Here is a 58,309-nt window from a genome sequence, read left to right on the forward strand (position 1 = left end):
TGTTAACCTTGTCAGCTGTATGGTTTAAGTGAGCTGTGCTACAAATGTTGATTTCTTAAGGGGAATGGGGAAAAAGTGTTTAATTCCAAACGAGGTATGCACTTTTTGAAGTCAAATTAATTATTGAATTCATTGCATGTTATATTAATGAACTCTTATTTTCTATTTTTCTAATTTTCAAGGCAGTAATTACACTTTAAAATACCAAACCAATGAATCACATTTTTTTTTTTTTGGGCTTTTGTCATAACCTACTGTATAGTATTTGGAGAAAAATAATTTCAAGGTTGAAGGCTTAAAACAAATTACTGGCAAATAAGAAGAGTAAACTAATATTAAATAAATAAAAAAATCAGGGACATCAATTGTTCCTCGAACTGAGCGTTCCTTATTCCTCGGCAAGGAAGGAGAGTCCGTAAAATGACTTTCTTTTAGAAAATGAATTAAGAATACACTTTGACATACATTTTCTTTCTGCTTGGAGAGACGTTTTTCCCATAGCCTATGCCAGAAGCTATATCACTAAGAATTTGAATGAATTGATAATGTTGGCAGTGAGTCTCAGATGCAATACATGACTTAGGTAACATTCAGCAATATCTATCATTTTATATCTTTCCAGCTGTATCATAGTATATGTAGACATCTGAAACTACATTTTCCCCTCAATTTCCCTTCATGAATAGCATGTCAGCATTAATAACACACTTAAGCTAATAAACCAGTGGTAATTGTATGAATATATTACTGCTATAAAACAATGGCGTGATTGGCCAAGACATCTTTCCATGCTACATTTACACGACAGCTCAATTCTTGCCATATCTGTATCAAAGAATTAATTGCTAAAATGTACCTCATAACTTAATTTAATCAATCTCAGATTTGTTCACTTTAAACAATCACATATTTAGAAGCTTTCCAAATGGTTTATATGAGAGTGTTTCCCTTTTAAGACTAATTGCATCCTATTCACTCTCCTGTTTAGCCATACAGTCGTCAGCTAATACGGTCGAAACTTCAGGCCAGACGTTCAGCTGGAATACAGTTTAAGTGTGAAGATTAAGGGGCAGCCTTTTTCCCAGAGCACCTCTATAACACTGCCCACTGCCCCGCCCCCACTGTAACTGTCTCCCAGGCAACTCAACTCCACTGCATGATACACAGTATTCATACATACTTACTGTCTATTTTGGTCGTCATTGCTGCTATACTTACTGTGTGCTCTACTGATTCACTGTCTCTTGCTGTCCAATATTGTAAATATTGTAAATATGTGCTGAAGTAGCATGTGATCAAAGTATCATACACAGCATGAGAAATTATAAAATATGTACACACCCCCTTCCATTCTACCTAGTTTAAGGTGTTTTTTTCTTCATAACATCCATCGTGAGTTTGTGACATGCTGAAGCAGTGGAGTGTTCTTTTTAAATGAAGTAATATAGGGAAAAACATTCACAGGCCAGACATTAAATGAGTTTCAAGGTGTTCAATTTCTTATTTCTTATCCTGACAAAATGACAAAGATGGTGGGAACATACAGTATGTCTGGACCAGTGATAGCCGACAGAAATTTTGAGCTTGTCAGATCAAATGCTGGTTGTAAAAATTGTGGCCTGGACTAAGCGATGCCCTTAACAGCTTCTATTATTTGTCCAGTGGGAACTGTCGCTGTGTGACACAGGACCAAGAAGAGCTTCAAACGCATGCAATAAATAAACTTCCTCTAACATTTAATATTGAGACATTACATATTATGTTTAGACTCTTTTGGTCACAGGTCAGGGGTTTGGATTTCAGGAGAGCAACTTTAAAGTCTGCAACCTACCTGTTTCTCCCTGTTTGATTATCTGGCCGACATTCTAACAAACAAGACAAAATGATAAATTAGGTGTACTAATATCCCATTACATAAGTGGAGATTGAACCAAGTCATAGCATATAGAATTGGTATTAAAATGTAAACATTCAAATTTGGTGATTCTGAGCACTTTTATGACTCCATGTCCATTTTGGCTTTAAAGTAGCACTTTATATTTGACCCCAAGATGCAACGTAGTCATTAATATGGCTGGCAAAAGAAAAGAAGGAAAGTGTACCTTGATTTTTCTTCTCCTGTTTTTTTTACTTCAAATGTCATGCTGTTTTACTTGTGAAGCACTTTGAAGCCTTCTGAAAGGAGCACGAGCTTGACAGTATATGAGGCTGGTAGACCGAGCGAAGGGCAACACGGTCAATCAAAGGCCACCTTTCCTCTCTGCTTTGGGGTCTTCCTGCCGGTAATTCTCTGATATGACTTTGATGTGCCAATTTGTGCCTGATGAATAATTGCCTGGTTTGCTGATAACTTGTGGGAGTCAAGTGTATGCTGGTGGCACTAAATGCAAATGGGAGATATTTGGGTCCTTCAAATCACGACAGTAGCCCCTCTACATTTGCCTCCCCGTTCCGTGAGTAAACTGACCAATTAGCTGTGTTTGAAGAAGCCATTTTTGATTAGAGCAATCAGTAAACAGCAAGGCCTTCGTGATTGTCCCCCTGATTAGATGAGTTGTCACTTGAGAAGTTGCTGGAGAATTTAATTTATGGCCTTATATCACTGAAAAGTATGGTAATTACCTAATCCATTCTCCACAGTACAGCACTTGGATAAAAATGCATCCATACTGTCAATGTTGATGACCTTATTCTCCCTCCTAAAGTTGCTAAGTAGTCTCTGAATCGCCTGAATCAAGCAAACAGGACAGCCTTCATTTATGTTGTCAGTGGTGATGACATCAAGATGAGGAGACAAGACTGAATAATACACTTTCTGACAGATGTTGTAGTTTATTTCACTTACCCGTGGATGTCTTTCCATGCCGTCGGCTCTGTCAATAGGCACATTACTCACGAATGATCACGTAATAATCTGCATAAGGGGAAGCTTCTAATTATTCACACCCATCTTTGAGTGTCTGTGCATTACAACCAATTAACACTATAGACCAGTTAATGACTAAAAGGCTGAAATAAGTGAAAAATTGTAAGGCCTCTTGTGCAAAAAACTCGCCTGTGCAGCATTTCAGTGAACACATCAAATTAAAGTTTAACATTTGAATGACGTGAAATTCTGAGAAATGTAATCACAAAAAAGAAATGTTAACCTTTAGATTTATTGTGGTGCACAGCTAAAAAACAAACAAACATTAAAAGATATGGGAGGTGATGGATAATATTGTTCAAGAAGAAAAAGCACACCATTTTCACAACACATTTGTCATTTATTGAAGACATTGTTAAGGTTATGGTCTGTGCTGTTTGTCAGAGCTTGAATCCACATCAAGTGAAAAGAAATGTATTTAAACATTTACTATAAAAAGCTCAACTGCAAATAAACTGCTTTTGTTCACAATATAGAATACACACAGTCCAACTGTATGTGTTAAGAATTCATATCCATATTTATGTTGGACATTCTTCTCTGAAGAGAAGCATAGTCCATAACGCCACATCAAAAACATGTAAAAACTGTTTCCCCTCCAATGGGTCAGTCATACAGCATTATTTTTTAACAAAATCATCCAGAATCTATAGAATTTAATACAGCTTATACATAAAGCAACTCTACTTGAGAAGAGGTACGTTAGTTCAATGATTTGATTATCATTTTTATATGTTATTAGTATTAGTAGTTATTTCCGGTTGTTAATAGTCTGTAATCTAAATGTACTTGCGCCACATGTTTTGGTTTGATATGATAAATGATGAAAGAGCTAATAGGGTAATACATGCGCATCACGGTATCACTAATATAACTCCAGGATTTTTGAGTCACTTACTAGGTGTGTAAGAAAGCCGTGCCTTCCATGCTTTGCCTTAAAGTAGCATTAGAGGACATCATAAAATGTAATTCAGGGCACACCTACGGTCCAATTGCAGATTGCAGAGTATTGACCACCAAATCCCCCAACGATGCCTTAATCAATACAGCAGACAGAGTAAGTAGGCAGGGGAAGGCTGTATGTGTGACACAAAGCCAGTATAAGGCCTGATTAGGGCAGTTTTAACATGTCCTGCTGATTAGGGGCCAGTGAATCTGACTGCTAATTAGCTGTGAAGTGTGGCTGGCCACACAGACAGGACAGCGGCAGGAGGAGGGGTTGGCAGCCCGAGCTCGCCCCCTCCCTGGTCCACTCACCACCTTCACAAAGGGGTCTGGGGCTCTTTGATTGGGTGTGCTGCATTGTGGAGAGGGGAGTTGAAAAAGAGTCCCATTTCCCTTTCGCTGTGCCACTACCCCCTGCAGGGTGAAGTCAATGTACCCTTTCTGTGCCTTCGTATGACCAGCTGGCTACAGCGGGACAAATAAACACTCCAGAGCCACTGGCCAGAATGACTCCCCTCTGAAACAGAGCCTTTGTCCCATGTGGATTGTGCCCTAATTGGTGTTCCCGAGACAAATTCTCAGCGTGATTGTTATTTGACTGATGAGGTTTTAACAGACAGATAATACACAGAAGATACAAGTTACAAGTAAATAATAGGCTAATGTTAGCCTGCTGGAAGTATAGAGGGAGAATCCCCTTCTTTAGAAACATTTAAAACAACAGATAGCTGAAAATCCCCAAATTATCATACATAAACAAACATAAAAAAGTGACCAAACCTTTAGTAAAAAAAAAAAAAAGCATTTTTCTGTTCAATTGTTGACAATATATATCACATTTTGGCCTGTACTAAAATGATGGACTTTGTGAACCTGTAGATCAATGGTTTCCTTTTTTGCTCGTATCCCATTGAAATCAAGCAATGTGGATGTGTGACTCCCATCGCTTTATCATTGTCGTTTATCATATTGGTACCAGAGCAATTTTCCCACTTTTCAATGTTCACAGTCTAAAGGAAATCTGCCCACAGTGATTTGAGAAGAATCTCTCGTCTCCCCGTAGTCCTCTCAGAACTGTCTTGTGACCCCTTTGGGTGATCTTGACTAGTAAATGGCTATGCAAGCGCATCATTAAGTACATTGTCATTTATACCTAAAGTCATTTGTGTATTTGCACGTTTCCCTTCCCTGCCTCCACCCTGAGACCACAGCGAGAGGAAGACGAGAGAGAGAGTAAAGGAACATGGGATTTGGGGCGTAATCCTGTTTGTCCACCGGGTCACATGCTCTACAGAGTTGGGATTGTCGGCTACAGTCTGGAAGTTTATTCGAGGGACAAACAGCAGTCTAATTGTAATTCCCTCTGGAGAGCAGTCAGTGTCTCCTGCTGAATGCTGGAGAGGAGACAGGTTGCTGCAAGATGATAATTGAAAAGAAAGTGGGTGGTCCTCTTTGGCCCCCATGGCCCTCTGGGACAGCTATATTGAGACGCCTGCGTGTTCTGGAGGGGCCAGATTACAGAATGTTATATTTGAAGAAACGATTATGTCCTTCTGGGCTTAATTTGACAGACGTAGCTTTGGAGTGGTGGCTGTTTCTGTTTTCTTTTTCCATTCATGTCGATTGGTGTGTTTGTGTGTGTATGTTTGGGTGTTTGGCGTTGGATCATTGCCCCCATTAACTAGTTCTGAGAGCATTTTTCTATTTTTTTTCTTTACAAGCATGTTTAAAGCGTCCTTGAATTTTCCACAGCCAATTTTTTTACTTGTACAGTTCCTGGCACCCCTTTGTCTTTGTGTTTTATATGTTTGCAGCATGCATGCCTACTAATCCCAAATTAAAATAATGCACTGGCGGAATGGTGAGATTGTGTCTATAAAAATAAATAAGAGAGATAACTATGCCCTAGCCAACACAGAGTGATCTTATCCATTGCCTACCTTCATTGAACTGCTCTTCAGCGCTGGCCCTTATTAACCAGTAATCCGCAGACTGGCAGCTGGCCATTACTGTGGCAACGGTGAGCTGGAAGAAAACTGCTTGCTAGTTCAAAAGTAAAGAGGACTGTTGTGAAGGACGGAGATGAACTCCTTTGTCCTGTAAATGTGTCTTTTTATATTTCTGAATACAAAAAAAATCTATTTCTAACTCATTTTCACTTCAAATCCTTACATGTTTGGAGGTGAAGATTAAATTTGTTTTATGCCCCCTTGATTTTTTTTGTCAGCCGATTGGAATCCATTCCAAGGATGGAGTATAATTATATCATGCTTGGCCTTGGCCGATATAACAGACTAACGGAGGACTACAGGAATATTTTGAATGGTTTACAAATCTCTTATGCAGAAGCTTTTCCTTCATGTCTTGGAAAATATTGGTTATGATGTTTTCAGTCAGCCATTTCAGTTGAGTTGACTAATTTTCCCATTTTACTTTAATGTTTTGGATCATTCACAAGGATGGCATTCTAAACTCTTTGGAATAGAGATGCAAACATTTGACAATTATTTTTGGTGACTAAAATGTGCCACATATTTTGTATAAAAGCTTCCTTTTTGGGGGAATTCCTCACATTACAGTAATAAAAATACATTACGTTTCTCGTATAATCATGTGTCGCCATGGTCTCGTGTATAAGTAGAAAGGTTTGTACTTGAAATGCTTCCTTTACACAGGCTGTGGCTTATTGCAGGTTCAGGTGCAAAAATGACAAAACATCCAAACTGCACCAACACATTGTGTTAGACACTGATGCTCTGTGTGTCATTGTGTCTGCTGATACATCATGTTTTTGTCAACAGTACAAAACAGAAAGGGTTTAAAATTCAGTGCTGTTAAAGGAAATAAGGGCTATACAAATAAATGTAGTGTAATGTGACACAGGCTCCCACACATGTCTCTACACATGGCAGCAGGTCATTTCTCCAATCTCTCCTGTCTAGGATTCTAACCACAGTGGTGCCTCGGTAGGGGCTTTCAAGGCTGTAATAGATTTTGGAATTGGCTCAACAAATTTTCTTAAAGAAGAGTTTGTGGGACTTAATGAGGCATAACTAATGGAGGTCCCACAATCATCAGTGCCATGCTGGAAGCACCATGGCAGGACAGAGCAGCCATTGATTCTTGCTTCAAACCTCTTGAGTTCCTAATCAGCTTCTATGGTTGTACGTTTCAGGCCTGACAAACCTATTGTTGGCCTGTGTCACTGGAGGTCAGTAGTTATTAGTGGCAACTCAAAACAGTTTCTCTAACTACTTATGAGCGAATTGAATAACATGCATAGGGAGACTTGGAGGGGGGATTACTGGTCCGGCCGGCGCAGGAGAGAATGTGACATGGTTCTCTAATAAGGGATGCACACACACACACACACACACACACACACACACACACACACACACACACACACACACAGACACACACTCCTAACCTGCCCCCCCTCCAGTACAGACATCCGTGAATACTCTTCAAAAGGTTGCTCTGGCCCTGTATTAGCAAGTCAGCAATGGTTTATAATTGTGTGTGCGTGCACGTATGTGTGTGCATATGTGAGTTCATGTAGGCGACAAATCAAAGGCAACTGTAAAAAATAAAAAGTGTTTCATGTATTTAATTTCATGGAAATCTATTAGAACGAGAATTGCTTTCCAAGTTTTATGACCTTCTTGAATTGTTTTTTTTTTACTCTGTAAGAAGAAGATTATTTTTTTGCAGGCTATTTTTTTCATCTAAAAATGACTGGAATTAGGGAACTTCCTGCTTCCTGGGGCATTTGCAGACTTGTAGTGACTCATTCTTTGGAAACCAAACAAATCCAGCGGGCACAGGTTCGTCATAGAAAAGAAAGATTGTCACAATACACTAATTAAAATCTTGCTGCGTGTCTCTCAGAACTTGCCAATTCAATGCATTCATTCGTGCAGAGAAATGAAAAGAGCCTTTCCTAATCATTGCAGATGGGGCAAGATTCGGGGACTATTTTGAAAGGGAAGAAGGAGGGATTAGGTGGTGGAATGTGTGGAAGTACTTTAGATACTGACTTAATAACTGTACAGCATGTCTGTCTATGTCATATTTTATCATACAAAATAGCATTAATAATACAACATCCTCTCTGTAGAATGTGGCCAAATGATTCTGTCTTTAGCTGTGTGTTTTCAGGAAAACATCTTACTCATCCAATATATTCCACTCAGAAACTAGGTCAGTCTTTGCTTTTAGCTTTCTGTTTAATTCCTTTTTTTTTTTTTAGTTTAGACCAACAACACAAAGCAATCCCCCCTCCTACTGCACCGACAAAAAAAAAAAAAAATACTGAACTGTGTATGATGAGGGTTATATGTTTGGCCTATTTCCGTAAAACCATCCAATAATGCTAAGCCTTCGCCAATTAGCACTCTCTAGTTTGCTAGGTCGCCATGGTCAATTGAGGAACACATCAATAGGACTTGAAAAGGTTCCTCTGCGATCAGACCTTCTGACATATTAAGTAGAATAATGGGGAGGAAGAGAGTTGGGGGAATGCAGACACTGAAGCAAGGCTTTCTTCTTAATTCACATTTCGCAGTGCAACCTGTAATTACCTGAGAAGAATGGTCTAAACAAATCTTTACATCAGTGAAATAGATTACCCTCCGCTTCCTGCTACGGTGCACATGGCATTGAGGCTGATTCCAGCTCTGATGGAAATATCAGCTTTGTGTATGAGATAATTATTTATTTTTTTTAATATTGCATATGTTTTTATTTGCTTGCATTGTTTGTGTTTGCTGCATCTGCATGCACCTGGACATCTATGTGTGTGCATATGTGTGTGGGTGTGGATGTTCTGCAACTACATTCAAAGTAACACATAGAATCCTCATAAAAAACAACTTTCCAGACAGAAATGATGATGCCAGCACCAATTACAGTGCCCAGCCTGTCTCATATATCCTTACAAAGAGAGGTACCCCCCAACAATCCCGGAGAAGCAACAGGCACAATAGGAAGTGATTACCCAGCATAGCCTATTAGTGCGCCATAACTATGGCTATTGAAAAGAGAAAAGAATGGTTTCACCTCCACTTTCGTTTCATGTGGCACACCATCAAAACTCTTTGTTGACAGCTCATTCACAGACTCTATCAGGAGCACCTTGCATTATTAAAGTGTATATTATGGAATGCATTTCTCTTTTTTTTGACGCTCTTCTTAAACTCCTTTCTGATGGAGTTGTCGTGCTCAATTCCAAATGTCAGGTGCATTTTGGCTCTGATGTTTTCTTCGAGTGTAGGGATGATAGCGCATATACATACAGCTGCCAGGTATGTGAAGGGGTTGGAAATGGGGGCTCTCAAGGTCTCCATTGAGACACACTGATAGCCATCATCATCATCATCACCATCGCAGGGTGTCATCAGCAAGGGGATTGACGAGTAATTTCCAACGTGTTTAAATGACCACAGGAAATGAAATGTTAGATCCTATTATCAGCCACTGCTGGTGTAAAAAAAGGGTTTGGAGGACGGAAGCAAAGGGGACACTGGTGCTAAGTGATGACCTTAAACACTTTGGAGTTTGTTTGTACAAATCATTCATCTTCTAAAGAGATTGATCAGAATGAGGCTCCTGTGTGTGTGTGTGTGTGTGTGTGTGTGTGTGTGTGTGTGTGTGTGTGTGTGTGTGTGTGTGTGTGTGTGTGTGTGTTGTGTGAAAAATAAATTGTGGCAATGTGCTGCTGGGTATTTTTGAACATTGGCTTACAGCGAATTCATCAGAAAATCACATGAATAATGCTTATTTAAAATCAAAAGAAGACATGAACACTTGCTTTCTTTGAAAAATGTTTGTGATATATTTTGTCAAACAATACAATTATAACAATAAATAGGTTTGAAATAAAGAATATTTAAGTGAAATGTTTTTTGAATAACTTAAAATATTGCAATGAATTTAGATAATAGTAGCATATATATTATCTACAGGGCGCTAATTGTGAATGTCAAAAACACAAACTGACACCCATCCACTTTCATGTTCAAACGCAGTTTTAAGTAAAGTCAAAAAAAGAAGAAGCGATGTTTGAAATGTAATCTAATTTCATCCAAAAACAATAAGAACTATTTTTTCAAAGTTAAATTATGAAGCATACTTCGTATTGGATTTTTATAAGTGATGTGAACTGGACCTTTATTTAGATAATTTAACGATTGAACCCTGTGCATACTACTACTACTACTACTAATAATAATAATAATAATAATAATAATAATAATAATAATAATAATAATAATAATAATAATAATAATAATAATAACGTAATTACATTGAATGCAGCATTATAATATCGTGAGGCCTGCACTCCATTTCTTTAGCAAATATATTCTTCCTTTCAACAATTGGTAGTAATGGTGGGTTTTATGGGAGCTAGCGTTCACAATAAAATTGACCAATTACATTGCGGCAAAACGAACGTCTGGGCCTATTAAACGCAGTAAGATCAATATGTCTGAGCTGTTTGTTAAGGAATTAGTCATATTCACATATGAATGCATACATTAATGCCATTTATAACCCTGCTGGAAAGTGTTAGTGGTTTTTAAAACGGTGGGTTTCGCAGTCTTAGACTCCTGCAGACATATTCCATGAAAGGCAGCCCTCCAACATGTCACCTGAACAATGCTGGCTCCCTCATCGACCTTGCTTTCCTGCTCAATTTGGTCTCAATCACAACATAATGAAAATGCACTCCAAAACAGATCCCTTTAAAAAAAAAAATTACTTCATCAGGAATAGCTCTCACACTTCAAGGTATTTATTGTTAACGTTCACTTGGTTTTGAAACATATACAGCAGCCATCACGCATTTGTTCCTTTTTAACTTACAAAAGAATAAAGAAAACATAGAAGTGGACGCAATAACGATTATTATACATTTAAACGCATTGTTGTGTGTTAGCCAAATATACAAGTCCCTACTTTATTTAATAAGTCTAAATGAATACATTAGTTTACAATATTAATATGATAAAATACCAGGTTATCACCGTAAATAAGGAGGGGTGGCTTAGCGTGGACTTCAACCTGATCCCACCTTTCCCCCACCCCAGTGCGAACTCAAGTGAAGCTGCATTCCTTTTTGTTTCAACAACAGAGACTACGTTTAAAACATCATGGGGAGGGTCCAAAACATGGATTACAAAAGGTCCAGAAACGGCGTAATTGCTTTAAAGGGCAGCTATTTCTGTAATGTTCAAAAACAGACTCCCCTCTCAGAGATGTCAAGAAAATGTGCCCTGATCAGCTGGTGTGCCTTTTTGTCCCATCAAACACCAAAGGGCCCCGTTTTTCAGCGTCCATATGCATATATATATATATATATATATATTGCATACTCTTACATTGGCGCCGCTCATCCGCAGGTTCACATTGAAAAAGTGGAAAGTGACAGTACTGTATGTGTACTGTACTGTATGTCCTACCACGTTCTGCCGTAGAGGAGGTTTGAGCTGACCATGTTACTGGTGTAATCTACAGCAGACGTGTCTATCTGGGCCATGTTGAGCTGGCTGTGCAGTGATGGGGGGCTGGGGGACATCTCCTCCAGCTCCAAAGCGTTCACCTGCTGCTGGCTCTGATGCTGGCTGAGGCTGCTGGTCGGGGATGCGAGCACAACTCCGGCCCCGTTCTGTTGCTGGCTCTGTTGCTGGCCCTGTTGTACTACCTGTTGCTGGTTCTGCGTCGGCGTGTTGGAGCCGTTCTGGCACGGTTTACCGTCCTTCACCAGAACTGGCACGGCAACGCGCCTCGGGGACTGCGCCTGCTGCTGGCACAGGTTACCGTCCTGTTGCTGCTGCTGCAGCTGCTGCGTCGCCTTGTCCTTGGCCTGACGCTTCATCTTGTACCGGTGGTTCTGAAACCATATCTTCACCTGGGTCGGCGTCAGGTGGATCATGCTGGCCAGGTGCTCCCTCTCGGGCGCCGACAGGTATTTCTGCTGCTTAAACCTCCTTTCCAGCTCGTAGACCTGAGCCTGCGAGAACAGGACGCGCCGTTTCCTCCTGGGCGCAGCGTGCAGGACTGGCATGGATTTGGTGGCGTCCGCCATTCCCGAGAGACCCCCCATGCCGCCCATGTTCATACCTGTGGAAGGTCCCATGAATCTAGAAACTTAAAAATATACATACATATACATGCGTTCAATAAACAGAAGAGGAGAACACTGTTTCGCCTGAGGTATGCTTTATTGAATATTGGCTGATAATTATTGAAGGTGAAAAGCTTTAGTTTAACAAAACACATTTACATTTTGTAATAATAATAATAATAATAGTAATAATAATAATAATAATAATAATAATAATAACAACAACAATAATAATAATAATAATAATAATAACAATAATAATGAAATATCTAGAACTTGCTTTTAAAATTTGCCCATGCCAATTATAAATAAATCACGTCAGACTTGAAAGAATGATCTCCTTTTCAGTGTAGTCATAAATGAAATATGTCTTTAAAATAGTGAACATAATTTGCATTAACTTTGTATCGTTAACTTCCAAACAAAAAATATATTATTATTATTATTATTAATAATAATAAAAAAAGCGATACATTTACTCTACCGCGCTTTCCTCTCTCGTTCCTTAAACGTCAATTTATCTATTTAAATTCCTAAGAAACAAAATAACAAAAAAGTGTGAAATAGGAGTATATGAACTTACTTGTGGAGTATCTGGGATCGGGGTTGGCGCTGTACCACCCTGTTGCTGCTGCACTATTCCGCATGCTTTCCTGGTACGACGGGAGGTCTCCCATGTTGCCAATGCTTCCATTGCAGTATCCCCCCATTGCGCTGTGGGAGAACTGGGAGACGGTGTGCGGCATGTGGTAAGTGGTGGCCACGGTGGCGTTGTGACCCATGGAGTGCTGTTGCATGCCGGTCTGAGACACCTGAGGCTGTCGGTAGGCTCCCAGTGGAGAGGTTAGGTTCCCTGCGCCGTCCATGCCACCAAACTTCTTGTAGGTCTCCTCGATTGGACTCAAAATATCTGTCACTGAAAAAGGCGTAGTGTGCTTTGGGCTCAACGACATGATTCAGAAAGCAGGTAGGTTTTTTTGTGTTGGAGCAGATCAACCGTGTTGTTGTATCGGCTCTCTCCTTGGTGGATGTCTACGTAAGAGAGTGCTTGTAGAGCGCCTGAGATCCTATTGATCGCCTTGGAGAAGGAGGCGAGCCCAGGGCGCTCTTAGCCCGGGTTTATTGGAGCCAGGAGCCAGGTTTACGACAAAACACAGGGGGCGGAGCAAAACTCCTAAAGCAGCAAACAATAGTCATTGACATATTAGAGACATAATTCATGAGGATATCACTTTGCTTTATATTAAGTTATATATGCGCGCAACACGACGTCGCATATTTGTGATTCTGTCCTTTCTGACAACTATATAACAGGTGAGAATATCCCATATGTCCTGCACACCAGCTGATCCGACCACATACGAATACTTTGCGTCAGTAGGGAATTCCACTCTTTCTAGAAACTTTGAGAGCACTTTGAACAGACATAAGGACCACCGAGTATCATCAAAGAGGCGCAATGAAGTTGTATGAGCGGCTCATTTATGCTTCTTGAGCATCATGTTGCCCCACCAGAAAGGGACAAATAAGATCAAAATAACAAAATGCTGAAAAGGGGGGGGGGGCAGCTTGTGAGTTTATCACCACCTCACATTTAATATCAGGCATTTTTATGCGTAATATTCGCCATAACTGACCAGTTTTCCTGACGCCAAACAATGCAAGACAAATATCTAATTGTGTATATATCTTAGAAAAAAATAGTGCAGCTGACTTAATGAAGACAATGTTGGAGACAATATTGTGAGCCTCAAACACTCGAGTCTGGTCATCACGCACTAATAACACTTCGGAGTCTTGACCTGACATTGTAATCTCTGAGCAAACTGACTGGCGCCAGGGGAAGAATCAGAGGAAGGGACACACAACGGGGTCAAAAGAGAAAAGAGCTACTACAAATCTGCAATAATGAACAGCGGTTAATGTAGCGTCCCATTATAGACTAACGTGTGTGTCCTTTATCGATCTACAACGAATTATTGAGCCCGCATCTCACAAGCATCTAGTAATTGAAATTAATTGCTTATAAGCACAATACTGATTATATTTGTGTGTGTGTGTGTGTGTGTGTGTGTGTGTGTGTGTGTGTGTGTGTGTGTGTGTGTGTGTGTGTGTGTGTGTGTGTTTCCATCACTATCAACAGCCGGAGCAGGTGTTCTGTCGTTTGGGTTTATGTACGAGACGTGTTCCAATCTTCCTTTATTGGAGGAATGAAACACTCGTCTCCAAGAAGCCACTAATGTAATTTAGCATGGCATGGCAGCAAGTAGCTCCCTACCCCTAATTGAGCAGTTGAAGACGTGACATGGTCAGCCATCAATTAAAGCGACATATCAAGAAGGCCAATCTCCGGTTCAGTTGGTTGTGTGTCTGTAATAAATCATTCTTCTTGTGCATATTCAAGTAATCGAATCCCCCCCCTTTTTTTGTGTCCTCGGGTGTCTGGATTCCGCAGAGGATTTGGGTGGAAGTGGACGTGATTGGCCGTTATTGTTGTTGAGGTAAAGCAAACAATGCGTGCGTATTCCAAAGTCAGCTGCAGTTGACAGCGAAGTGGAGAGAAAGAAAGGGAAAAAAACACATCACTAAAACTAAACATGTGTTGGAACCAAGGGGGTTAACAGATGTAAACCAAATGCGCTCAGTTCAAATAAAAGTCCTAATTCCAAACAGAGTAGCCTATCAATAATCAGAAAAACACCTTTCTTAGAATAAATATTTCATACCTGCAATTATTCCTGAACACGTCCAGACCCCTGTGCACCTTCTCCGGTTCTTTTAGCGGCGGCAGCGTGGCATCTTTTCAGGGCGAAAAAGAAAAGGTAGGCCTCGGACCAGACCTCTAACATTATGTAAATGAGGCAAACCTCTCAACCTTGTGGATTACTGAGTCAGAGAGCAGGACCCTGGTCCACAGACCCTCCACATTAGGATCCCATAAAATCTGGAGCTGGTTGGCTGCATGCGACGTGTTTGAGGGCTTACATTCCACATTAATATAGTTGTCCATCGAAGTTAACTTTGTTCTCCATCCAGTGGAGATGATGCGGCCCAGACAGATGGAGCGGGATACGCGGACGCGCCAAGGAGCTATGAAAAAGGCCCGGCAAAGGTTTGTTAAGAAATCGGACGCATTTATAAAGAAAATAACATGAACAATTGCTAAACTGTTTTGATGCTCTCTGCGTTAATAGTTATTGGATCGAGCTTGTTTTTATGTGTAGGCCTACACGATACACGCAGCGTGTATGAATACATGCTGACGAATATCATACAATATATTCATTTGAATACGTCTGCTCTGACCCTTGCCACCCTAAGGAGAATATGTGGAACCCTGGTGGCTTCATGACGAGGAAACGTAGTTTTATTCCCAGAATTACGCACGAGACGATTTTGTCTCGCCTTCTCCTGTAAATATGCGCTTTAAAAAAAATCTAAATAAAACGATGCTCTTTGATTGACAGCTCGATTACCAAACTTTCTTAATAATTTCAATTAAACAATATTTTACACGCTTAGAAAATGATGAATTGCTAACGTGCAAATGAAATTATGCAATAAAAGTGACAATTAAGTGTCCCATGCGTGCCAAACATTACGCGCCACCAGTGGCTACATCCTCTGCTATTGTGTCTAATAATGATAAGAATTATTGTTGCAGTCCGGGCTTCCAATGAGGTCACGTTAACCAATTTCCCAATACATTTAAGTGATGTTGACCACAACACAACAACCAATTTATATAGTATAATAATATAGCATAATATATTTATGTTAAACAGACAGTCTTTATTCCAATGTCTTCATCACCCCTCAGATCAGCTCAGCACAGCAGATGGACCAACGCGCCTGGTCACTGAAGTGCTTTTCTCCATCTCGTCGTTGCTGGTTCAATACCCTGAGAGATGTGGAGAGATGGCTTAAGGGCCAGGGTCCTGACCTGCAGCCTCAACCACACACCGGCCGTGCACAAGGTGCCAAAAACCTTTGGATTTGTTCACTCTCGCAGGCCTTTTTAACTTAACTGTTTACTTTTTTCCCCCACGAATGCGATTTAAACGGATTCCAAAACTATTCCGACTTTACAAATTTATCCTCGGATGATTTTTTTGGGTAACAAATAAAACATATTGCCACGTTAAGATTAGATGATAAGTGCCAGTACACACAAAATCAAAAAACATGTAAAATGTTGCGTGCATAATTCACCCACGACCCGTGAGCACATTTTCCCTTTGTCTTGAGCCCCTCGGTGTAGTTATTCATTTTAAAGGATTTCTTATCAGTACAACAGCGAATTATTTAAAGAAAAACATTTTCTCTCGAAAACGGTTCGAAAGATGCTAGACTTGCAATGTGTTGTGCTTCGAAAGAGTGTGATTGATGTAATCTTATGTCTGAATTTGATGAGAAACATTAATATCCTCAATTAGAAAATAATTCAAAGCTATGTGTCTTCCAAGCCGTGCGTGATAAATTAGCCTATTGTATGTGACTGGAACAGAAAAGTTGTCTCTTAGCCTATTTTAAAATATATACATATTATCAAATAACCCCCGGGCATTATTACGCACGAAATGAATGCGCCAATTTACTATTACGCGAAGCAGAAAGACCCCATTTTGACATTTGGATCTTGCAATGCCTCAAATGAATTGTCTTCTTCACTCCAAATTTAAGATCTGTATTGTGGCTGAAATGGTTTTTGGAGAAAATCCCGCACCTGCAAGTCAGCGTCGCACCGTTTAGATCAAATACTTTCTCTCCTCTTAAATCTCCGAGCAGTGTGCGAGTAAAAAGCGGGCAGGTGCATATCTTTCAGCTGCACTACTTGAAACGGTGCGGTTCCTCAGCTAAGTAGGTTAAAGGTCCTCACAAGTGGAGAAAGTATGTGACAGGACTCTTGAAGACCGTATTCTTCTGCAGGAGTTTGCATTCATTCACAATTAATGTCGCTTGATGGACGAAATGATGCTAATAGGGCGCCAAAAAACAGAATATGGGCTTTTTAGGTGGATGCTGACCATAATCTGACAGCAGGGGGGGAAATGGTAGAGAATTTATTTTTTATAATAGGATTAGTGTGTTGACGTTCTTTAAGTCTCACTGCGTAATTTGCAGCTCTTCATTTACTCAGCTAATCAGACAGTGGGAACTACACTGTTGGGGGAAGGCTATATCCAGACATGTTGCATGCAGGCGGGAAATAGTTTTTTTCCACTGGAAACTGGAGCTTTACTTTCTAATAGAGGGCCTGTTTAACTACTGGAAGCAAATAGTGAAAGTCTCTGGGTGGCCTGAAATTGGTGCTCTTAAGATACTAACATGGAAGGAAACGCATTCACATGATACAAAACTGTTCATGGTGCACAAAAGATATACCACCAATATAGAACGTTTATGACGTTCCACTATTTGGAAATATCACCCTCTTCTTGCTGTAAGACCTGCTAATTGATGATGTGCACTGCAGACACTCTTTCACAGGGGAAAAGGCTGTCAATGTCAGTTTTAGTTTGTTCAGGCAAATCAGCTGACACTGCACAAATGCAAAGACAAGACAAGTGTAAGGAACCTTAAACCATGTAAAGTAATTGTGTTTATCATGATTTATGTTATAATCAGAGGCAGAGAGAAGTACAATAAATCTTAAAGCTCGATTCTGTCATTTTGTTCAGACTGTAACCCAATAAGCTCTCAGGTTCTTATGATCAGTTATAAATAATGTTCACATCAAATAGATTAATTAATAACGGAATGCGTATGAGATTTGGTGATGGCGGGGGAAAGAAAAGGGAGACCTCTCCAGGTCTGGAAGAGCTTTAGCCTCCTGTACATTTGAGGTACCGGGGTTATGTGAGTGCTGCTGTCCTCTCTGTTGTTTTGAGTGGCAACATTTAAGCATAGCTGCTCTCCTTTGTAACAACAATAAAAATGTTTAAAAAATAAATAAATAGAAAAAAGCAGATCAATGCATGTTACCAATGTTCCAAGGGTACCTGGTTCGTCCACTTCTCCGCTGCATTAATTGTGGCAGCAGTGAGGGCAGGTAAACAAAGCTGTTGGAGAGTCTGGTTGTGACTCAACCACGGCTCACTCTAGCTTTATCACCCAGTTACTCATATGGCAGAATCTCTCTGCCAGTCTTCCTCTGCATCGAGTTGCCCTTGGCAGTCAATTGTTATGATAAGATGAGGCCTGTTTGATGACATGTCCTGAAATTTATATACACAAATTTGCTCCACTTCATTGCAGAAAGTATATGTGTGTGTTCAAGTGCTGGAATTATAGATTCAGGGATGAACTGTTTTTGTTGTTTCCTTTTTGTCATCAAAGTGCAGTCTGTGCTCTTCAATGACAATAGATAATTAGATAGATAGTTTGTCTGTCTTACCATTAGTTTGTTTAGCATCACAATAAAAGCAGATTGAACATCATTATTTTATAAAGCAGAGTATTGAAGCTGGTTTATATTAATTCTAAGAAAACTGTGCATACATTGTTTTGGTAAAGTGACGTTTTAAAGGAATATGTGTGCATTTACTTTATTCCAGTTCCTTAACTTTTGCCAGGAATTTTGAGTTTTGAGCTGCAGATGTTTCACATCATCATGTGTGGTTAAAGAAATTATATTTTTAGTTATGAAATGTGTTTTTACACCTGAAATGCATGCAAATAGCAGCAATCTGTATCAAGTGTGTCCTGATGTTCATTTACGTGGCTTGTTTTCATGTAATAGTCAAGAGATGCATCTTCTAATCAAAAGTTTCAAAGCACTTTGAGTGCCGAATGTGGAGACGGAAACTTTTTTTAAATGGCTTCACATCTCAACAATGGAAATGTGAACAGAAGCTGCATATTTTTACCTGCGTGTTTATCCCCACTTTGGGATGCTTTTATCCAGTAGGCCACCTGACAGCCTACCATTATTTAGATGAACACAAACACATCCCAAAACTACTTCAAACTCTGAATGTATTGATCCTGACAGATACCAGCACTCAACACGTGCTTCAATTTAGAATATAAAGTCAAAGCCCAGTTTTTACTGTGCGGTGTAACGAGATCGACATTTTCCCTTCTGCCCATTTTCTTTTCAGTAATTCAACACTGCCTGAATAAACTGCTACATGGTGAAGGGATAATCTGCATTACTATAAAAATATAAAAAAATATATAACATATATAATCAAAAATATCAAATAATGTATTGGTATCTTCTAAATTAGTGTAACATCATATTATGAATGCATGTAGTTATTTTTGCACAGTTTATTCTGACCCTGAATGTATCTGAATATTCATTGCAAATAGTTATTTATTTGTATGCTCTATTCATAATTATCTTTGCCACCTAATTTCTGTCTTGTGTGGTATGGATTTATATTTGAATCTGTCACAAAACAAAACAATATATTCATAAAATTATGTCAAATGTATCATTCATATTAAACTGTTGTTGTGCTTTATCTCAACATTATTTTGTATTGAAAATATTTAGGTTTTTAAATTATATTCATTTTAATTTTCTTTTCTGTAACGGTAGTCACAATCATCAACTGCATACCTTCATAAACGAATTATTTGTATTTGGAAAATCATTTTTGAGGTCTTGAATCCATTGTTTATCAAGATTATAGCCTTAAAAAAAGTTATCATAAAAGTGGGACATTGTTTTTAATGCCTTACTCAAGGCATGCACAGAATTAAACCAGCAATCTTGCATTCATGTGACTGGTGCACCAATCATCAGCTTTTTTTACAACAGGATTTTAGTTAGAAATTCACAACCTGTTTTTATTTTGTTATTTTTAAGGAGAAATGTTATAATACTAAGTGCAAAGTTGGAAAACTGTATTTCTTATATAAGTAGTTGATCATTCATGTCACAACTAAAGCAGTAATCTTGTATAAAATGTTAACGTCGAAATATAATGCCGATATGTCATCTATTCAGATTGTGCCTTCTTCTAATAATAACATCCACATCCACCCCATCAGATTATTCACATTATTTGTGAGCAACGTCCTGTAACATTCTTCCAATTTTTCTTTAGTGGCCATCAGAGGAACTACATCAAGAAAAAAAGTTAAGATCACTAATGTCCAGTCATAAGAATAAAAAACTGCAGCAACAATATTTTGTTTTTCTTGATAAACTGTGATTGAACACAAGCACATCAGAGTGGAATGCATGATGAATGAGATATAAGATATATATATATATATATATATATATATATATATATATATATATATATATATATATATATATATATATATATATATATATATATATATATATATATATATATATATATATATATATTTAAGGAGAGCTGGTATTTGTAGCAGATTGAATTTAAGTTGTTCATGTGTGTCAACTAAAAAGACCAGTATTAAACTACAGAATACTAAATGATAGTGGCTTAAGTTAGTGAGACAAATCCGTTTTGAGGTATTTCTATCAATGAAGATACTTCTTAAAAGTAACGTGTATCTTTCAATCTGTTTATTCAAAGTCGTAGAAGAAGAAAAACAACTATAGCTTATACAATTACATCAATACAGGAGGTGTTTTACAATTCTACATTTTTGAAAGGTAACATTATATACTTAGTAGAGTAGACTTTTTATTATATTTTATGGTTTATTTTTAGTCTTAGTAAATGTCTTATATGTTGTGCACTTTATTGTTTATTGTTTACCTTAGTGTTACTGTATTATCTTCTCTGTTGTGCTTGTGCACTTTATCTCACCGTGGGACAGGGAGAAACGTTCTGATTTCTTGTATGTGTTACATGGATGGAAATGACAAATAAAAAGTTGATATGAGTTGATATGAATCAGAATCAGAATCAGAATTAGAATTCCTTTATTGTCCCTCAACGGGGAAATTTGTTTGCCACAGCAGCCAAAGGACAGTATGTTACAAGAAACAGAATAGTAATAATAACAATAGCAAATTAACAATATAAATTAAAAAATGTAAAAAATAGAATAGAAATAGAGTAGACTTGTTATATACATATAAACAGCTATTTCTTTTTTCTTTGTGATGAGTCTTCAAACACGACATATTAGCCCTTGGGCTGGTCTGTAAATGACAGGAGAATAAGATCTGATGTTAATTTCAGTAGTAAAGGTTTAATATGGAAAGTAAATCATATAATTTAGTTTTAAAAATACCACGTTTAGTGTTGATGTTAATGTTGAGTAAATAATCTTAAGTGTGATTCTTCACTACCTATTTCATGATAATTATGTAGTTATTATTTTACGCTTTGCGGCCAGCATTTTAAATGTCTCAATATAAGATCATAAAATATTGTACAATATAAGAATGATCATAGGGTCTGCAATCTATGAGCATTAATTGTGGCAGCAGTGAGGGCAGGTAAACAAAGCTGTTGGAGAGTCTGGTTGTGACTCAACCACGGCTCACTCTATCACCCAGTTACTCATATGGCAGAATCTCTCTGCCAGTCTTCCTCTGCATCGAGTTGCCCTTGGCAGTCAATTGTTATGATAAGATGAGGCCTGTTTGATGACATGTCCTGAAATTTATATACACAAATTTGCTCCACTTCACTGCAGGAAGTATTTTTGTGTGTTCAAGTGCTGGAATTATAGATTCACGGATGAACTGTTTTTTTACAACAGGATTTTAGTTGGAAGTTCACAACCTGTTTTTTTTTCTCTCTATATTTTTAAGGAGAAATGTTATCATACTATGTGCAAAGTTGGAAAACTGTATTTCTTATATAAGTAGTTGATCATTCATGTCACAACTAAAGCCGTAATCTTGTATAAAATGTTAACGTCGAAATATAATGCCCATATGTAATCTATTCAGATTGTGCCTTCTTCTAATAATAACATCCACATCCACCACATCAGATTATTCACATTATTTGTGAGCAACGTCCTGTAACATTCTTCCAATTTTTCTTTAGTGGCCATCAGAGGAACTACATCAGGAAAAAAAGTTAAGATCACTAATGTCCAAAGTCATAAGAATAAAAAACTGCAGCAACAATATTTAGTTTTTCATGATATACTGCGATTGAACACAAGGACATCAGAGTGGAATGCATGATGAATGATATATATGTGCACTTTATCTCACCGTGGGACAGGGATAAATGTTGTTTTGATTTCGTGTATGTGCTACATGGGAGGAATTGACAAATGAAAAGTTGATATGAGTTGATTTGCTTCTAGCTATTTCTTTTTTCTTTGTGATGAGTCTTCAAACATGACATATTAGCCCTTAGGCTGGTCTTCAAATGACAGGAGAATAAGATCTGGTGTTAATTTCAGTAGTAAAGGTATAATATGGAAATAAATCATATAATTTAGTTTTAAAAAGCCCACGTTTAGTGTTGATGTTAATGTTGAGTAAATAATCTAAAGTGTGATACTTCACTTCCTATTTCATGATAATTATTTAGTTATTATTTTATGCTTTGGGGCCGGCATTTTAAATGTCTCAATATATGATCATAAAATATTGTACAATATAAGAATGGGCTGCACGGTGGTGTAGTGGGTAGCACTCTCGCCTCACAGCAAGAGGGTCCTGGGTTCGATTCCCGGGTCGGCCTGGGTTCCTTCTGTGTGGAGTTTGCATGTTCTCCCCGTGTATGCGTGGGTTCTCCGGCTTCCTCCCACAGTCCAAAGACATGCATGGGGATAGGTTAATTGATGACTCTAAATTGCCCGTAGGTGTGAATGTGAGCGTGAATGGTTGTTTGTCTCTACATGTCGGCCCTGCGATAGACTGGCGTCCTGTCCAGGGTGAACCCTGCCTTCGCCCAATGATAGCTGGGATCGGCTCCAGCCCCCCCGTGACCCTAAATACAGGATAAGCGGTAGACAATGGATGGATGGATGGAATATAAGAATGATCATACAGTCTGCAATCTACGAGCATATTTCTTATGTATTTATAACATTTTTCACAAGCACTCAAATTCTATTCAGGTTTTAAAAAAATCTAAAATACATCATTTGTAACTAACAATTGAGCTTGAAAGGTGGAATAATACAACTATGTTAAATATTTATACATTGACATATTTTTGAATTTTACAACGATATATTTGCATTAGAAGGTATTTTATTATGTGACTTATGCAATTTTCCCACATCCCACAGATCCCACAATTCCACTGTTCTTCTTTAGACTCAAGAATCTTGGGAGTTGAAGGAGGTGCATTTTGCATAAAACACAATATTCCTAAGTTTGTTCTCTTCTTACTGACTGAAATGCAAACAGTGAAACCCCACACCGGCTGACCTGTTTTATATTTGTTTTTCTTTATTGTTTTATTACTTTCGTTTAAATCCCTTTGTCTGGCTCTCGGCTGCTACACAGTCATAACAAGTGTACCTGGCTAATGGCTCTCCTGTTTGTTGGTTTTGTCTCGTCGTGTTTCAGTGGTTCTTTCTCTCTGGAAGGATGTCGGCTCTCTGTGCCTGGCCATCCCTGAGGACGCTTGATGTCATCTTGTCTACCTGATCATTACACTACCTGCTCTCCTCCACAATGCTGCCCTCTCGCTGCTCCGCCACTTGAAATGCTTGGCTGGCCTCTTCTCTGAAAACATCGTGAAATTGTGTGCTACAATGCTGCAGACGGTTCCTGCTCTCTCCTCCCTCCAGCCATGTGTGCAGGAGCCAGAAAAAGATTTCTCCACACGGACGGCTGCTGCTCAGTCAAAGGGAAAACGCACACAAAGCACCCTTCAGCCGCCTGCCTCCACTCACCTCTCACAGCTTTCCTTTATTGACATTTGTGGTGTATTATATTTTTGTAGATATGCATGAGTTACAGTATTAAACAAGTCCCATGTGTCACCGTAGGAAAAGCACAAATATCAATAATACAATGACAAAATTCCATTTGGCTGCTTTAGTTCCAGGGTCCTGGTATGATGCATGCTGGCCCGCTGTGACAACATCATTGTTCACAATATTCGTAGCAGCTGTGCTTTTCCTCTGTACAACGTTGAGTGTAACATGAAAAATGTCAGCGCTTGCAAGCATAGGTCACTGTTAAGATGTCCCAACAAGAACACTGCTAATCAGAGTCTGTCAATGCTAACCAAACATAATAATCCATCTGTCATCATTCATGAAAATAATGATGGAAAAACATTTGCCTCAACTTTAACAAAACGCACTCGGAGTGAATGCATTAATTTCATTAAATGTCTCTTACATTCAGTTCAAAGGGAGTTTATGATCCATATAATACAGGAACAAACAACAAATGTAAGAAAAATAAATAAAGTACATTGCATATTAAAAGTTTGGTTCATATAAGCCTCAGATAAACCTTGTAATTCATCAAAAGAGGACTGCGTTTTTTGTCCCCCATCACTTCCATTCAAAGTGTACATGGAGAGCATCTTATCGGCGAACAGGAGGATCACAGCAAGCAAAACCTGTTCCAGTGTTCATATGGGCAGCTGAGGATCTCTTTAAGACAGAATTGAAAAACTGTGATTCTCTCCTTTAATGTAGTACAATATATATACACCTTTTCTATCTATAATATCACAATAACTGTAACTCATTAAGGTTATTAAATCAACTTTTTCTAATATTGTTAACATTTTAATTCATGAATGTTGGGTTAATAGTCCGGAAATAATTATGTTTTTTCAGTTATATGCCTGATGTATAGTGAAATGGTTTTGATACGAATTCTGTTCATCAAAAGACAAATGCATCTTTAACTGCTACACTAACCACATTCTTCATATCACATACCTGTAACTTATGTTATTTGCATTACATGATGACATATTGTTATGTTAAATTCATTCTTACTCATGAAATGTGTCATCATATTGCAATTTAAACCTAACGGCTGCTTTTCTAACCCCCGACAATAAAATGTATAAAATGATTGTAATGGTGGCATTTATTTTATTGAACAAGTCTATTAAATTTGTACATTTTAAAACAACAACGTTTGAGCAAAAATGCTGTACAGATAAGTTAAAAATACATTTTTGATCATTTCAAATGATAATAAATACATTGTGAAAAAAATTTAAAAAGCACAGTGCACTGGAACATATACAACATGTTAAATGGAATTAAAAAACAATCAATTCATATTCATGTTTTGCGAAGACTAGCAAACTAAAGTCAATTTGCAGAGTTTAAGAATGAATATAAATGGAAGACGTGGCTGTTGAGAATGAACTGCACATTCTGGGAAACAATGGAAAGTATTCACCGGATCTTAACTGGGGCGATGGACAGAGGATCTGAGGGTCGAGTGGGGCCTGCAAAAGAGTCGGCTTGTGTGCCTTGCTCAGGTGTACTTCTGCAATGGCAGCCATGAATGTGATGCTCCACTTTTAAATATCCCAACTGGGGGCAGTGTTGGTTAGGTGGCCAGACAGTTAAAAAAAAGTGTATAAAGGCGTCAGTGATTGTTTTGTTGGGATTGTGATTTAATGTCATTGGAGTTGATTTTGTCCATTCGAACACAGGTGTCAAATAAAGGACGGCAGACTGATGGAGAACTGTTTGTGCTACCGCATCACCTTTGTGTGGATGAAAACATGTTGAGCATGTTGATTGCATCTGTGACTATAGAAGACAAATAAGTTGAAGGTTATTGCTTCCATCTCACGCATCACAAAGAGGCTGAATGTGATACACGATACAATAAAGTCAGACATTGCTTGGTTATATTGATACGCTGCGCCTATTCAACAAAGCAGCAAAGTCCACACAAAATAAAAATGTCACGAAGAAGCTTGTTTTTTTCAAATGTATTTTTCCATTCAGTGAAGTTAGCTCTGAAACACAGTATAAATTCACCACAGGCTACACAAGTGCACGAACACATGAGCGGGCACAACTTGCTACACATATTTTTACATCCTCTTTAGACAGGAAGTTAATTAGGCAACATGAATTGGCAAAACGCGTTGCGGCCACATTGTTGCTCTTTGATCATGGCGCATGCTGATTGAAGCATGTCTGAAACAGATGATGGCTGGCTGTTATGAGGCTCAAAGCCCCAGGATCCATTTGCAGTGCTGGCATCTCAAGCACCGCATGTTCATCCTCTGAAGAAGGTGAGACAATCCATTAAGTGAAAGGCATAAACACTCAACTCTGGGAACCTGATTGTTGGCGCTGTCCCCCATCCAGCCCATCTGACTGCAGCGGACTGTGGGTTTTATACAAGACAATTCAAGTCCTAAGATGGAACATTGAGAAAGAGAAAACAAAGGGAAATAAGACCATATGGCAATTTGCATATCATAACACAGCAGCACAACTTTTAATAGAAGAGCTTGCAAAATGTGAGAGACGGAGCCCTTTGAGACGAGTCGGCTCTAAATGTGAATCATCATGCAATTGTTGGTGTAAATTCGTCTCCGAGTTCCTCCAATTTCAGCTAACCCGCATTATCTATATGATCAAAGTGTTCTAGTTGACATGTTTCCCATATGGGTTTTAGTCTTCTTCATTGTGCTGCACAAATGTGTTGAATAATGGAAACGGTGAATCGTGTCATGGAATAACATTAACATCTTTGATCTTGTACATAAAATTGGGAGGAAAACGCAAATTTGTTTGCACAACGTCATTCAAATGGGACATTTTGTTTTAAAGTGTCAAATCTACCTTAGATTCAAAACACCACAAGTGTCAACTTGCCAATAAGCATTGAGTCACTGTTGTCAATCAGTTTAAGTTACAAACAGTGTCATGAGCACCTCACAGGGTCTGCTGTTATCAATTTGATTTTTGTATTTCCCAGAAGTCAACTTGTGTAAAATGCAGTTCTTTGTATGAGCTACACTGTCAGCCAGCTTTTGTCACCTTGACCCAGTGATGTAGCCACCTGGAAGAGTGTGTGAGAAACATAATGCAAAACTATCTTGACCTTTTTTCATATTTCAGGAAGGTTTTTATCATATGTAGGGAACCTGTTATTTTTTAAAGAAATATTTGTTCCAAGAGTGCGGCGACTTTATTAGAATAACTCAGTCACTAACTTTTTCAAATTTAAAAGGAGAAGATAAGAATAAAAGAAAAATCTCAGTTGATCTTTTTTGTCTTTCTCCCAGTAATGTACCAGATATGCAACCAGTGAGAGGATACTAAATGAAGCAATTCTGCTTGAGACACATTTAGTTGTTAATAGCTCTCCGCAACCTTTTTTTTTAACTGGCTGTCGCCTTACATTGTCATTGACACTCATGAGATGGATGAGCTATCCACTGTTGAATAAATACTGAATAAACCTCCTGGAATCTTATAATGTATAATGATTCTATTCTATTGATTCATACAATGTATAATGAACTTACAAATGTTAATTATGACCCTTCTATACATTATAAACCCACTTTGCAGAAATGAGGGACCAAAATAAAAAGCCAGGGTGATTTTTCTGTAGTCCTTTATTTCATTCACCATGATATTTTTTTTTACAAGGCTGCAGTGGTGGAATACTAGTAGACAGGTGGAGAAGGTACCTGGGAAGGAAAAAAAGCCTGCTCTGTCTGAGCACTCTACCAGATCAGATCATGACAGTCTCTGTGTGTGCTCTGCAGACTGCTGCGTTCTTAATCTCGACATTCAGCGAAGTCAAGAACCTTGACGCTGACTGCTTTTTCTTAAACTGGCTGCAGCTCATCCGTAGTACTCTACACTCAAACCTACTGCAAGCACAGTTTTAGAACTGCACTATCAGCATCTGCTACGGCAAAACACTGGTGCGTGTTTTGCCTTGTCCAAAGAAACGGAAAAGGAAATGTTTCTTTCCATGTGAGGCACTTAGACGATCTTGTTAAATATTCCTTAGCATTTACTATTCAGAAAAAATGCCCCATTAGAGCATTACAGTCAGTCCTGCTTTATCTTTATCTCAGTTTCAGTCTGATTCAGGACATGAAATGAGCTAAAAATCTTCCTAAGATTCACTCACACTTGAAGTTTGTGAAAATGACCTTACATGGAGACAAGGACACTTAAGCAAATGGGTTCTGCATTGTCTCACAGCTGTGTTTTAACTGCATGTGAAAGAACAACATTGTAGGGAAAGGGGGCTGAAAGCGAGTGTTGTGATACCTTACATAGGTAGGAGAGCAAATTGTAAAACAAATAAAACAATGTTGTCTGGATGTTTATTTGCCAGATAAGAATCCAATGATACTTTTATGATTATAGCTTTACCCCCTTTCAATTCCACACACTAACTTCTGTCTTTTTATTGGTGTACCGTGTATTCTCTCAATTATATCCAATATAAAAAGCCAAGTGAACAGCAAAAATGTTTTCTTTAGGATCATTTAGAGGCGTTAATTATCCCATAAATTAAATATATATCTACATCTACATCTACAAATAGTGAATGCAAAATGTAATGATTATTTAAAAGGTATTGCCTTGTTGCAGGCTTATACTGTAATATAGCTGGGGGTGGGGGGGTCTCATATTAGCCATACAAATGACTATTATCTTGTGAACAATAACAAAAACAATCCCATTTTTAAAAATGTGTGTTATAGAAATTACACAGCAGTTGGAGATGCTCAGAGATGATTTTCTCTTTCCTTAAGCTCCACAGAAAAACTGTCATCAAGCTGCCGCTCTTCTGTTTCTTCCTGGTTTAAACCGCAGATAGAGGCGTGTGTTAGTCGGTTCTCAGCTCACCGGGTTCTCCTCATGCAGACGTGCAGCTGACCTGAACATTGCTCTGCAGACACTCTGTCCCACTGAGTAAACTTGTGGATTTTCTGGGTGGATTCCCTCTGGTTCGTATAGCATACCATGTGCCCTAACACCTCCCTATAATAACCCTCCATCTCTTGGAGATATTTTAATGAGGTTATATGTCCATCTCTGAATCTATACCCCCCCCCCCCACACACACACACACACACACGAACAAAAACACACACACGAACAAAAACACACACACGAACAAACACACACACACACACACACACACACACACACACACACACACACACACACACACACACACACACACACACATTAAACAGAAAAAATCCTGGATCAGATTTTGAAATGTGAGTACCTGAATGTAATTTTGCTGTCCCGTGAAGATGTGTTGCAAGCCGTTTGTTCTTTCAGTATATTTCCCCCCTAAAGCAGAACTAGCCTCCTCAAAGTGACCAAAACTATTGCAGATTAAACATTTCTTCCCTCCTTTCTCACGACTCCTCCATCGCATGCCTCCACCCCCCTGCTGCTGCTCCATTCTAACCCAATGAGGCCCCCTACAGGTGCAAGCTCGCTGATGCTGAACTGAGCAGGTGCATGGAGATGGGAGCCTTTTATTTTGTCATTTGACCCATTTTTTTTGCAGTGCTTGTTCCCCACATGAGGCGATGATATTGCTGAGGCACTTTGCAGTCTGCGAATTAATTCGACATAACGTTCAGGCCATAGCCTATAAAACATAAGTCTGTAGATTGTAGGGACGTGCTGATTTATTCTTTTAGTAGGCTACTGTTTTTTGTTTTTAAAGCGATACATCCGACTCCACTGATCCGGTTTCACTTGGTGCTCCAAGATCATATTTATTTGGGTTGTTGATTTTGTTAGTTATGATGACTTTCAGTAGTGATTTTTTTCCTCCATATTACTGGGGATATTTGATTCAAAGTCTCATTTATTGTGAAAGGAGAACCTCACTTCAGGTCTATTGTTCACTTTCACTGAAGTGGATTTATCTTCGCCATGTTGGTCCACGTGTCCCCCTATCCTATTGCGCCACACCGTGGAAAGGGACTGTTTAAATTGAGTCTGTTTTCGAGAGCGATATGATTATGCTTTTAAGATCGATAATAATGTCATAAACCGCAATCATGACATGGTTAAGTAATTTTTAGTGGGATGTCTATTGATTTAAAAAAAAAAATAGAAGAAGAAAAACATGTTAATGTCGGGGTGTTTTGTGTTGCAGTGGCTACTTTGCGGTGGTGGAAGTAGACGGAGCCTGCCTGTTACACATGTGCAGGTAAACACTGCATGGCGCCAACTAAAGACCTCTGCTGCCATCTTGCGGCAGCTTGGCGCAACGCGTCCTCCTCCGCCTCTCCCTCCCTCCATCACTCCCTCTCTCTTTAATATCGCCACTGTGGCGAATCTAATCTGGATCTCCTTTAAGGCAATAAAACCCAGATAGCTTCCTTTAAATGAAAAGCGCCGCTTATTACAGCTTTGAAATCCTCGTTTATTTGGCGATGTGCACGATAGAAAAGTGATTCATGTCGAGGTTCAAATGGGCAGGATGACGAAGATCCATGGTGTCCCAAGTGCACATTTCCTCAAGTATTGTATTCCAAGGTATATAATAGAGTTATCCACGCAGGTTGAACTATGCTGCGCGCGAAGATGCTTGTTTTAATGTCGCCTGCTTTATCCCTTCAAGCAGCCAAAAGCAATTTCCGATAAATCTGACCCTGTTGCTGAGCTGCTAGAGGGGAGGTGTAATTTTCTGCTGCGTTAATGACAAAACGCGGCTGCAAAAACGAATATCGTTCACCGTAAAAAGTTTATCATAAAGCTTACACAGCTGATACATTTTATTATTTTACCTCCGGTTTGGGTGCAAACACAACAAAGCGTGACTGGATGCACAAATGCGTTTTTTGGGGGGTTGACCTAAAAAAATATGTTTACATTTGGTGAGAAACGGGCATTTGATTTATGGCTTCCTAACAAATATAACATTTTGAATAAAAAACAAAACAAAGAAATCTAGAAATATAAATGCACAATAAAATTATGATATTTGCAAATACAAGAGCCATTTTCAGAACTTAATTTCTAGTCTTTCCAATGGCAGTAAATCTCGGCGCATTAGTCCGCTCAACACCTGCCAATGTTTTGTTGTTCCCATGGAAAACATCTGCATCCAACAGCAGCACATCCCGATCGCCAGAGTCACAATAAAAATTAGAATGCAAATGCGAGCTTCAACATTTACTTCTTAGATTAATTAATCACACTATTTGCATATTTCTGCAATTGCTACCAGCATGAAGCACTTTGTTGTTCGCCCATATAACTTAGAGTCAAATCCAGGGATGGCTTTGTGAAAGGCAATCTTTAATAGGAGCAGAATGTCCACAGCAGCTCACTTGTACGAAGCGGAAATGTAATGGGACGAAATTGTGTGAAATATTTTTTTCCATGAGTCTATTTTAGAAACAATCGCGCACCAGAGGGACTCAACGCAAATAAGGAAGAACACTGTCTGGTATTAAAAATAGTTTTTTTTGCACTGTGACGAGCGACTTTTTAGGACAGACAATAAGCAGCCTTTCACCCTGGAGGACGGGGGCGAGAGGGGAAAGAGAAATGAGAAGGCTGTTGTTGGCATAGCTCTATCAAGGAAGAAGGACTCCCTGTTATCTGTGAATAGGGCTTCTTCTTCTTTTTTTTGACCAGAATAGATATAGCACGAATTTTTAATTCGTTTTTCTTTGAGAGACAACAATGCTTTATTTGAGAGCTTGAGACAATTTGGGGATTGTGAGAGATCCTTTTCTCCTTGTCCGAGCCCAGCTGCCCATATGGGATACAACGTGTGCAGCAAAGATCACAATGGCACCGAGTGACAGGCAGGACAAAAAGCCCAAGGATACATCTCCCTGACTCTGAACAGCACCAAGAAACTCTGTCAGTCTCTCTATCTGCACTGTCTGCTGCAGCCCCACTCCTGCTGCTCGTTAACATGCACGCCTCTAACATCCAGCACCACCGGCCCTGGGCTTTTGTCTCCGCGCTGTGTCGTGTACTGTGTTATGCAATGATAGAGTCACAAAACTGCTTCATCACAGAGGGCAGGGAGCCACACAGAGGTCCGCGTTTTTATTTGATTTTACATTTAATCTTAAAAATAGTCCCATATGCGAAGTTTTATTTAAAACAAATATCTGATGACAACTAATCCGTTTATCAATTTGCAATTCCCTTCCCCGTCTCGTCATCGCCTCCTCAGAATAACGGGGCTGTACGCGAGAATGGGGCACGCGCTGCGTTTTTCTCCTTTTGCAACAAAATGCACCAGAAAACGAAAAGCAGAAGCAGGCTGCCGATGGATTTGACCCCACGAGCTCAACCAGTGGTGAAACACAAAACCCTTTCTGTCCCGGACAAATTGAGTCTGTGTCGCCCACAAAAGCAGTAGCCCCTCGAGACTCAATTCTGTAAATAATTAGCAAATCTGCACCAATTTGGCTGTTTGTTCAGCGATGATAGGGGCGACTCCAACATCTGTCGTGGGATTTTTGTCCCGGGACAAACACCATGCATAGATTTCTCTCCCAGGTTATCATATTTACCCAAGATATTGACTGGAGTCTGATAATCCGCAGTGCGCTATACGGATCACTGGGGAGCGATGTTTGCTTGTTTTGGTTGCGCATTTAAAAAAAAAGGTGAGCAACGGAGCAAAGTATAGTTTAATGCGGAATGTCAGCGCTAACACGGTATATGAACGTGTGAAAAATAACTTAACCAGGCGGTTAAAGCGCCTGTAAACCGCGCGTATTTTAGTTGACCATTGGCCGTGGTTAAACAAAGAAGACTGGTGACTCATTGATTATTCCTGCTCTATTTGCAGTTTAGCGCTTAACAAGATAACAAAACATTTATTGCATTAAACTACCCCCCCCCCCCCCCCCCCCCCCGCCCCCTCCCCTTTTTCGGTCGACCACTTTACACCCAAGGCCGGCAGTCGTTGGGGATGCTGACAAAAAGGGGAAGCTTTTGACTCAAAAGCTTCTTATGTGGAGAAGCCCTCTTATATTAAGTGAGTGGATTTTAGTCCCATTTCACGAGTGACTTTAGGCTCTTTATTAGTGGGGTGTTCGGATCTGTGGAAAAATATTCTCGGGATTAAATTTGCCTAAAAGGGAAAGGAGTGAAGTGCGCTGGAGAGATCTATTCCCAGAGTCAAGCTCCAATTCTGTGCCACAATAGTGTTTAGCTTCCCCGCGTCTCGTGGTGATGTTTGGCGCTCTCTTTTCCACAGATGATCAAAATCGAATACACTCGTATAAACCAAACCCTCCTTTTTCAGAAACACAGCATTTTATTTTAAAATCCTTATAAAAAAGTGGGACGTTTAGCCATCAACGCGCGGCTACACTGTTATTTACATATGTGATCTGACACGGCAGTCATAACGCTTTTTTTTAGTGCTAAAAAACACTCCCTCGTTGTTTTTAAAACAACCCGATTTTAAAATGTGGAGCCTAAATGTGTGGAGGCCGATCTTCACCCTCACGCTCCCGAAAGCTCTCTAGATTTGCAAACATTTGCCACAAAATATTTACAGGAAATAAAAACAAAAAAGGAAAAATAGCTGCAAAGTTGCCAGTGTTTATTCATGGCCATAAATATTTTTTCGGTCCATAAAAGAAGCAAGAAATTAAAATTTCTATAATTATAAAGTGGTTCGTACGTGCTGATAATAACACGAAGGGGACAAAAGAAAACAAGAGGAAAAACATCTCTACAACCAACACACAACATACTTTACAAAACAAAAAAAAATTCACAAGAAGAGCATTGACATTCTTAATAAAATCTATAAGGGAGAGGTTCGGACCCAGTTCTCTTAACGAAAACATGTAAACACGGCGCACACATGAGCCCCGAATAAAAATGGTAGTATATATATGAGTCAAGCTGCAAAAATGAAAAGTCTTTTTGTTTTTTTGTGTTTTATTTTTTTCCTCTCTCTCTCTCTTTGCTTTGTGGTGAAACTCCCTATCGTGCCTCCAAGCCAAGTCTCTATAATTTCTCTCACCAAGTCCACTGTTGCGTTTGCACCAAGTGATGTGCTGGGAACTGTGGCGTGGCCGCGGCGCTGTACTGCGCGTTATACTGCATGTGTTGGAGTGACTGGGCGCTATAAGCCGAGAAGGGGATCCCGGCCTGAAAAGTGGCCGCCAAGTCCTGAGCTTTAAGAGTGTGACAAGGCTTTCCATCCCTGACTAAGACGGGCACGGCCACCCGCCTGGGAGAAGGGAGATGGGTCACTTCCATACCTTTCTCGGCCCGGGCTCTCTTCATCTTATACCGGTGGTTCTGGAACCAGATCTTCACCTGGGTCGGGGTGAGGCGGATCAGGCTGGCCAGGTGCTCCCTCTCCGGGGCGGACAGGTACCTCTGCTGCCTGAAGCGGCGCTCCAGCTCGTAGGTCTGCGCCTTGGAAAACAACACCCTCCTTTTCCGCTTCTTGCCGGAGTCGCTGCCGCCGCTGCTGGAAGTTTCCTTGTCGTTGTCCGGCGATTCGTCGTCCGCGGACGGCTCCGGGGACTTGGCCGAGTCCTGAGAGCTGGCGGAGAGACCGTGCACTGCGGCAAGAAACGGGAGAAACACTGTCAAAATGTTATGTTGTAAAGTTCCCAGGGGACATTCATCATAAAGCACGAGCCGAATAATCGGCAAATCAGAAACTTTGAACGCATTATAGGCAATTGATTGTGCTGCTGCGTAAATATGGAAAAATAAGCTGTTCATGATTGTGCACTTGTCAAAACACAGAGATGTAAACATGTATAATAATAAAACAACGGGCTGTGTTGGCTATTATCTGAAATATTTGATGTAATTTTTTTGAAGTGGAAAAAATGAATTCTTCAGCCCAAATATCCCGAAGCAGCGCGAGTCGGTGGAGCATTAAAAGGTGCATTGTCTGCCTGTAGATCCCCACAGAACGCAGCCTTATATTTCACACCGAGTTCACACTAATAACTCATAGCCTCCTTGTTTCCTCAGCGATGCTTTATCGATCAAATTCTTACGATGCAAGGCGCGTCGAGCCTTAGAAACACTGCATGCATTTGTTGAGCTGTAAACGCCTCAAGACGAGCGCAGCAGCGTGCATAAAGATGAACGCTGCACGCCACCCAAGGGCATCGTTAGGGTGCAATCGGAGGCTACATGCCATCAATTATGCCTTAATGCAACCGCATAGCTCGGAAATATCACACGAAGTCATTATCAACACGATCAAGAAGGATTCTTAGACTCTACTTACATGAATATTGAATACTGTCCGTAGTAGCAAGCCATCGCGTGTAAGGATTGTCACTACTGTCATAAAAGGGGTTCTTTAAAGGCAGATTTTGAACGTTTTCTAGAGGACTTTGCACCAAAACTCCAGTGTTTTTTGTCGTGGACGTGGTCTCCGATCCCTCCGTGTCTTCCTCCGCTCCGGTGATAGATCCTTCTTCGTCATTTGTGTCAGGAAGGTCCAAAATGTCCTTTACAGAAAAGCCCGTCTTTGTGTTGGTCAACGACATATTCTGGTGGGGGGAAATATGCAGGGAAAAGTTGCTGCACCAGCTTTTTCGGACAATCCGCTGTTTAGAAAGAAGAAGAAGAAGGAAAAAAAAGCAGAGGCGATGTCTCAGGGAAAAATAGAATGAATAAAGAGTCGCTCTACGCTGAAGTACAGTCACAGCAGCCACTGTGGATAACCATTGCCTAGGCAAGTAGCAGTGGATTCAGTGTCTGTAAGTCCAGGAAGAATGCCAAAGTGGCTGAAGTGCTATGTGTGGCTCATGGATACTGTGCTACTGCTGGGTACTAGAGGGAAATAAGCCATTACCTTGTCCGATCAGTCCATATAAGGTTGGTCTCAACACATGAACCTGCAGTGAAAAAGCATTAAAACACGCGAAAGGTTGGCCACGTGTGGGCGGGTCTTAGGAGTCAAGTGGATGAAGACAGTGTTTGCAGATGTGAAATTGTGGGTTTTGGGGAGATCCGAGCCTCTACCATTGGTGCTTCAGAGCATGATGAGTGGTATAACGTGTCAATTAATTACAAAGACGGGGAGGGCCTTTTTTACACCCTATTTACATACAAAGAACCTCCAAGTAGCTTTATACTCACAATACTTAAAAAGCCCTTTTTAACAAATTGCTCCCACAGAAGCTCTCGTCTTTTACTTTCCTCACATTTCAGACATAAAAATACATTTTGGGGGTAATTTTCTTTAAGTTATCTTAGGTGATGGGAACCACAAAGGATTGTTCAAATATTCGGGGATAATTTATGTAAACCTTTTGTGTCAATATTTTTGTCAGGGCTTAAGGACAAGAGGCTGTGTTGAAACTGAAGCAGGACTCTGTTTGAAAACGCTAAGCAAGTATTTAAGACAGTGGGCCTATCAAAATGTAATGCTGATAATGAGGACTATACCACCAACGATAACGGCACCAGCAGGCATTATACCAGGAATAATAATAACAACAATAATAATGAAAATGAATAATATTAGTAATATTAATAATAAATGTGTAATAGCAGAAAACTGCAGGCTTAAAATAAATTTAAAAAAAACAATAGGCCTCAATTATTGTTTTTCTGTTGTTTAGCATATGCGTACATATCTCTGCGTACTTTATCATGCAATTATACTATTGAAAATTAAAATGTTATTTTGCATTTTTCCCTCAATAAATCCTCCTCAGTTCCATCATGGCAGCGCATCCTAATATTTGTTTTCTGCGTGTGTAGAGCCCCCTCTAAAGTGCTCCATCTTGCTTTTTTTCCCCCTGTGGAAATCCGAGTACCATTGTTGGTTACTTTATTTTCCTCCCCTTCAAGACTTTCCCTTTCGTTCTCCTCCCTCTGCCTCCTATCCAGTATGTGATGTGGGTGACAATGTTTCACGTTTTTTCGGGCAAGTCCGCTGCGCATCCTGGGTGGTCGGACCCGGGCAAACACAAATACAAACCGATTGCTAAGCTGCAGACAATGGGGGAAATGTAGACAAATGTCCGGCTCCTGTTGGAAGCTTTTGTCCGGCCGCAGTTTTTGCATTTATTTCAGGGGCGAAATAATAGATGATTGACGCCCCGCGCACAATGCTTTCTAACTGTTTGGAATAAATCTGAGGTTGTTCCTAGTTGTCATGGCATTCAACTGCTTTCAATGGACTATCTCTTCATTCAATTCCTGGATCCCTCCACAATATTAAGGAAAGTCCTTCATCTCAGCACACGCGCGCGCGCGCACACGCGCGCACACACATGCACAGTTAGTCTGCCTCCTCCTTGAAGGAAAGCCAGGAAATATTATTGTTTAGTCCCACATAAAATACATTCTAATTGAATGAACTGATTGTAGCACTTTCACAATAAACGTATAATTAGTATCATTATTAATAATATACTCATATTATAATACAAATAAACCAGCAATCCTCTTTATATAATTGATCGATTGTCTCTGTGTTTTAAGATTCCTGGTCCACATATAGAAGCACACCTGTCATACAGGCCTGAGGTAAATATTTCACCAGACTGCCAGAATTAATCACAACATCCCACAAAGGCTCCATTGAGCTGAACGGGCTGTATGGACAAACTGGAGCAGCGCCTGGGTCTCTATATACGGGAGAGAGAGGTTACTGACCTGATCCACCAAGTAATGCTGCTCAGCTAAATCCGACATGTGGAGGGGGACATCCAGCCCGCAGCAGACACCCAGAGAGCTTTACGCGCCACGGAGGAATGGCCCGGGCTGTAGCCTCTATGCGCATCTCATCAGGAAACTCACTTGGCCCACGCGGGACATTATTTCACCGAGTCTTATTTAGTGCCTCAAAAGTGTGTGGAGCTAAATCAGGGGTTGTGTTAGAGCACGCAGGCTTATCGCCCGCGTGGCATTGTGCTTTGCTTTTGCTGCGTGTGGCACGGTGACAAGGGGGAAGTCACAGTGTGGTTTTGGTGACGGTGCATGGCAGCGCACTGGGCTGGAGACTGTGGTCAGTTGCTGGGGATGTTCTATTTGATCAATTGAGCCGAGGGTTTCGGCAAGAAGAGGTAAATGTGCACAGGCTAAGTGGATGTACTCCACTTGGAGAGCCTATCGCCCTGTGTTTACCTGTTTACTTTCACAGGTAGTTCAAACAGGCCCGCTTGCCTTTTCACTCTGACAGTGGCCAGTATTATGCAGAACGGGACCAGTCAACGGGGCTAACACCGGAACATTTTTTTCACAGTCCTGTAAATCTGCTCATTGTGCTGCGATTATGTACATTTATGCAATACATTTATTGTGTAAAATGACATGCCCGATTGTGAGACTTTATTTTCTTACAGGATGAAGATTATTATTATTATTATTATTATTATTATTATTATTATTATTATTATTATTATTATTATTATTATTGATGCAGTATATTTTTTGTCATTATCATTACCACCCTTATTGGCGCTGTTTTTGTAATTATGAAGTCGTAAAAATGAACCATCCAGTTTTGAACGAATCTACAAAGTTGAAACATTGTTGCAAATATGTTTCAAATGATTTTCCCTTTCCGTGGGTAAATCACGTCAGCTGCAAAATGTGTCTGTGTGTGTGTGTATGTGTGTGCGTGCGTGCGTTGGGGGTGTTGGGGGTGTTAAACCAGAGAGAAGATGGGGTAAAGAAGGGCCTCTGAGCTGCAGATGCATCAGGATTTAAAGGACAATACGGGGCGCGGGGCTGGTGCTTCCCATCACCCGTTTATTTGAGTTCAGCTGACACTAAATCTTCAGATCTGACTCTAAAACGATACATTATAATGGTATTTCTCATCTGAGTCTGTGCTTAAAACACAGCGCATGACGTGCAAAACACTAACCTTTTTATGTTCTCATTGCTGCTATAATTAGGCTATCTTTTGCCAGTGCTCCCATTTTATTATTATAAGCAACAGAGCTGACTGGCTCATTATTAAAGCTCGTTATATTTCTTCCCCTGATCCCAGCTTTGCAATCAAACGTACAGCAGAATGGACTCATCCAAAAACAATTATTTTTTCGGATGAACCCCCAAAAAACGGACCCCGTCTGATTAATTATAATTCCCTCCTAAAAATTCATGCCCACGATTGTTCCCAAATAAGTGAAGAAAGAGCTTTTTATATTCTTGATTAAATAAATCTTTCGATTGAATGCACAAATAAGAATGCCGCAGGAGAATCCATAATAATGTTGATCATTCCCTCCTTTTAATCGCTGAATTTCAGCGTGTTTGGATGCCTCCGGCAGGGAGTTAGTCTTTGATAAAGGTAACCCCTTCTGCCTCAGGGTGGCCGTGATAAATGTACAGAGTGACAACAACGATTTCCTCCCTCTATGATTAAAAGGCTATAAATGATATGTGGGTAACGCGGGTCCGGTTTATTTATTATGGGGGCTAAGCCATGGCCCGAGGAGACTTGGCTTCAGGGTAGAAATCATTTTGGAGCCCGTTTGATTTTTTTTTTTTCTTTTTACAGAAATCCAGCCACCTTTCCCTCCCGGGCAAAAGTCTTTATTCGTCTCTTCCCTCTAATGATTAAACATGTCACGGCGAGATTATAGCAGCGCGCCCATGCCCCGAGGAGATGCCTTCATTTGTTAAACCACCAGTTTATTTGTAACGGTGAATTTCATGCCACGCTGTGCCATTCGCCTTAATCTTTTTCTGTGTAAGACGAATTGCTAAAAAGGGGTTTATTATTTTTTAATCACTTCCCATTTCAGTATCGCGCTGACATTGGCAGGAAATAGGGAGGAATGGCTCGAGTTTTCGACTTCTTCGGATAAATCAAAGGAGGCGGCTTATTATTTGTAAACGTGTAGAACAGTCGCATGAATAAATAAACAAACACATAAATAAATCATCCTCTCCAGGAGAACCCGATCTGCTCCGATCCAGATGACACAAGTACAGACAACTTGTCCCCCTTGTTAGGCAGCCTGTGTGTGAGTGCGGTAATAACATTAACAGCTGTTGACATCTGTAGAGCTCTAGCGGTCTCTACCGGCACGTTTGAGAAACAACAGGGGGTGCTCGTTGTGTTCACCCAATTAGACAACTCGCCTTAACAAATGTGAATATATATGACGTGGAATCATACACGGTATGACATAAGAAACGTGAAGTACTTTCTTAACACTTTTTGCAGGCAGACCTCTGCATTCACGACCATCCTATATTACGATGCAAACTCATATTCTTCAGAAAACGAAGTATGGCTTGTGTAACCTTGTGCGCGCACCATTTGTGGGAGCTGTGTATTATATATGATGTTTTGTTGTTGTTGCAGTTGGTTCTTGGAGAAACCGGGCGATTCTTCTGATTAAATACAGTTTACAATTCTTATTTTACATATTCCCAAATAAGGACACTCATTCTCCCGACTGAGCTCGGACATGAGGGTGCAGGCCACGCTCACACGTGCCAATGTCCAAGTTGCCCACGTGATTGGGTAATAATCACCACTGGCTAAAAAAGCACAGGCCCACACTCTGAATAAGCACCGAACACAGTTAAAGAGATCAGGGTCAGTCTACGCTCCAGGACTAACATGCGCGCTGATGCGCATCAAACCGGAGCAAAAGAAAAATAAGGCAGCAAAAAGAGAGAAAAAAGTACTGTATGCAAACTGACTGGAGCATCCAGTGCGCTTACCTAGACTGGAGGGGGGCTGAATGTGTTGCCAGCGTAAAGACGGCGCGCAGAGTTAATGAAATATCTCCAAATGGGAGTCAGGAGTGCGTGCAGAGATAAGCCTGATGTGGTTTATATACCCAGAAAGCAAGTGCTCCTCTTCTCATATTGTCCAAGAGCGTTTGCATAGCTGGCCAAGTGGCTCTGCTCTTGCTGACTGGCTAACATTGCATGGTGTTTGTTTTCCCCTTGCTATGACGTGAGACAAAATATTGGCCATATGTTCATCGGCAATAAATTGGTCTTAAGCGCAAACACAGCTCCGTGCAGACGGCGCTTTTAAACCCGCGCGGCGAGTTTTCTCTCTTTGGGATGTTTTTGGGGACACGAAAGTATCGTATAATGCAGGTGAGGGATAATATTACAACAGCATGTTTAAGAGATAATTGTACGCGTATGGAAGAGCTGCTGGTTGATCTTTATACCGCGACCTATTATTCCGCACACAGGGCTCTCTAATAAATCGCTTGGTAACCAAGGAGCAGCGCTGTCCAAAGAGCAGATGTGGCATGTTATCCACGCCACAGTTGCGTTTACATTAGATACCCTGATACAATGATTGATAACCAAGGTCACAGTAATTCATGATGATTCGAGACCCGGGCATCTCCCGCGAGGCGGACTACTAACACATAATGTTTGCCACATCCATATATTTGTCGACACTGGAAACAGCCGCTGTGTGAGCTGAGGCCACGGGAGGAAACAGTGAGAAAACAACAGCTATGAGAACTTTAACTACAGGTGCAGCAAAACAACAACAATAATAATAACAAAAACAATACATTATATTATAATAAAAGATATATTATTATCATTATTATAATTATTATGAATAATCATAATAATATTAATTAATTGATCGATCTCAAAGCCACACAATAGTAATACTTATAGACATAGTGAATCAAGGAAAACTTGAATAAAAATATATGCGTCATGTACAATTTAATCATGAAGTAGGCTACTGGTAATTAATAAGTGAATCATCAACAGCTCGAGATGAAATCAGTATGGGTAATGAGAAAATATAGAAGTAATTATTAGTATTCATTGTATGAGAGGGCTCAAAATAAGCGTCTAGATTTTTAAGCAGACAATAGTTGCGGTTGGGGACAAATTGAAAAGAAGGAAAATATGAAATTGTAATTTCATCTTTTCCACTCAGGCGACTGGCGAAACACAAAATAACTACATAACGTTTATATTATAGCTGTTTCTATACGAGTGTTTCTCCCCAGCACTATTTAATTACACCTGTTGCACGTGCACTGGCAACATAGAAAAAAGAAAAACCTCACTTGTCTCTATATATCTGCTCGGTGTAAAGATGATGACGGTAATTGTTGAGGGAGAAAGCAATGTGAAGCAAACACCAGTTGTGCTATTATGACACCTTGGGGGGTTGGATAACTTAAATCAAGACAATGATTTTATTGTGGGCGGCCTGGAATCTATGCATGGTAATAATGGTGTTGCCTGGTAGTGCAGGAGCGGACCGTCAATCAATAGTGAATACATTACTGATGGGTTTTGTGCACGGCCACTTTGCTGATGAAAGACAGAGATTATACCCGCTGCCCATCGCTGCGTTCAAGAGTATCACTAAGACGCTAAGAATACAAATAAATAAATTGGCCTCATACCTCGTTTGAAATTCCACATTAAGTCAAAGTAGTTAGTTAGAGTTGGAATGTATTCATGAGGTGCAGACGAATGAGAAAAAGCGTTCCCACTCAGCCGCTCCGTGAATACCCTTGTGCTGTTTGAGATTTGCCACAAGTGCTGTGGGTGCTAAATACAAGGTCTCCTGAAAAAGGATGGGTAAGATAGGCCCCGCCGGTCAAGCTATTATCAATCCCTGGCCTAAAGCTTGATGACTCAGATACTTCAGATGTAGTTAACGGCTGCGTAAGGACACCGATGCCACGGCATTGTGGAATCAATCAGTTCAAGTTTTAATGTATCGACCACTCGAGGAGAACGCGGAGAGGGAGAGCTTTCTAGACACACAAATGCCACAGAGAGACTGGGTTGATTTCCACGGAAGATGCACTTTAAAAGAAAAAAAAAAGTTTGATTAAACCGAAGGGCTCACTTGTGCTGGCTGAGACTCCTACATGATGATGGCCAGTGCTATCAATGGAAAAGGCTTAGCAATTTTTTCCCTTCACAAAGACATGCACTTAGAGAGGTTTAGCATTTGCTCACCCAGCCCTTAGTGCTAAGGTGAGTGAATGGGTGTTTTTAGCCCTTCAAGGGATGTGAAGCAAAGTAGAGGAGATGGGTTGTTTTCCAACAAAGTGCTCAATTCTGCACATTGGCGAATATTACCATATTCTTAAATGACAACAGTGCATTGTGAATTTTGAGGAGCTCTAGAGTGTATAGGGTGATCGGTCTTCACATTTTTGCCCTGCCATGTTACCTGCTGGAGAGGATGAGAAGGGAGTGTGAACTGTGTCAAAGTGTTAGCCGAGGGAGAGAAAAAAGTTCCTTTAGAGCACTCGAATGTCTGGTATTCCCATCAAAATATCAGATTTATGGGTTGCAGGGATGGGTTTTGTGGGAATTACTTGACATGAATAACTTTAGGTGCGAATACCTCTTTTCCAGTGCTAAGCACCTGGTGCAAGGCCAGTGCTTGGCCTTGGAGAGCCATATAGCTGTTTGTAAACCTTGCTGGTGAGGGCCAGAAACGCAGTACTTAGCACATTCTGACAGCATTTTAGCCCCCATGGCATGCGGGTACAAACAAATGCCTGAGTCAAGGTCAGAGACTTGAAAAGCTCTGAGCTTCAAGTCATAATGAAGAATTGACCCCATCAACAATTTCACTTAAGGATATCAGTCAGGTACCATTAGAAAAAGGTGCTATGCCATAGATGTGAGAGCAAATGGAGTGACGACTCCCTCACATACGAGAGCTGCAAATTACTGACAACAAATTATAAAGCTGGAACCAGATATGCTGCAAGGCTTCTTCCTTATAAAAGCTAGATTGTCTAGGTGTATGTCTGAGTAATAAAAGGAAACCAGGATCAGTTCCACCACTGTAGCCATCGTCCAAGGTGAAACCAGAAGAGCTGTATGAGATCACAGTTAAAACGACTTCAACATCAGGCACTTTGTCCATTGGAGATGTCTTTGAAAAAAGTATTGAGAACCAAATCATGTGGTAAATAAAACCCAGAATTGAAGAGTACGCCTAAAAATGGAAGGACTGCAACAGTGTCTCAAGGTAGCCAACCAGGCAATAATGCGCAGGACTTTATTGATTCCGGGGTGAATTTTAAAAGACAGATCTAAAGAAATGCAAAGTGAAATACTTTGGTAGCTCAAGTCTTTCAAAGCCTCTTCCATTTTTTGAAACAATTAATCATAGCATGAGTCAAGGACACATCATTGCTTCAAGATTGGCTGTGTGTCCTTGCCATCACTCCAAGATGTACAGAGCAGCTTTGGAGCAACGACTCAAAAGGATATCGACTGTTAGTGGGTCCATAGTGAAGTAGGGAAGGAAGAATATGACTTGTATTTTAATAGTATTGCATGGACAAAACATTGAATTAGAAGAGGGGTGTCTCAAGGCCACTTTTATTGTAAATGTTTATTGTAAATGTTTCTTGCTGGGGAATAAAAAAAAATACTGTATTTAAGATCTCTCTGGCAGACACTATTCAGGATATTTTTTACCAGGAGGACTAAATGATAGATGAATTATTGTTAATGTGTTGTATTGGTCCTTTCTTAAGACAGTCTGCCGACAGTCATCTCAACATATGCGTGTTCTTCAAAGTGAAATAAGATCAGGAATGATCGCTGCTGTGATGAGAGGTTTGGCTGTTCAGCCACTTTACCTTTAGAACCTGCGTGACAGAGGAACTGAATTGCATGTGGGACTCTAGGACTCTGCTTTCTCCGCAGCACAGTTATTGACTTGAATGCAGCATCAGGGTTGCCTCCAAGAACATTAAGATGCATCAGGGTAAATAATTATCTGCTGTTTGACAATATAGGTTTTATTGTAGTTACAATGTTGTCATTTGCAGTGAGAACTGAAAAAAAAATCATGGAATCATCTTTGAAATAATTCACAAGCATTAAAATCCAGAAACATTATTTGCATGTACTGAGAACACATGATGGATTATTGTGTAAATTGAAAAGACAACGCTGGTCATAACAACCAGAATTAGGTGTAGCAGGCAGATCTTTTTTTTTTTATCATAAACTACTTGGAAAAGGAGAAGAATTGCTGCACTTAGTTGAGACTTTGTTTTGGCGCACGACAAGAATTGAAGTACAAGACCTTTTGGAAGAATTTGGAAGCGTTTATTTTTCATCCAAATTCATATAGAAGTGGCTAATTATTTGCAAAACATCCTCCACGTTCACCCAGTCTCTTGTGGAAAAACTACGTCCAACTCAATTTGAGAGTAGCCGAATGCTTAATCATACTTACTTGTTAATGAAACTGGGTGTCCAAAAAATGTTGTAATCAAAGTGAGATTAAATATCATCAATTTCTGAAGACATTATGGACCAATGCTGTCATGATAATAAATCATTTCTATGAAAGATAACAAGTGATGGCAATGCTTTTAAATGGGACGTGAACATCATTTAACTGCCCTCAGGTGATTCTCAACAATTTTGCCTCATAAAACCACAGAGGTTAAGGATTTCTTCGGAGAGCACACGCTGCGTAGCTCATTGGAGTTTAGGAGTTATTATTTCAACATTACTGCTGGTTCATCTATGCTGAAGCGGGAATACATTTCACTCACTTCAAACTGCACTAAAATCAGTAATTACATTAGTAATGACCAGTTATTAAACAGTGGAGGCCAAGTTTTGCTGTGTGTGCGTGCACGTCTGCATGTGTTGAGGGAAAGTCCCTATTGGAGTACAGTGAACGTCCCACTAGGATATGTAACCTAAACAGCACAATAGAGAGAAACAGAAGGGCTTAGGGGCATGAGACATTCACCTTGAACCAAGCTGCTCCTTGCAGACACAAGGATTACCCATCTGCACATTTTTGAAGCCTTTTGATTAACAATGTGTCCAAAATGAAAGCTGAAAAAGAGAAAAACACAATTTAGTAATTTCAATGGCTGTCTGCAGATGGGTTGCCAACATATTTGGATAATTAACGTGTAGATATTTTCTTTATACTCAGCCCATGATGGCAATTAATATGTTTTGTGGAGAGGTGAAAATGTTTTCGAGGCAGTGAAGATGGATGGAAAATGCATTAGAGGAGGTCATGAAAATGGGCTTCTATTCTTTGCACTAAAAGGATGCTTTTATAAGGTGATAGCAATTGAGGAATAAAACCCCAAGGGCAAATAAATGATAAAGAACTCGTCCTTAATTGGCAATCTTTTTGAGTCATATAAATACCACTCCAAATTTCCAATCCACGTTTCCATTGACTGCATGGCAAGTCTCTCTTGAACTAGAATTATGAAAGGCAAAAGGAGCCACAATGGTGACCAAAAAGGACAACTCTATCTCTCAGCAAGCCAAAGGTTTACAAATTGCCCACTCTCTGTTCACCATGATACTATGCAATTCAATGAGAAAAGTAATTGCCTGAAAATAGTTTAAAAGATACATAGACCTACTGTAGTTTTAGAGAAACGTTCACTCTTGAAAGTGATTGAATATTCTGTTGCCTATTTGAATACATTTGTATTAAAACATTAATAAGTGCCTCTTGGATTAAAAAAGGACAAGCAGTGTTGGTGTCTAAACTCCACACCAAGGTGGAAATCCACACTACACTATGTGATTGCCCGAGAATTCTGACTGACACATTCGTGGTGATGCTTGTAAACCATGGCCTTCACTCCGTGAACCTCTCTCTGTCGCCACCTAGAGGCCTGAGTATGTGACCGCGTCCAGATCAGAGGCCAGTTCCACTGAGATGCCCCACATCCCTCATCCCTCACTCTCAGCACTTATTCCTCTTCTCCTTTTTATTCAAACGTTATTGTGTAATGTTGTCATTGCTCTCCCTTTCCTTTTATTCAGATTTGTTTGGGGGTATATTTCATCATTAAGAAAAGGGACAGGTTGACACATGCACTGTACCGCACTGAAAAGAATTAAGTCCACTAACAATAGTCTGTGTGCATACTAACCTCCATACCGAGCGCTCAAGCTATAAAGATTTACAGTTACACCTTGAGGTGGATGAGAAGTCCACGCCTTTACGTGAAAAGTTTACCTAACTTTTTGGCGTAAACAGTGTCACAGCTCATTGTCAATCCGTTTTATTTGTCATTTAATAATGTGGGCTCTGGAGCCCAGCTGAGGAAAAGTGTGCACCAACAACACATCCTCCCTCTTTCAGGTAATTATGTTCTTTTATGTAGGAGACACATACAGCTACTTTAACATTGGATATCCAGCCGTCCTAATGGCCCATTATTCAAATAAATGGGGCAAACACTGTGGGGTTGGTGACCCCCTCCGTGCGTCAGGGCCCTCCATGTGGGCACACCTGCTGAGACAAGGTAACGTTTATCACCGAGACCTTCGCAGGACAGAAACAAAATGGCAGGCGGGGTCAGCGGTGAGGAGCACACCGGGCCTGTCATACTGCAAACATAACCATTTGGTACGGCTCTACCCTTGTGGTTGCCAGGCTACTGCCTAATATATGGTGACTGAGTGTGCGTCAGGAAAACAGAAGTAAGATGTTGACTTTGAGATAAGTACCTCTTCAAATTAAACAGCACCATCACATTGCATTCAAAATAACATTTCCAAAGGTCAACTTTAAATGGTCCCCATTTGGCAAAAAAAAAAAAATCCCAGTGTTCTTCAACTCTCTAAATCATCAAATTTGCATACCAGTTACGTTAGTTAGTGGTATTTAATTATTTATGTTTTAATTACATGTAATGAAGGGGATAATATCACTGTACGGTAGTTTTGTGGTCGACGGAACACTCGGATGTCTCCTTATTAAAGTACACAAAAAGATAATTATGTCCGGCTCTGTCTAAACATTGCCACAGTGCTGCACTAGAGAATCATCGCTGAATTGGACACAGGAGAGGGTTAGACCTCTTATGATTAATGTGCTTGGTCACACACACACTCAGGATTGGTAAAGGCATGTCAACTCCCTCTCTCTCTCTAGAGTCAAGGGTCGGCAAAAATTGTTTTGATGGCTCTGATTGTCGCTTCAACCAGACTTATCATGCAGCGAGCTCACCTATGGACTCCAGAGTGCTGAACATGCAGCTGAAGAAGATGCACCCTCTTCTACATGCCACATGATGAGTGCATCAATTGGGAATTTACAAAGGCACTAGAAATAGACAGATATGTGTGTGTGTGTGTGTGTGTGTGTGTGTGTGTGTGTGTGTGTGTGTGTGTGTGTGTATACATATATATATATATATATACACACATACATATGAAGGAAGGAAGGTCGGCCTATGTGTAGAATTTACAAGGCATGTTCCCACCAGCTCTCCCACGAAACACCCATCACCTGGAAAGGCCTTGTTGAATAGAGTTGCTGATGTCATTGATGAGATGGTATTGATTGACCAAGGGGCAGCAAAGGTCAATGCAATTAAGAGACAAGAAAACATACAGCGTTAAAGACTGTATAAATAAAGGGACTCGGCAGTAAGGCCAAACAAAGGCCAGTCCAGGGCCCATTCAGGATCCCCTTGTTCACCGTTGGCCTGGGGTCTTCTCCAAGGACTGATGGTCTGAGTGGGAGGCCTGGGGGAGGTGGCAAAGAAGAGAGAGGCAGTGTGTGGGTGTCTGGAGGGATAAGGATAGAGGGTGTTGCTAGGCTGTCTCTGAGAGGTTGACGAGAGCTTAGCCCTTCCTGTGTCCGGAACTATCAGGTGATCACAGATGATCTGCATCTCAAGGAGGGGTTGTTGAGAGGAAGACGCTCTATATTTATAGGCCTCTGGCTGGTTTGTTTTGCTGTCCTTATTACTCACTTCCTTCCACGTTCTTTTTCTCCCCTACCTGAGTAGACTGTGGAGTGATTTTAGATTGAATGCATGACTGAGCCAATTACTTTCCTCCATTTACTGTGTTTCTAAACCATTTACAGTGTGAAAACTTCGGGATATACTTTGAATCGGAGGTAGTTTATTACATTCCTTTTTAAACCTATTACAACTGCGATTGTTTCAGAAACATGGGTCCAAAAAAAATAGCTGAGCATTGTTCACTGTTGCATATACAGTAGAGTTTGCATCTTAAAAATGTTTCAACTGGCTTCACTAATATATGTTTCCCCAGACTGTATCCCCAAGGATAAGGTCAACAATCAACAGGACTACAGAGTCTACAGCCATGCTAATAGCTCTGTGAGGCTGGACTTGAGCTCAATGCTAACGCCAACATAGCTAACTTGAACTTGCAATGCTAACATGTTGATGTACATACAATATGCCAGCTAACAGTTGTGGTACTAATCACACTACAGCTGAGGCTGATGGGAGCGTTAGTCTTAGCAGGTATTTCATCATTAACCAGAGTGTTGAACTTTAAAATCCTGACCTGATTTGGACAGATATTTGTGCCGTGAAGCCCATCCAGTCGATGTTGAGCTATTTCACAGGATGTGTCCACCGTGGTCCTGACCAACGCTGACTGCTACCTGACCTGATGATGGAAGCATTATATTGTGGCTCCACCTGCCCCACTATGATGCTGCTTAACATTGACTGCTTTCTGGTCTACAGCAACATGTTGGAGATAGATCCATCTAAACGTGGCTCTGCCTGACACCATCGACTGCTACTGTTAATATTACTACTACTGCTAATATCACTACCATCAATGAATGCAGATGGAACCCAAGAGCCTGGTCTGCTGAGATTTCTGCCTAAAGTCTGTTAAGGCTGCTTTTTCTCCCCACTGTCACACTTGCGCAAGCACAACGCTTGCTCATAATGTTGGGACTCAATTGATTCTGAAAATCATGAGCGTGTTCTAGTCCTGTTCTATGTTTAAAGTGTCCTCAGATAACACTTGTTGTGCTATGACACTAAAAAATAAAACAAATGTAATTAATGAGCGAAAGCCTACAGAAAAACGGGATCATAGTCATTGTTATTCAGCCTCTGGACTACATGGGTGTATCACATTTACATTTTTTGGGAAAAAACAAAGTGGTGGAGTGACTAACCAACACAGGCCGACATTGCCATCCCGAGAGCAATGTAATTTGCATGGCTGGAAATCCCATCGTTGTAGTTTGTCGAAGTTGTCAGTATTTGGTATTTCCATTAACTGTTGTGAGGATCTTTTGATATTAAAAGGTGCATAATACAAATTGGGAGTAATTTCCCTACCTCCAACACCTCTCAACATGCAGACAGCTGAGCCGGCGGCTCACAGCTAACGTGCCATCAGCGCTAACTGTAAAAACTACAGCAAACATCCTGACAGAGTTAACCGTGTTTACATAAGGGTGGGTTAGGAGGGAGTTATCAAATACGTCATTCTCTGTTCAGGTAGACAATACTCTGCTATATTTATTTATATCCCATATCATTCTAAATGGTATAGTAGGTAGTCCAGTATGAATATTCATTTGTGATTGAGTGGTTGGTTTGTCAGTGTCAAAGGGAGTGCTTACATAGACCCAACAGACTGCTCAACCCCTCTGTTTGATCCATCTCTTCTTCTGGCAGCAAACAGAGCTTGGGGTCATCTATTCTGATGTGCTTCCTCTCACCATCCTCTGCCCCCATTGAGGAAAGAACAATGGCCTCTACTACTTCATCTGTCCCTCAGGTGTCACCGTGAACATGATCCTGGGATAATTTACCTTGCTCCTCATTTTCCTGTTCATCAAATGAAGGCTAGTGTCTCATTTACATTTTTTCATTAGCTCTGTACTTTTATTATTCAAATTTGTATGTTGTCAAGAAAAACAGACGGGCAGACGGACAGGACTATGTTGTTACCCTTGCTCTCCATGTGCATCAATCTGAGCAACAAAGAGGATATGAGTAGTGTTGGGTCTCTATGTGTATCATAAAGCCACCTGATGGTGGAGGCAGCCATTGTTGGCTGCAGGTAAGAAATTGTGGAATCTTTGTATGAATGCGTTGCCTTTAAACCCTGTGAATATATATCACATTTACAGTGCTTCACACTACAAATAAACAGGATGACTATGACCTTTTCAATAGCAATAATACAAAGCAACTGTTGAACCCTTTTCTTGAAGAGCACCGGTAACATCCGAGTAATGCAGCGATGTATAGATGTGTGGCAAACATTGTATGTGGTAAATTAAATGTCCTATTTCTCAGTGAAAAGAGCCTTACATATATGACACATTATGTGGTCCAGTACCAGCATATAGACATGAGTCCTTGACCATGATTTTAAAGAGTTCACCACTTGACAATGGCTTTTCATCACATTCAGCAACAGGGAATGCATATTAGTCCTTTCCTTTGAATGACATGTGTATAATGTATTGTAGCTTCCCTCAAATAACGATTACAAGAGTTTAGTTGGAGTTCCCCATTCTATATTTATCCTTGAGCCCAAGCCGGCCTGGGCAGCCATCCTCACAGTCATGTCTGTCACCTGGTCTCTGTGCTTGGCCACCCCCCAGCCTACGGTAGCTGTAACGGCCCTGTTCGACGTTGATTCTGGAGAAGTCCCAGGGCAACATGTTTCCAACCCCTTGCAAAAGTCACTGCAGCGCTAGTCTCGCTTTGCAAGCTCCTTCTCCAGAGTAGAAGGGTCTGGCTACAGTATATCGCATCTCTGGGATCGGGGAAAAAATGCTCTGGCTCGTTGTATTTCTTTCAACCAATCACAATGGTCTTGGGCGGTGCTGAGCTTCAGAAGCCGCTGTGGTTCGGCAGCAAAATTGTGCTGGGAGGAAACTTGTATCGATGGAACATCAAGCCCTGTCATTAACATGGCTGATTCCCCACAAAAGAAAACTCATAAATGCATAAAACCTTATAACACATGTCGACTGTGTGACAAGAATAAAAAACATAATTTGAAGGTCGGTGACCCAGCGGTGAAGCCTGTCTATACTTTAGCTCTGGAGGAACTCACTGGACTAATTAAAAACCCTAACGATATGCTAGCTCTTTGTAGCTCTTGCAAAAAAAAACTAATCCAATATCACTGAAGTTAGGTATGGCGGTCAAGTCGATGTCACTGGCGTATGTACTGCCAGAGATGTACCAAAACTGACTGACCCACTGATGACGGCCATGTCACGAAACAGATCAACATCGGGCATAAGGATAAGTTGCTAGCTCTGAGGTTGCTGCTGTTGTTTCTCGATTCGAAGGGAGTTTTGAGTACGGAGACAAAGAAAGCGGATGGGGAGGAGTAAAGTCTGACTTCCTTCCTCTGGGTGTTTATCCCGAGCCTTCACTTCCTGTTATCTAGACTAAAACAACGCTAGCCCGTTGTCACCCGGTGCAAGCGAAATCTGATCGTCACTTCTGACACCAAATGTAGCGTCCCTCAAATAACGGAAACGAGAGTTTAGTTGGGTTCCCCATTCTTTGTCCTTGAACACAGGCTACCGTGGGCTGTAGCCAATGCCAAAATAACAAAGCTAGCACCTCCAATATGTGCTCTTCCCCACTAGCATCTCTCTCAAGCACACTCCCCCAGATGTCTCTACCAACCTTGAACTCTCTCGACCAATCACACACACACTCTCCCACACAACTCCCTGTTATAGCAGACTGACTGACAGGCGTCACAGTCTCTGAACTTGAACAGCTTCACTGGCATCAAGGAAACTATAAACATCAACCTTTCACCTTGGATTTACATCACATAACAGTTCCATAGACATCCAGTCTGTTACAGTATAGATTCAAGGATTCTGCAAGACTAAGGAATCAGCCATATAGGCTACGTTTGCTAAATCAATTACGTCTTGCACAATGAGCCTTTGCTGGTACATAAACTAGCTGGTAATTTAGCTTTGGTGTGGCTGTCAGTGTGCTATGGATTTAAATCGCAGCAGTCTAGTCCAAACAGCAGCATGAACGATGCTGCCAGGCCCTGCAGAGAATACGCTGGTAATATATGCTGTGGAAGAAATCATATACGAGCACTAAATCAAGCGAGTTTACTGACAGTGAAATGCACCGAGAGTCAGCAGTGATGGAGAGGGGAACTGAGGATTTGATAGGTTCTATCTTAAGAGATGGGGAGCGATTAGATTGGGTGAGGGTGGGTGTCTGGAGACATGGGGGGCAATATTCCCAGACGTCTTTCCACAATAAATATATTTTTAATTTGTGCTCTTTTATTAACCAGCAAAATCACTTCAAAATGAATAGCACATTATTAAGTCTTCTAGTGGCTCTTACTGTTCTTTATCATGAGTTTGTATCACTACGCAATTCATCTCCAGCCATTCTTCACACTAAATATGTTTTATATGAGCCTTCATTTATCATGGCCTGTCAGCTCTTAACTGTATCATTATTCAGTCTAGAGTTATAAATTGGAATCATTAAACGGTTTTTCATATAATCTGATGCAATAACTGCTCCCCCTTTATTGGCTTGTGAAAAGAAAATAGTAAATACAATTGTCTGTCAAGATCTTTGGAGATAGCCGTCTCTCTCAGGCTGAAATGAAATTAGGCCAGCCGCGGAGACAGGATCAATGTCAGCAGATTTGTTCGACTTTCATCATGGAGGGGATGGGGTTGAGCGGTTGAAGGATGGAGAGAAAAGGAAGCTGACACTGCTGAACCTGATGAGGAATGTTGGCTTTGCTGTCAATATTTTTTTCTTCATACAGTGTCACATCAATCAGAGGTGTCTTTTCAACTTCTCAGTGCAGTGAACTCAACTAAATGTGTGGTCTATAGTTTTTTTGTCCGGCATCTGAGGCATTTTTCATGAAAGGAGGTGAAGTTATTAACAATGACAATGTGAGGTCAAATTTTTCATCACTTGAATCGTATTCTAATCAGAAGAGGACCTTGGCAGCAGGAACCATCTCTGTGACAGCCACATACCAAACTGTAAAAAGAAGTTAAGCCCAAATGTTGTAGAATGTAAACAAACCTCATATTTTATTTTCGATTTTTTAACAAACAACACCGCCTAACAGTTTGGCAAAATAAAACCCAAATGAAAGTGACGCAATGATATAGAATCATAAAAAGTGGTTGACTATAAGCTCTTGAGAGAAGATGCCTGCTGTTTGGAGTCATTGTTTTCTCCTCTTTCCTCCTATAAAGAGATGGTGATAAAAGACGTGAAAAGATGAGTAAAGACTGCCACCCTCTGGAAACCTCACACACTGAGCACCTCTTATGTTCATGGTTTGGGTTTATACTTAACACACATTACATCCCAGCTTTGAGAGAATTACAAAAATGCATCTCATTTACAGGGTGTGAATATATATATATTTTTTTATAGTTAAATGATAAGAATAAGTCAAAAGAGGTCAAAAAAAAAAAAGGTGTTGAAGAAGGCCCCTGCTTCCACAGAAAAAATGCACATACTGTTCTGTGAGCCTATGCTGCCATCTCCTGGACACTCAAATGATGGTGTGTAATATGAGATGAACCTGAAGAAACTGAGCAGATACTGTATAAAAAAGAACCAAAAACTTGAGCCTACATGACTTTACACGATCAAACTTTAAGCAATATATCATCACTCCAAATAAAATCAAGTGAGCAACTTCCACTTCCACATAGACAATGGTGTGTTTGTACCAGGTAGGAATGCGAGATAGGGTTGTATGCAAACACTGAAATTAACAGCTAGCTAACCAACTTGACCTGGATTGGCTTCTACAGCCCCTCATCGCTATTATGGAGATCCGTTCAATCTATTTCAGCAAAGAAGTAAAGAAGAATGTGATTGAAGTGCATTGTTAATGTGAAAAGGCCCATTTCTCATTTGATCATCTGGAATCAGGTCTTTCACTCATGAAGATACACATTTTTCTTCTTCTAAAGAGCATTCAAGTCCAAGATTATGTGAAAAATTCCATCGTTAGACTATTTATTTACCCCTACTGGCCCGTATTTCCACCTGCATGTTGTAGGTGTTTATATATAAACTTCCCGAAAAGAGAGACAGTTCACTCCAAGGTCACTGTTCTGTCAAACTGGCATTAAAGCTTAATCATGCTCTCTTTTCCCCCCTCTTTGTACCCCCCCCCCAACTCTCAACTCTATCATTCTTAATATTTCACCATGTGTCTTTTTTTCTGAGAGTGGTGTGTAAAGGAGCTGGAAAGTTCTGGAAAATGACAATAAATTACTTGGGGTGCTCTGCAAGGGACACACAATACACATTTGTGGCTGTCTCAAACTGGATCGCATGGCCATGTCAAAAGAGGGAGATGCACACAACCAAGCCAACTGACAAGTTATTTATTCATTTAAAGAACAACATAAGTGGGTGGGAAAACATGAACAAACAGTGGCATGTGGAATCATTGCGTTCAGCAGTGTAGGTGAGTGCAGGAGTGGAAAAGTGTGGTATGGTGCCTCAAACAAAAACCAAGTGAATGTTTCAGGAAGGAGAAAAAAATGGAAAATCCGCTCCTTGGACTTTTTTTTTAAAGAGGGTTTCTGATGAGTGCTGGTGTTGCCATTTTACCCACGTGCTCGGAAAGCAGCCACACAAACCAAGCAGAGGGCCGCCACAGTGGCTCACTGTTTTCTCCAGAAAAAAAAAAACTGTAATTCGTTAACAGTAAAGCTTTTTCATTAAAATTTAAAAAGCAAACCCTATAGTGTCATATGATCATTTTAAGCCAATTATTTTTTCCCTCTGTAAACCTCAAAAGTCCGTCTGTTGGTTTAGTGATGAGAAATGAACAAGGAGGAATATATGAGTTTGGTTATACATGTTTTGGCGAAGGCGTTTCTGACAGGCAGCAGCTGTTGAGTAGTTGAGTTTAACACAAATGGGTGGAGCTGAAGACAGTTTCATGGGGCACAGGGTATCCAAGTGGGACACTTTACAGGCAAAGAAACCTCAAATAACAAATATGTGAAGCATTCATTTAGTTTCGGTAAACTTGACATTCTTATTCTTTAGCTCAACTGCACAGGTGGTCTGACTAGTTTGAACTGAAAATGCCACGTAGGGTAACCTAGAGAATATTTTTAGGTGTTCTTTCTCTTGGTATAGAGCCTTTTCTAGCTACTTAATGGCTTATTCCTTCATAACTCCCTTTCACGTCAGCCTCTGTGTAAAATTATCACAAAAACTGCTACTTTGGCTTCATCTGTTGGGGTTTAATTCAATCAGTGACATTATTAATCCTGTGCAGCTCTACCTCCAACACTTCAAACTGCTTTTGTAATTTTCTTAAGAGACAAATATGAAACTAAAGCTTAGTCTCTACAACGCTCAAAGATGATGACATGACCGGCCGACTACATGCTGTCAGTCACCCATGACCAACGCCTGGTAAGACTGGCTGATTCTGCAAACGTGTCATCAATTTGCACCATCTTGTCGATGCTATCGCAGCTATCTGCTTTCTCCCTGAGAACTTGATATGACCCAGAGTGCTACGAAGGGAATGAAAAAAGTAGTGAATATCTGTAAATGTGTCAAGTTGCAGAGTTTCATGTACTTAATGTATGGAAGTAAGTTCTCCTTATAAAAACTAAAATAATGAATTAAATTCCAACATCACATTAGAACATTCTGAAAAAAAGTGTTGTTCTTACTCTGGGGTGTGTAGAGAAAGGAAAACTATTAAAAGTAGCCCATCAAACCTGTCTTCTGGGGCTTGCTTGCACTTGTCTTGGCTCAAGTTCAGGAAAAGAGAAAGAGGGCAGAGAATGGCTCAGGATGAATCATCTGAAGACAAGGAGACAGTGACAAATCCGTTTTTAGCTTTAACTCAAACATTTTAACTCCAGAATGCTAATATCGTCTCGCTTGGTTTAGTCAAATGGCCTCTGGAGAGTGAGTATCACTTTCAGAGGTTTTCCCTCTTTGTTGACAGGCCCTGCTGAAGAAATACCACTGACTCTGACTTACCCCCCCCCCCCCCCAGCATTAACCACAGCATGCAGGAGTGTGAAGTTATGATCTGAGCTGAAGGTGGCTTATGTGTGCTACAGAAATCAGGATCAGTTGGGGCTAGCATCTTTGAATATGAATTGTTTTTTTAGCCAGGATGGATTAACTTGCAACAACCTCTCATGCATTTGTGTCAGTGTAAATACAACTCCCTGTTGATTATAACGTTTTGCTTCTAAGTAAGGTCAAAACCTCCTACTACTTTTGTAATAGGATTGGTAGTAGAGTTTATTAATGTCACAGCTTTGTGGTTTGCTGTCACTTGATCATGTTATACATGTAGATGCGAAGGCTCCTTCCACCTAACGCATAAAATATCAGGGGCCTCAAATACTGACCCGGCTACTAATGTACATTGCCTCTTATTTTAAGTCACATAATTCTAGTCAAATTTTTCTGAAGAAATACCATGAAAATATGAAAACCAACAATTAATTGAACAACAAGTACATGTCTGCCTGATCCATTTGTGCTCTTGTTGCCCGAAACCAATCAACCAATCACCTGACTACTGTAGTTATTGTTGGTCAATCCCACAAAACAATCTCGCCACTGAAAGACTAAGACAATGTTGGATTTGTTTTTTAATGAGATTTGGTGAGAAAAAGAAAACAAATACATTCTTAGGGGTTAAGGTTAATTGGTGACTCTAAATTTCCCATAGGTGTGAATATGAAAGTTGTCTCGTTGTGGTTTCTTTGTTTCCTTCTTTTGACAAATGTACTTATTGTAAGTCGCTTTGGACAAAAGCGTCTGCTAAATGACCTAAATGTAAATGTAAATGTTGTCTGTCTCTATGTGTCGGCAATGTGATAGTCTGGTAACCTGCCTTCGCTCAATGTCAGCTGGGATCGGCTCCAGCCTCCCTGTGACCCTTAATGGATGGATGGATGCATGGATGGATGGATGGATGGATGGATGGATGGGTGGATGAATGAATGATATTATGGCTTATAAGAGTAATGAATGAATTACTTTCTCCCAGTTTCCCATTTTCCATCTACAGCAATTCTTCCTCCAAACTAAATTCACCCACATTTCCAACAAAAAGAATAGATGCACTCCACTGGATTGTTTAACATCCAATGACCAGGGAGGAGAGACTGCAAGTAACATCATCATCATTATAGAAATCGGTCTCATTACAATGACAAAGAACAGGAATGCCCTGCATTTCAGTCCACAACTATCTCCATCCTCCTATCCTTGGGTAAGTATCCTGCACACTATGTCATGAGGAAATCCTTGCCATGTCTTTGAGTGAAGGGGGCTCTCAGCCAATATCGCTGCTCACTGCCAAGGAAAGACTCGACCCTCTGATCCTGGGAAGTGTGCCGCACTCTTTCTATTTGATGCTGTAATTGTTTCTCTGTCTCGGGCATGAGGTCTAGGACGTATGTTTTTCGTAGGCGGGAACACACTCTGCAGAGTTCCATCTCTGTAGATCTTTTGGATGTGTGGCAACAGGTTGTGGTTTGCAGCATATGGGCCCACTTTAAAACCTCCACAAAAGCTTCTCCTTTGAGATAATTGCACCGTGAATTACGCCAGGCACACTTTGATTTATCAACGCAATTGTTGACAACAAGTTTCCACCCCCTTCAGACTTTCCATTGACAAATTTGTCGGTGATAACCCAAACCTGTTAACAAAAGCCTAAAATGACACTTAATTCATCATCTTGGACAAATTGTC

General features: G+C 40.3%; 2 protein-coding genes across 5 annotated transcripts; both read right to left on the reverse strand.

Annotated features, from left to right (window-relative positions):
- Positions 1 to 11,330: 11,330 nt before the first annotated feature.
- nkx2.4a (NK2 homeobox 4a) lies at positions 11,331 to 13,055 on the reverse strand (the record flags this gene model as incomplete). 2 transcript variants are annotated; one of them, XM_084013578.1, is made up of 2 exons in its annotated part: positions 12,583 to 13,055; positions 11,331 to 11,995 (listed from the first exon to the last, which is right to left on the reverse strand). In XM_084013578.1, the coding sequence occupies exons 1-2, from the start codon at positions 12,950 to 12,952 to the stop codon at positions 11,331 to 11,333; spliced, it is 1,035 nt and encodes a 344-aa protein (XP_083869704.1). In that variant the 5' UTR covers positions 12,953 to 13,055. The 2 variants fall into 2 exon arrangements, with proteins under 2 accessions (XP_083869704.1, XP_083869703.1); XM_084013577.1 differs by having other exon boundaries at positions 11,331 to 12,022.
- Positions 13,056 to 25,185: 12,130 nt separating this feature from the next.
- nkx2.2a (NK2 homeobox 2a) lies at positions 25,186 to 37,680 on the reverse strand. 3 transcript variants are annotated; one of them, XM_084013848.1, is made up of 4 exons: positions 37,464 to 37,680; positions 35,077 to 35,401; positions 34,082 to 34,414; positions 25,186 to 26,235 (listed from the first exon to the last, which is right to left on the reverse strand). In XM_084013848.1, the coding sequence occupies exons 1-4, from the start codon at positions 37,500 to 37,502 to the stop codon at positions 26,045 to 26,047; spliced, it is 888 nt and encodes a 295-aa protein (XP_083869974.1). In that variant the 5' UTR covers positions 37,503 to 37,680; the 3' UTR covers positions 25,186 to 26,044. The 3 variants fall into 3 exon arrangements, with proteins under 3 accessions (XP_083869974.1, XP_083869972.1, XP_083869973.1); XM_084013846.1 differs by lacking the exon at positions 25,186 to 26,235 and having other exon boundaries at positions 33,108 to 34,414; positions 37,464 to 37,659; XM_084013847.1 differs by lacking the exon at positions 25,186 to 26,235 and having other exon boundaries at positions 33,113 to 34,390; positions 37,464 to 37,640.
- Between the last annotated feature and the right edge of the window lie 20,629 nt (positions 37,681 to 58,309).

This window comes from Eutrigla gurnardus, assembly GCF_963514095.1.
Source record: "Eutrigla gurnardus genome assembly, chromosome: 7".
Classification (NCBI taxonomy): Eukaryota; Metazoa; Chordata; class Actinopteri; order Perciformes; family Triglidae; genus Eutrigla; species Eutrigla gurnardus.

What these genes read in the sequence shown, in the direction of transcription:
- nkx2.2a (XM_084013846.1), bottom strand. Translation starts at nt 37,502, where the DNA reads ATGTCGGATTTAGCTGAGCAGCATTACTTGGTGGATCAG. An exon ending in AGCATTACTTGGTGGATCAG is followed by an intron (nt 35,402 to 37,463) that starts GTCAGTAACCTC and finishes CTTTCTAAACAG; the next exon opens with CGGATTGTCCGAAAAAGCTG. An exon ending in GGACAGTATTCAATATTCAT is followed by an intron (nt 34,415 to 35,076) that starts GTAAGTAGAGTC and finishes ACATTTTGACAG; the next exon opens with TGTTTCTCCCGTTTCTTGCC.